We start from the raw sequence: 66,796 nt of genomic DNA, 5'->3' as shown, positions 1-66,796 counted from the left end.
AAATTCAGAGAGAATGAAACAAAGCAAACCATGCAATCTCCTTTTTCATTTGGGGTTAAAGATGGATTAAAGAGGTCATCAGACTTGCCAAGTAAAGGTCACATGAATTCAGATGAAGGATGAAATATATTTTCATAGTCCTTTCATTTCTGACTATCATAATTTCTATCAGTCCTCAAGGCCTTCTACCACCCAGAATGACATATATATATATATATCTGAATATGTATATATTTACATATACACATATATATATTATTGAAGCAAGGGTAATATTGTTTCTGCACAGTGAAGTGGGGATGGTTAGAGACCACCTGAATAGAAATGAGAGCCATTCAGTCTTTCTATACTAAATAGGCAGATAGTGGAAAAGGTGAGAGATGGATTGGTTACTTTTAAGGAACCAGAGTGTAGGAGGAGCTTTATGTGTTCCACAGCAAAAGAATAGCTGGAGGCAAGATGTAAATTCATACTTATCCAGGTGTTTCTGTTCATTGCCTGTCTGTCATTGTGGTTGACTGGACCGAAAGACATCATATGGGATGAGCCATTCACTACTACAGAGCAGGTTACTTTCGGTGCTACATAGTTATCACCTCCCTCTGTGACAGATCAAAACCTGGATAAGCAGTGCAAATTACAGATGGGTGTTTGGAAAATACAAATCATTATATACATATATATATATCCCATATCTTTCAATGCAGAGAATGGAAGAAGTGTTGCATATTCAAAATCCATGAGAGCCTCTACATTTTCTAGAGAAGCCTGGTATGGACAGAGAAATTTAACTTAAAGCATGGCTGCTGTTCTGTATCTTATCATGTTATTGACTTCCCATTCCCATATGAGAAATCAGTTGCTTTCTCTGTGTTTTTTGTTTTCTCATCAACGTGACAAGGACGCAATATCTCTAAAAAGATAAGGGCATAATATTAGAAGGTATTCTGAAATATCATTTAAAAATTTTAGATGTATCTGCCTTTGAACCTAAGGGTACTTGGAACAAAAACAATACTTTAGAGATACCAATAAAATATCAAAAGCCAGCCTCAGAAAAATAGCTTTATGAAATCATAAATTCTTTAAAAGCTCATCAGTTCAGTTAGTTGCTGAAGACACTTGCTCCAGAGAGGCCTCTTGCAAGATTTTGATCCCATGGAAATTAGCATGTCAAAATTCGTTGCAAGTCTGACATTTTTTCCTTGTCTATCCATGCAAGAATGTAATCGAAGAAAAAACTAAATTAAACATTTATGATAGAAGCTGTTTGAAAGCTGAGATAGTAGCTAGCACTAATGTGACAGCTTTCCAGTCTGGTACCTTGCAGACAAGCTTTGTTCCTTACTGTTCTGTCTATGTTCCTCGGCTATTTAAAAAGTATTTTCATTGGGAAAACACCCCTTGTTACTTAGGCAGGAATTGATTCAATCTCTGCCACTTTTAAAAATGAGTTTTGTTTTTAAATGGCAAAATTTGCGCCATCTAAATCCTGAAGCATCTACTCAGGTGCTATGAAGCCAAGGGGTAAACTGGCCAATAACCTCAATGTTATGTACAGGAAAATTAGTTCCTCAAACTTGTCTTCAAAAATGAGAGTACCTAGCAGCTTCTGAAACCAACAGCCACCTTTCAGCTGCTTCTCTGGAGCAATACATGGTGTGTCAGTGGGAAAAGTGGTTTCCAGCACAGTGCTTCCCAGAAATAACTCAGTCCTGACTCCCATTTCAGCCTGGGTTTCATTCGTTCAAATGTCTGAAGCAATCTGGAAAAGATGACCCACATCATGACCCAACCAAAACATTGTCACCCTACAATGGTTCTTCAAATCCTGCTTTGACATCAGGCAGCTTGGTTTTGTCGCAGGTCCCAAGGAGGAAGCAGAGGGGAAAGGATATTTGTGCCAGCGCTCCCATTTGAAAGGGAGCTTCTGGTTCTCTACAGCTTTGATGAGGATGAAAAACAGTCTTGGCTATTTGGTCTGACCGTTAGGAAGTACAGAATCTAGAAAGTCTTTCTGAGCAAGGACTTGACAGACAAACAGTTAAGACTTCTTGTCTCTTCCCATCTTTTAAAGAAGAAGGGGCATCTCTAAGAGGTATGACTTTACAATTTAAAAAAAATAAAAATAAAAAATGGTCAGAGATATAATAGAAGATAAATGAACAAAAGCCCTGAACCCTGAATCATCAGGAAAGACAAACAAACATAATGGTTTTTACTGTGGGTGGTCACTGCTGAACATCCACAGCACAGTGTAGGAAATGGACCAACGTCTAATACATCATGTCCTGTCCTGAGACATGGAATTCTTTGAATAATCCTGTTATTCTTTCTCACTCTGAGTTCTCTGTGGTCTCTATTAAGGCAAACTCGTGTTGTGGAGGATGAGATATTTTTCCATTAGCCACCTCTCTCCTCTAAAGGATCCTCTCAGGGCATCTGTAACTTGTCCTGCAAAGGCTGAATATATAGGCTCTGATGTCAGAGCATACCAACAGCAATGTTTAGCAACATCAAATCATCTGGCTTTATTGGTGATATTTTCCAAATAAACCCATTCAGGATAAAAATAACTTTCTTCTTTTATTTTTTTTATAATGTCAAATTAAAGGACGAGCATTGCATCAGCAGACTTTCACAACACATTAAAAATCCCAGAGAAACAATATATCACACATGAAGAGCTTCCTACCAGATTCATGCAGCTAATGAAATTCTACGCAACTTCTTCCAGGAAAATAGCTTGCGTACTCTGAAGCTATATATACAGGATTTTTACAAACTGTTCTGCATGATTCATTCAGTGCTCGGTAGATTAGATGTTATTGAATTCACATGAGTTCACGTTAAATAAATAAAATGAAACACAACAGCTGGGGCTACTCATCACTCAAGCATATGACATCCATTGCCAAACCCAAGAGAGACTCGGCAGTGTTGTAATTACCAAACTGGGTCAGTGGTGAAATAGAAAGTGGGGATTGTTAGAGCAGCAACTCCTTGGATTATCTGTGCTCAGAATGAACTATGAGAGTCTGTAGTGAATGGTAAGCACCAATGGTCCAGGTCTGTGCATAAGGAATCACTATACCCATAATTATATTTCATCCTGTAAAATTTAATTACACAGAGAAGAGTATGATGGAGCAGCCTCATCCCACCCATTATAGTGAATTGAATGGCCTGTGTTGCAAGCACTGCACATACAGAAATCCAGCAGAGATTAGGGAGAAAAAAAGGGGGTCAAGCTGTGAGCACTGTATCTGCTTCTTATTCCTGACACTGCTTTAAACTTCCAGGGATGTCTTCCTTAATGGCTGTTCAGAGCGCAGTGCCTGACCTGTGCTTTGCCAGGGCCAGGGCAGGAGCAGAAGCAGAGGAAATGAACTAAAAAATAGGAGATATGTGACTATAGAGCAATTCTGTGTCAAGTAAAAGATGGGTCTTGAGATCAATGTGTGCTAAACATAAGTAGAACAGACTTTACTGTACGGAAAGGAGGGAGGCAACTCAAAGCCATTTTATCTGTGTTACCATAGCCTCCATAACAAAGGTCCATCCCAAGCCTATGCACCACGCTAGCTAGAAATATTAATTTGCATCAGGAGGAGTCAGGGGATCTATGTGACTAACAAAGAGCTCGGCTTATTTGACCTTTCCTAGCCTGCAGGACCAGAAACAGCTGGAGAGAAGAGAGTGGCCTTTGGCACAAGCCTTCTGCAAGACTCAAACATGGAGTTTCCACTCCGTAGCAAGGCACCTTCACCACTCGGCACCCCACCCCTGGCGTGTGCATACTCATTCTTTGTTTTGATAAGCAAATCAGTGCGCACTTTAATGTATTATACCTGGGGGAATTTAACTCGGTACGCTGTGCTGAGGTTCCAAGAGGATGTAGTTATTTTTGACGCCAGTAATTTGTGTTTTGTTTCTTTTCCAAATAGGACAAAAAAAAAGTTAGAGGCTGGATTTTTGCCTGGTTTCCCTTCAAATCAACATTTATCCCCTGCTCAGCTGACATCAGTGGAAATATCAAAAAATCTTTCTTTTGCATGCTAACAGAAATAATATGGACGTATAAAAATAAAAATAACTAAAGAAGACACAAAAGTCACTGCTTTGCTCTTTCTCTCATCCTTGTTGCTGCCCACATGAATAGCAGGTAGCTCTGCTTCACAGCCACCAAAGGATGGACATGCCTGGATCCTACCTAAGGATCTAACTCACATACTGCAATTCACAGCTTTGGCTCAGCTCTTATTCACCTGGAAGCCTCTAAAACTTCATGCATGCCTCAATTTTGACCTAGGAAGTCACCTAAAATCTGCCTTTGTACATATGGAAATGAATCTTTCTTTCTAAAGATCAGCAGTGAAAGGTCATAACCAAAATTTAAATGCTTCAGATGTTATTTGTTTCTCACTTAAATGTTTCTTGCTCTGAAATATGAACCCCAACCAGACAGAAGTAGCGGCAACTACATTCTTGTAAGACTTGGGTGTGTGGGATGCTGAGCTTTGTAGTTGGTATGACAGAGGGATCGGAGAAGTTGGGTGACAATGTTGATATAACCAGTCTTTGATGTTTGAGTTGAAGCAGTACAGCATTAGATCATTATGGTTCAAATCAGTAGTTGATAGTTGGCATTAACAGCCATACACAGAGACACCCAGGACAATTTTTCTCCCTCCCAGACTCTTTCTTTTAACTTTCGTTAACTTACGTGCTGCTACAGTAAAGACTTGCAGCAACTCTCAGCTCTGATTTCCAGTTACTCAGCCCCTAAGAACACAGAGCTGAGGACAGGAGACTTTAGCAGGCTCTTCAGTCAAAATTTTAGAAATTTTAATAGCAAGAGAGTTTGGGGGTTCAGATGTCAAATGTTATCTGTTATACCTTTCTTGGAGAGCTATTTATAATGCAGCCAGCCAACCCAGCAGGCACAGTGGGGCAGGGCCACAGGATAGAAACAGTCCACTTTGTGCTGAGGCTGGCACTTTATAAGGCCATTACAGGTCAAGAAAGAGGGAGAGGGAGCCTCCATAAATAGCAAATGTCTCACAGCTTAAAAATCGTGACAAGTCTTTCATTTGAAACAACTGCAAGGAGGGTGCTGAGAAGACCGAAACTCTGAATATCCCTTGTTCAGCAAGCTGCCTGGCTGGGCTGGGAACGTGTTGGAGCTTGCAGTCCTGGAGTCTAACATGCTCCCTCTGTTCCTCTGTTCACTCTTCCATGATTTTATAGCTGCTTTTTATAACAAGAACACAGGCACCTTACACCGCCGGGTGTGTGCAGTAACCAGATTTTAGCTGCCGTTCCAAACTGCAGCTGGTAGTTTTAAAAAAGCTGCAACGTTTTCCTTTCAGTTTTCACTATCCCTTGAGGCTACTTCTGGCATTTTGGGACAAAAAGAAAAACAGAGCACCCAGATAAAGCATTTCTGTGTGTGTTTGCATTTTTATGGGAGAAGTACATTTGAGCCACACCCCGGAAGATTTTCACTAGAGCCAACCACTGTCCTCAGATATGGACACATACAGGCAGCATCCAGCTCTCCTACAAGACCTGCCAAGACTCATGTACCAAGCGCGAGATTCACACAGCCAAATCCTCCTCCAACAGCTACTGCTGCCTCCTGGCATCTCTGTCTGCCTCTCCTGCATTTACAGCAAAACCCCTCTTGTCCACGGCCTCTCTCCTTCTGGATCTGGTTGGCCCATCATGTGGGCTATCTGGTCTTCTCCATCTCAGCGATGGGGTCAGCTGTCCCAGCTATGGTCCTGTTCACTGACTCCTGTACTCCTCCAGTGCAAGTGCGGCGGTGATTTACTCCACCACCCACCAACCCTGGGTGGCCACCCACCCTTCAGCAAGACTTTCCCTGTGATCTGACTACAGATAGCATTACCCTGTGTGTCAAAGCCACGGTCTGTATTTGGTTGCTGGAGGTGACAGCTAGCAGTAGGTTTTTTCCATGTATGCTGCTACTTATCCCACTTCATTTACACCAACTTTTTGCCAATTTTGTCAACTCCATTTCTGCTAGCATGAGACACAAGCATTACAGGTGAAGCTAAGTGTGTGAAGCCCTCCAAGTTCATTTGGCTGAGAATCACATCCCAAACGCTGTGCAGATCTAGGGCCAGAGGGGTGGCTCCAGCCATCAGATCTGACCTCCCGAGTGATGCAGGACATAGACATTCACGTGGGCATCCAGTCTGTGCAGCAAGCAAAAAGGCAACCATGTGGATCAGATGATTTGACCACAGGGAGGTATCAATACTGCAGCAAACAGGGGGATTCACTGTTCCCATCCCACCTGGTTCTGCCCTCTGAGACTGCAGCTAATTAAGTTTAATGACCTTGGATCAAATCAGCTGCCATAGGACACAGCCCCCAAGCCCTCAGAGTTCAAGGGGGAATTTGGGATGGCTTCTGTGTGATCCTGCTTTTGGCAGCCACTTCTGGGGGACTGGAAGGTGGCAGCAGATGAGGAAGCAAGGAGCAGGCTGGACGACTGCCTGGGGGCAAAGAAGTGCATTCCCTCATGTTGTTCCAAGCACAAATGGTAATTGCAGGATAATTTGGGTTGGATTTCAAACTGCACTAAAGCCCCTTTCTGCCACTTTGGCAACATAAGGTGACCTAGCTGAGGGGACAGAAACAGAAGATGGCCACCGCAAGGGCACAAGCAAGGAAGAGTATGTGACCCCCTCGATGCCTGCCTAAAGGGCAGGGTCAGGATAAATATATCCAAACCCTTCTGGCTGCTGCTATCAGCCTGCAGCAAGGCAGGTTTGCTGTGTGGTCTGGGAGGACAGGTTGAGCTGCGGTCACCGGTGAGCAAGAGGTGACAGTGGCAGCGAGGAGAAGGGGCTGGGGCCCCTGCCTAGCACAGGGCAGGATGCAGTGACCCCAGATGGAGCTGATGTCGGGCAGTTTTGCTCCTAGCCCCTGTTGGGCTGGGAAAGCCTGGAGGCAGGCTGGGGGTGGAGGAAGCTGCAGCTGCAGCCTGGAGTGCTCTGGCTAATCTCTTCTCAAAGCTGCTGCGATCTGGACAGCCCCAGGCTGCCTGAGAGTAAGGGGAAGAGGAAAGGTTATAGAAAGGCCTGTGTGTCCTCCTCCTTCTTTCTTGCCCCAGTCATGGAAAGCAGACTTGGGTCTGATGGATTTCTACAACCAGGATTTATTTCCTTAGGAGAAACTGTGGCTCTCAGCTCCATAGCATAATTTGGGAGAGAAACCATCCTTTCTCGCCCCTGCGTGCCACAGCAGAGGGGGCCGTGTATCAGGACACCCCCACACCCAACACATGGTTGGGGGCTGAGGGTAAGAGGAGACCCAAACCAGTGCTTTGGGGATACCCTGCCTAAAAAATCCTGCTACGTGTGTTTGCTCTTTTGTTTCACGACATTTAACACCGAGCACTTGAAATCTAGAGCAATTATCTTTTCCTCCTGCTTTTAAGGAGGACTTTGGCAAAGGAAAACATTAACTTTTGTCTCTTTTATTTATCCCCCTCGCCCCTCCCGCCTGCCTGGCTGTGGGTAGGAAGGAGCAGGGCGGGTGGCCCGGCGGTCCCTCGGCGGGGACATGCTGCCATCCAGCGGCTGCCGGCCACCAGCCCCGAAGATGGCGAGATCCTGGCATCCCGCTTTGCCCTTCCCTCCCCTCGGGGGATGGAGGATGCTTCTGGGTGGGAGAGGAGCAGAAATGGTTCCCCACCCGCCTCCGAGAGGGCTGTGCTGGGGTCCGGTGCCCCCCCGGGTTGTCTGTCCCCTCTGCCCCACTGCTCTTGCAGCCCCTGTCGCTCACGGTACACCACGACCCCCCCTTCTCAGCCGCCCAGCAAAATCGTTCATGGAAAGGAGAGGAGAGCATGCCTTTCCTGCTTTGTATCCCTTTTCTGCTTCTGTTTCCTGCTTCTCCTCTTTTTTTTTTTTATTTTTTTTAACCAGGGATAGACAAAAAAATGGATTTTAAAAGTTTGTTAAGAGTTTTTAAAGATCTCTAAGTGAAGCCACTTGTGGTACCCAGGGTTAACTTGCCTTTTCTGCTGATCCCCCCCCAAATCACCAAGAGTTTAGCAGCTTGGATGTGGAGGTCATATACAAGGCAAGATGGTGCATTTAAGTAAAGTCCCCCGGAAATCACAGCCTAGCACAGGTTGGAATCTCCTGAAACAGAGAGTGGAATCTCTCTCCTTTGGAGATCTTCAAAAGCTGCCTGGACGGGGTGAGGGGCACCCTGCTCTGGGTGTCCCTGCTTGAGCTGGGTGGGACTAGGTGGCCTCCGGAGGGTCCTGCCAGGCTCAGACATTCTGGGATTCTGCAAATGTTCATTTAAAACCACTCTTTCCTCTGTGCATCTCCTACAGAATGGAGGTCACTGCATGGGACAAACTTGCCAGTACTTGACACCATGCTATCACATAGACCCCAGCATTCGGGACGATGCTTCCAGCTCAGGTATCTCTACCTCATCATACTCTCTACCACTCAATCCAGCACTTTGTCCTTCCCCCTCTTCACTTTGTCCCTTAGGTGTGCCTATCTGTTTTATTTTCATAGAGGTTCCTTCCTGAATCCAGGTCACCAAGTAATTGTACTACAAGCAGTGCCAGCATGAAGAGACAAGAGGATGTGTCAAGGCAGGAAACAAACCCTATCCCAAGACACACGGTGTCAGGTCACCTACAGGATGCGTGCACTACATTGGCTTACACAGCAGCTCTCAGGGCAGTACAGAATAGTGCCCTGAAACAGGGCTCTTAAGTACGGGGACTTTCAAAATAGCAGGCATCCAGCAAAACAGCTCAGCACCTACAGCTATATCCAAATTCATGATCCAACTTGCTGTCTAACTGAGTGTGACATAGGAGGAAATGTCATATTGCCCCTCTGGGAATACATGAGGTGTTGTCTTATCTGTGAGGAAGTATGAGGCAAGAGTCAAACAGATCAGGTGTTGCATCCAGCGCAAGAGGCCTGACAGTCCTGCATAACACAAAAGGTGTTGACTTTACCTGTAATTGTATATACACATGAAAACACTCATTTCTGATGGCCAAGACAAAAACAAAAAAAACAAAAAAACAACTCCCACAAAGCGTCAGTAACTGATGTCAGGGATTTTGTATGACTAATGGAAAGGTCTTTATTTCCCCATCTGTGAACTCTAAATGCTTTGCATACTAGCAGGATTGAACGTGGAGAGAGTGACAAGCCATAACTGCAAACTCCAGCTGATACACCAGAGATGCTGGTTGCTCCCATCCTATGCAGCTGGGCACATGTGTGTAGATCGGGGATGAAAACAGAGCATTTCTCACCTAGCCAGAGTGAAAAACCCAAACCCAGGCCCAGACTAACTAATCTACTGAGTAATCAACCCAGTACAACACAAAGAAAAGGAAGAGGATTGAGGGGGGAAAGGGGAGGATGGGGCAAGGGCATTTGGGGCCATCAGTTGCTCTGTGGGTATGATGGTATTTCATGGAGTGGAATTTGCCGGAGGCGAGCTGCACTCATTCCAAATTCCAGATGGGTATCGTATAGCTGTATGCAGGAGGAATGCTCCACAGTGCAGGAAATTGTACCTTATTTTTCAAACCCTTCAGCAGGAAGGAACCTTGACTGCCTCCTCTGAAGGACTCAGTTGTCCAAACACTGGGTTTCCCTGGGTTAAAGGACTCATTGAGCTCTAGTCTGCAACTGTCTTTTTGGTTTGTATTTTCCTTTGCTTTTCAGTGCCTGGTGATGAGAGGTTTTGAGGTCTAGGACTAAGGACTCACAGGCAGTTCGAAAAGCGATGCAGCTTCATATGGAGAAATTTCAGCTAAATGGAATTATGGTTTATCCTTTTTTTGATGAGAGCCCTGCTACTGTCCTGCCCATACTGCCCTGCTCCACAGGATTCTAGAGCTTTCCATACAGCACAACCCATTGACCCTTAGGGCTCCCAAATGAGAGAGGAAGACTGAGGCCACAGGAGGAGTATGTTCACGGTGGCTAAATTACACTCATCATCCCACAGAAGTTGTCATATCTGTCCTGACCTCCCCACTCTGAGCAGAGCAGGGTTTTAAGGGAGAAAGTGAGTAATGCCTTGAAGCAAGCAGAGATTTGGTGGGGTCATTTTTCTTTACCATCAATGCTGATGCGAATGAAAAAACAACAGCTTAAGTGTCTCCTCACCATCTGATCCTTGAGCACATTCACAGTAATAAATGGAGACCTCTAACCCCCTTGAATTCAAAAGGAAGAATGCAGGCTGTAGGATTTCAGCAGCTTACAGGTGGGTGATAATTCTCCTATAACTTCTGCTCATTCTCAAATGCATTTATCAAAAAATTTGCCAGGGCCAGTTCTGTCAGTTTTTTCTCTCTGTGGAACAGCATTGTCACACTGAGGAACAAGAGAACAGGACACCCTACGCCACCTCAGAAGAACAAAGGGAGGGGGCTGCTTCAACACCATTTTTTTCTCCTCCAACTAGTTTTACTGGGCTACTGAAGGGCCTGGTGATCAAAAGAGAAGTTAATTCTCTGGGTTTATGTGAAAAATCACCTCCCTCTGCTACATCCCTCCCTCTGCCTCTCCCCTCCTCTTCTGTGCATCTGAAGCTGTTCGCAAGCCCTTTCCACCCCACTTAATCCCCCCTCCTCTTCTCATGGTAAAATCAACCCTCCACGCTAGGCTTCAGCTGTTTTTTGGAGCTTGTCTGTTCACATCACTGAGCAAGGGATGAAGTAATGAAAATTACAAGCTGTGGAAATTTGATCTCTCTATTCTGTAATTACTGTTCTCTGAAATCTGAGAATATATATTTACTTTAATATTCTTGCAGAGGAGGGGAAGTTTCCCCAAGGCGTAAAGCAAAGAGAGAGCTAGGAAGAAGGAATAGCATGAACCCATTTGTACTTGATTAAATGCTATATACAGTAGTGAGTGGATCTTGCCTTTAAGGCTGACACAAAATCAAAGCATTCAATGCACGTTGGTATTTAGAAGCAGTCAACACTTCCTCTTTGCAACATACATTTGTATACAGTAATTGGAAGGTGAGGAGTCATAATCTTCTCCAGCTACTCCAACACATAATTGCCAGTATCATGAAACTACTATTTCACGATAAGATACAGGCATTTTGCTTAAAAGCATAGAACTTGGCATCTTGTGAACACAGTAAGAATCATAAATGTCATTAAAAATATATAAAGAATAAAGTGAAATAAATTCACTTTGTTGGTCTTGAAGTTATCACAAAAGCTGGAAAATATGAGAAGAATAAGACTTCACAGTTCTAAATCTGAAATAACTAAAAGATCTACTAGAATTTGTTTTAAATTTGTCTAGAACCTTTCAAAATGCCACAGCGTTGGGAAAGCAATTTGGCATTGGCTATGTCAATATTATTGTTGTTACAGTGTTTCCTAAAAAGCTCCAAACACAACTGACGTGGTAGGTTCTTTCAAAAAGTAGTCAGCTTCTGCCCTGAAGTAAAGTGTCATCTATGGGTTAGCTTTACTGTTCAGATAAAACCATGGAATAAAGCTAACCCATAGGACTAAAGGACTAAACAATCTCTGGCCTTCAACAGCTTAAACCTTTAATGTTTTTCTTTGCTGGCCCTCCAAAACCTGTAAAGAAAAAGGCCCAGCAGTTGCCTTTCCAGAAACGTGTGATTTTCCTTTCTCATAACGTTCTTCCACATGTCTCCATAGTGTCTGTTGTCTTCCTGGCTCTATTGTCTCGGATTCCTTCACGGAGAAAAAAATTAGCTTACAAAATTGCATAAACAAACAAACAAAAAGTTAAAAACTGTCTTGTGTGAACTATTTCAGAGCTATCTGAATGCCAATGCCTTTTTTTAAATCATGATCTGATCTAGTCCAAGAGTCATTGCCTTCATCCACTATACATATTATAATAAATATAATTCTTGCTGAAATATCAGTTGAGTAACAACAAAAGTCTGGCAGCTGAGTAGGCTTCAGAAAGTCAGCCAAATCAACCTCCCAAGGTTTTCTCTATTTTTTTTGTTCCTCCAGAAAAAGTATGTCATAGAGTCATATCTCTCAGAATTTCAGAATTAGGCTTTTAAGCCCTATTCTTCCTGGTAATGTGGTATCCCAGAAGCATGAGAATCAAAACAGGAAGCACTTTAGAGCATAAAAGTTTCTGCTGAGTACAAGTTTCTGATCATCAGCTAAGAGTGGCTGATGTATTTCAGGAACAAGACAATTGTTCAAGCTGTTCTATACTCCTGTTAACTTTCTGCTTGGGGTACTAGGAGGAGTAGGGGCCTGAACAGGTTCTGTCTATCCTGTGTAACTCATTATCTTCATAAGTGCTGGGAAGATTAGAATAATGTTATAAGGAGAAAATCTTATTTTTCCCCACAGATTATTAATTATATCAAAGAAGAACCTGCTATCCCACCATGTTTTCTCTCACTGTTATCATGAACAATGATGGACCTAGCCAAGTAATTAATACAAGCAGTTGACTTTATGTCATGTTTTGTTTGTTACCTGAAAAAAATGTACCTGTCAGCAGTGTGCTGTTCCTAGAGGATACAGATTTTGCTAGAGCTTTTGCTTTTATAACCTTCTGCTGCTATTGAGAAGAAAACATTTCTAAGTTTTATTAATAAATGTTTTACAGACCAAAAGTGGTGGCAGTCTAAACAATCTTGGAAGCATTCTGCCTAGCATAAATTTGCCCCCTCAAATTGTTGCTGGAAATGTGTCCAATCTAACTACTAAATGCAACATCTAAACATTTATAAAGTAAACTTTTAAAGATTTTAATTGTCTAGACAACAAAGTTGTAAAAAAGAAAAAAATCTTCTTCCAATATTCTGGCTTGCCTATATTTGAAAGATTTTTTATACACTGTGCTTAAACACAATTATCGTGCTTCACCCTATCCTCTTCCACCCCAGAACAGGAAACAAACCCTTTTAAATTCAGTATGCTTCTGTCAGTCTGTGGGAGCATCCCTCTAGTTTGAGTTACTAAAATCTATCATTCATTTCTTAAAAGCTGGATGTGTAAGCTCCCTGTCTTCCATGTAGACAAAACAAACACATTTAGAAAGAGGTTTTTGTCACCAGTCTTAGCTCAGAAAATCTCTAGAGAGTCTAGATGACTAACAAACTAGATGTCTAACTTGCAGATGGCTTAAATAAGGTGAGATAAGTCACATCATAAGAGTTTCCTAGATGTCTTTATGTCTTATAACTAAATCCAAGCTAGGTTATAACCACCTTTAAACATACGACTTTTTAACAGTTCAAATAATTCTTTCTGTTAAGAGTAATACAAGACACTGTCTTCATGTATCTAGCATTTTTTTTCTTTTTTCTTTTTTATTTTTACAGCCGTGGACTGATGGAACCATTTTTCCTAGAATTTTCATCTTTCTGAAGTTCTGCTGTTGTACACAATAACAGTAAGTCAATGAAATTCAGAGCATCCAAAAGCCTCCAAGGATTTTGCTTTCACTGACTAATCCACAGTTAGAATATCTGAAACAATATAGTGAAGAAGTTGGTTATAAACATCTTACTACATCCTCCTGCCACTCCAGCTGCATCCAATATAAAGTCAGAAGATACATGGGTAAAAGCTTTAGGCCACTTTTCCAACAGTCTTTTTTTCTGACAGAAGCTAGATGACAATACAAGTTAAAGCCAATGCCACTGCAAGTTCTTCCTTGCTTTAGGGAAGCTCTTTCCAGATTAACTAGAATTGCTCTTTACTGTATATTCCAGTACTTAGGCAGATATCCTCTCCTCCACAAAGATCTAGGGTACATTAAAAACACAAGTCATTCCAGTCAATGGGATCAATGACACAGCAACTAAAACTACATTAAGTAGGGCCTTGATACAATAAACTATGACAACTCAGAAAGGAGTTGTTTGATTTTATTGGGACATTGATCTGTGAAATAAAGTTTCTCTAAGTTATCTACTGTAATAGTTTCTAACAGCTACTTTAGAGACATTGCAATGATTTTTGGGTCAGTGATCTAAAAAAAAAAAAATCACTAGATTTTAACCTTGGAAGAATATCCTTTAGTCATAAACCTGTATCAGAAAGGTATATTTAGTGGATTACCTTTAGCTATACTTGTTACTTTCCTTGAACTTACCCGCGTTTTGGTCAAATAGTTCTCTGTCCTTTTTTAACAGAGAATATTCTTCAAATACCAGTCTATAGTTTTGGTCATCCTTCTTCATGAGGTCTAATATCTTAAACCTAGCTGTATAATCAGAGCTAATTGTCAAGACTCCTATTATTTGGAAAAAAAAAAAAAAGTTAGGAATCTATACAGGGTAATTCATTCCACCTGCTTTATCCATGATGGGCTGAATTGCTTTCTGGAATTGGATTTCTTAAAAAAAAATAAAGGGGTGGGGGGAAGGTGAGGGGTGATAAGTACTATCTTAGACTGAATGCCTGCTTTTATATCTTTGCTTGCTTTTATCTCTTTATAGTCCTTCAATCTATTAACTCATAGCCTCAGCTGTAACTTTGGGCTGTGAGTCATTGCCCTATTGCCCTCAACTGCATATTAAGGTGCTTATCTAAACCATCAAGTTGCCTTGTAGCTTGGTACACTGTTTCTCAGTCTACTATGCAATCAATGAAGTCAACACAATGCTTACTACATATTTCAGAAAGCCAGATTCCACGTCTTTTGCTGAATCACATAGTATATTCATTGTATTATTGTGGATTCACTTTCTTAGCTAGCAACTCTGTTTATGACAATGGAGCTGGTCTGCATCATCAGGATGGATTTTGCAAGCTAGGTTACACACCATGGTGACCAGGACTTTGGTACAAATGAATTGCAATGACTTGGATGATAACCCATAGCTGCTTGAAACGCAGACAACTCTGTTTAGGTGATGAAGTCAAAAGAGTAAGAGCAGAGGTCCTATATTTTGTCACAGTTTCACAGGTGAGTAAGGGAAAGGCTGCACAGCGGCATTTGTCTTTCCTCCCTTCTTCCTTTCTCCAATAAACACCAAGCATATCTCTTACTTGTAGCTGGTGGCACATTCCCATAGATGCAGGCACATTCCCAGGGGCTTGCTGAAGCAATAACGTGGTGTGCATTCAGGAATGTACCTGCATTTATTGATCAGTGGGCACCAGAGCAATGAGGAAGAGCTGAGACAGTTAAATGCAAGAGGAAACCTCAGTTAAATGCAAGACGAAAACCTGCCCATTGGTTGTGCTGACATGACACAAGCAATGAGTAATAACACCTTGCTCATAGCAAGAGGTGAACTTTAAAAAAAATAAATAAACTTTGCTCCATACGTTACACCATAATCATTACCACAGAAGTTATTTTTCATTCTGAGTTGTGTAAGGCATTCAGAAAGAAGGTATAAAAGTCCGACTGGAAAGGAAACTTGCATGATAAATGGTTAGAAATAGCACAAGTGTTTCCTACAGACCAGCTAGTTCATGCCTGTGTGACTATGATGATAAATGCTCACTTGTTTACATACTACAGGAAGGATGATAATATCCTCAGATGAATATCCATTATTTCATTGTCTTTGTCAAAAAAGGATTAAACTTTTCCAACCATTTAGTTGTTCTACCACCTCCCTGAGAAAAAGCAAATGCTTTCCGATGAAAGATCCTACAACACAACTAGGATCCAAACACCCAGTATCTGATAGCATCCTACTATATCCTAGGTAATGTGTCCCATTTCTGCACAGAATGATATATAAGCTTCTGAGAAAGAGAGTTTAGCAAAGTAGTTATGTGGAGCAGAACCGGTGGGTCTCTAGACATAAAGAATATGACATAGGATTCATGACTGAACTCTTCTCTCTCTGTGATAACAAAAATAAATCTAGAGAGAATTCCAGCCAATCACTACAAACTATAATAGAGTCGCTTCACTGAACTGAATTATCTTAGAGTTACTTTCATACATACAAGACCACAAAACTAAGATCTTTGTGTAAGCCTTATCCTCATGCCTTCTCCGCTGTTCACTTGTTGGAGGACAATATTACAAATGCAGGGGTATACACTGCAAATAGAAATATACACTCAAAAGAAATATGGAAGCAGAAAGGGTGATAATCTGGTGAGAGAGGGGCATTTAATCATGGTGAATCAAAAAGAGTTGTGCAAGCAGTCTTTTAGAGTGCCTCAAATTCAGGCTAGAAATAGAAATGCAGCAACCAGCAACATCCACAGAAAAAGAGCACCTGGACAACCTGTACCCATATAGCTATACATATATTTAATTCAGAGAGGTTATTATTCTTGTTTTATTGTTGCTATTGTATTACAAGAGTGCCTACATATTTCCTCTGAGATCTGTGCACAACTGTTAGATGCTGCATAAATAGGATAAAGGAGTCCCTGCTGAAGTCAACAGAAAGATGCTTCGAGAGAGTGTAGATCAGGCCACAGATGTCCTAAAATTTGCCAGGCTGTAGCTATTAATAAGCTATTCCTTTCCATCTCTCAATTCAAAATCACATGGGGGGAATTAACAAACAAAAATACCAGTACAAGGCTTAACATGATGCAAAAGATCTCCTGCTAGAAAAGATGGTGCGAAAAGGAGGACAAAGGTGTATCCTACAATGAGTGGTGTTAGGACAGATGCTGCTCTTTAGTTTAATGTATTAAACAGCCTGTGGAGCACCCATTTAGCCAGCAAGGTCACTCCATCTTTGAATGCATGTCAGCTCAGACTTGGGAGAATTGGTTGGTTAAATCTCCGTGTACTCTTGTACTAATAATGTAAACATTCTCCACCCTCAAAACAACCCCCAATGTTTGTCTTTATCATCTTCATATAAATGTCAAACACTATTTGCTTACATTTGCATAGAGCCTCTGTACTTGTCACTATGATTAAAGATCTGGTATCACAGCTGCACAGCACAACCTGAGGGGGAAGAAAGAAGAGTCAGTCTTTTCCTCTCAGGCAGAAAATGTTGTGGAATTGCTAGCACGTTGGATAGGTACACTCATTCTGGGGAAAGAAGAGAAACTGCATTCATCAGAATGAATAGCAGTAACAAAAGTTAAATGATAAACTATATTTGATACCCAAGGCTAGGAATCTGCATGTCCTTTTCTTTTCTCTGCCACTGACTGATTTTGTAATTAGGCAAGTCACTTCATCCTCCTGCCCAGTGTTTCCCCTTCCACAATTTATTTTAATCTGTAAAGATCTTGATGTTTTCCAAGAAAGTTTTGCCTCCTGTTCTATTTTTATACTGCACCTAGCACAAAGTGACAGCAGTCATTGTTTAAGCTTCTATTTACTGCAATAATAAATGATCTAGATGGTTATTTAGAAAAGGAAGTTAAGATGCTTGTGGGAATAGATCGGTAATTAGGAAGGATATGAATACCTTTTGTAAAGAATAGCATAGAAGCTTCAGGATACCTTTGAATTTCTCCATAAGGTCACTGAGTAGCAAAGGGAAGCTTATCCTAAAGCCTGCTAAGTTTCCCTTGCTTCTGGAAACACTCAGAAAGACAGTATCAGACAGCTCCAAAACAGCTGATCTAGGCCTTCCATCACTCAGTGTTTTGACAATCTCCATGTTATTTGACAGTCTGCAAGTTATTGCTAATAACTTGCATTTATATAGAGTTTCTTATCAGTAGACTTCAAGTGCTTCTCATTCTCCACTTAATACTTGAATACCCTGAGGCTCAGACAGCTCGTATGGGGGACTCTGGCAGTGTCCACATTCCCAGCCAGTTAGTAAAGCTAAGGCTTCTTTCTTTAAGTTAGCTCTCTCTGGACACCTACTTGCAGCATCCTCAAAGTGCCTCTGTCTCCTGTTATATCTGTGGGACTTTAAAGGAATGGGATTCAGCCATGATGATCTTTGAAATTTGCTGAGCTACCAAACAGAGTGGTTCCTTTGCTTTTAACTTCCTTGGGAAACTCAAGTGACTTCAGGGTGGAGAGCTGTATGCAAATGTTCTGACCTTCACTGCTTTATGTTTGTGTTAGCATCATCTCTCTTTCCCCTTAAGTACCCAGATTTGCATAATGTTATTCAGGTTTCTCCATTAGCTCTTTATATTCTGCACATCCACCTAGTGGCTGCCCAGCTCTAAATGCCCCGTGGTCATTCCTCAAGATTTGTGCATTGGTAAAGTTTCCTGCACAGTTTTCTTGCACTCAAGTGGCCAAGCACTTCTGTTAGCAAATGTTGTACATGGGGTGTGCCTCTGGGGAACTCCTCTAGAGAAAATAAAAGTGCTCCACATCAGGCTATCAGTTCTTGCCAGAGTTTTAATCTGTGATTGAGCACAAATCTGACAGCACTGTGGCTGCTGTGGAACAGTTATCCCACTATATCCAATCAACCTCCACAATAACTGATAGGATCTTTTCTCATTTGACTGTATCCACCTAAAACTTAGCTCTCTGGTCTCAGCTGATCCATTAGGTTGCTTTGACAGCAAACAAACAGAAAGCTTTCTGTGGGTTAATCTTCCCATCTGTCTTTGACACCAAAATTGGATGTACATGTAATTAAATACTTCAGGATCTCTGTATTCTTGAAGACAAGCAGCACATAAGAGGCCATGTGCCAACTCTAACAAGCTCCAGAACATCATGGCTGAATCTAAAACATACCTAGGTCTGATGTGGAAAATCAAGTCCCAGTGCCTGGGTGAATACCTTGGTTTTCCTTCATGGACTTGTGTTGGTGTAGCCCTGGAGTCCAGAAGGGCCTTGGCTGTCTTGGAGCTGTGCAGCCTGGCCTCTGCTTGAAGACCAAGCCCCACCAGGGAAGAAGTGCTCCTCACCCTAGATTTCATGGCACAGTTATTCTCAGGACAAGAGATCCCTGTAGCCTCCAGGCTAGAAGTTATTTTGGAGCTGATATATTTATTCATGCTTCCTGTTGAAGCTGGCCCACTGCATGGAAGAGAATTCAAGACTCTTGGGTGAGGTAAAGGAAGCAGAAATAAGCCTGGCTCTGCAGCCTGTGAGATCACTTACTTGGCAGAGGAGTCCTGTGTTCCAGTCTTTTCCTTTAGGGATTATTCATGCTTCTTCGTCAGTGAAGTATTCAGTGTAAAATGCATAGACAAACGCATGGAGCAAACTCTGTAGTCCAGGAGTCACCACCTAGGCATATGCACTAGTCACTGTGCCAAGCATTGCAATACCTAAGTCCCCTCTAGGGGCTAGTCTGCATTTTATATTACATAAGAAGCCCTTTCATTAGTGGATAAACAGAGTCAGCCAGTCACAAAAGAAGATGCTTCAACAGAAGGACCCACTCTATAGGCCCCATGATAGCGGAATATTTGGTCCCAGGGGCACCTTCACATGCTCAGTGTCACAGCACCCATCCCTTGTGTGCCTCTTGCTGCCATGAGTTAAGGCTCAGTCCCCCTCCTGTGACGGAGTTTTCTCTGACAAGTCAACAGGAGATGGCCTCAGCACAATCAGCCTGACCGCTGGAACTGTCAGTCCAGCAAAAATCTTTCTCAATGAGATCGTTGTACCATATTAGATGAGAATTTTTGGCTTCTTCTCGAGGTCCGTGAATACTAATCATTTGCTAATTGTCTGTCTCTCTGATGGAATGCCAGACTCTGCCAAGAGGCATTGCTCTAGGCACTGCTTTCTACTTAATATGAAAACTCAAGGCCAAATCTGCTCCTGATAGATTCCCTATGGAAATATATTGGTTTTAATGAGATTGTGTTGCTTGTGAATCAGGAAAGATTTTGGCTTTGAAATCCTGATTCTATTGATTCATAAACTAATAACTATAAAGGATCATTAAGCCATTCTAGGCCATAGCAATTACTCAGCAAAGAAAATAAACTTGCTGGAAGTGCTGATGTTGATCTGGATATACTTTGGAAATATATGCCAGTTAAGGAAAAACAGATTGGCATACAGTGCTCTTTGAACAGAACCCCTGGGCAAACAAACCAGTGTGGTTACCCAGAGCAGCAGAGCTGTGGCAAAGAGGTGCTTAGCATCTCAGGATCGAGGAGATCTTCCTTGTCCTAAGTTAGTAGTGGGGCTCACCCACTCAGGATTACCTACACTGCAGTCACACACTCTCTACCAATGGGCAGCATGCTGAATTACTTTTGCCTCGCTGTGCCATATCAGTGTCTCAGCATCTCCACTCCCTGGTTACTTCAATTTGCCATGTGGTGTTCCTTCCTTAAAAAGCACTTCCTTCCCCAGCTTTTCCTTTGAAACCAGAGGCAGAAGTTGCAAGTGTCTGTACATATGGCTTCACTTTTCTAGTCCCTTACTGAACAGCTGAAGGCTGATAACTTCCCTTCTCACATCTTAATTTAGGTGAGAAGCTTTTTGCTGGAGACAGTGACCTTTACTTCTCTGAAAATACTATTCACAATTATGCTGCTGTCTAAATAATGTCTGTGGTTATATTGAGGTGAACTAGGCACCTCGTAAATAATTCCACTAAATTCCATTACTGCTGAAACAAAGAAGAGTGAAACTTATTTACGGGAGAGATTTTCAATTTGAGACACTGCCTCATATATTCTCCTTTCTTCTCCTGCCCCACAGTATTAGGAGAGATATAGCTTTAAGAGGGAAAATTTAAAAAGAAAGAGAGGGAGGGAGGGATGGAGGGAGGGAAGGAAGGAGGGAGAGAGGAGAGAAGAGAGTGAGTGAGAGGAAGAAAGAAGGAAGGAAGGAAGGAAGGAAGGAAGGAAGGAAGGAAAGAGAAAAAAAGAGAGAAAGAGAGAGAGAGAGCGAGAGAAAGAGAGAGAGAGAGAGAGAAAGAGAAAGAGAAAGAGAAAGAGAAAGAGAAAGAGAAAGAAAGAGAAAGAAAAAAGAAAGAAAGAGAAAGAAAGAAAGAAAGAAAGAAAGAAAGAAAGAAAGAAAGAAAAAGAAAGAAAGAACTTTCTGAAAATATCCTAACGTTCAGGAATATGCATTCAAGAACAGTCCGGATAAAGCCCTGAGCAATTAAATCTGACCTTGTAGGTGACCCTGCTTTAAGCAGGAGATTAGCCTAGATCCAACCTGAATTTTCCTGTGATCAGGTGACCTGGTGATTCCTGGGTAACTTCTGTCTGGGAAGGCTTGTTATGTAGTCCATTTTAACATTACATTCATTGGTCCCTTGATCTTACTTCTCCAAAATTATACTCCCTGCTCCGTAGAATTACTGTTTGTTGATAACTGCAAGAAATCATTATTGAGGGAGTGTCCAGTCCACATAGCTGAATTGTTCTGATTCTGTCCAATACAGAAGAATGTGCTCCATATACACAAGTTAATTTACAGTGTGAGAACAGTAGCGACCAGGTGGTATTGAACTTGAAGTACAGCATTATGCAATCTCTGAACTTGCAAAATGACCGCTATTTGCTTCTGATATATAATGATTATAACAATTGGTACCAGACTTATAGTTTTCTATTTTTCATAAAGAAAAGAACAAAATAAAAAGTGGGCAGGGAGACAAAATTACATCTGGAGATATAGGCAAGCATTATGTTACCTTTCTAGGGGAGTCCCAGTACTTACTTTCTTAGATTGCAGTTGAAACGTCTCACTCGAACAATTTCCTTATAAATGCACATACTCCAAAGGTCAAGCCAGAGCCATTGTGAAATAGGCTTTAAGAGAAGCATAAAACTCCTATCTGACACAGAGTCACTGGCAATTGAAAAAGCAAAGACTGGGAGGGTTAAAGGCTAATTGCTAGAAGAAATCTGGCCTGCTGGCCTAAGGTATTTTGAGTAGGAGCACAGTCAAATGGCAGTTGTGGGATTAATTGGGTGAAAGATATTGTCACCTTGACATTCATGAAAGTACTTGGGAAGAGCGCTGTTTCCTGATATACTGCGGACAGTTCATTTGAACCATGGAGGTAAGATATCTTTTTTCCACAAATATTTTGCCTTTGCTTTTTAATTGGTGTCAAATAAAAAAATTAAAAACTCCAGTGTGAGAAAACCTTGCACTTATTTTATGAAGTTTGTAAATGTCTCTTCCTGATTGGTTCCCGCCATAATAATGAAAAGTAAATGTATATCCCAAGGACAAAATGTTCAAGCCCTTGGCTTAATAAAATGAAGAGAGCAAAACTTGCAAGCTACAAGCCCCTTTGGAGCTCTTTGTGCTAGTGGGAACATAATGAGCAGTTCTTTGTGTTTCTTATAAATAACTCCAACATCCACTGATCAGCAGCATGACCTCAAGCCACGCAATTCAGATCTCTACTTCACTTTGCCCAATAATTGTTGTCCATGCAGTAGGTATCTTATGGTCAAGGATGACAGTGCTCTGGCTGCAGGGGAATCAGGTACAGTCCTACGCATAATGAATGCTGTTTGCTGCAAAATTTCACTGCAGTCATGTCATATCAGTGCACAAAATTGTTCTTCTGTTCTGCTCCATCATTTAGTCACTATAATTCTCCTGCCTCATGACTTAAGATCTGTTCATAAAAGTTTACACTTTCCCTCATTTTCTTTTTTTCAGTCAAGAGGTCAAAACAGTTCTCCAGAAATTTGCATTCAGCCTTCAGGGTACTTTTGAAGCACAATATAGGAGATGCTCGGTCAGTTTTGTGAACTGGAAATGTAAATTAGCTGAAATAGCTGAAACTTCATTATTAGTGCTTCAAAGAAAGTCAAATCTCCTAACAAAGGATAGTAAGTGCAGAGCAGGGTTCTCTCATTGATCAACTTGTCATTTTTTCACCTCAGTATCACACTGGAGTAAGGAATAAACGTTCTTTTGAAATTCCCCAGCTCACAAATCTGCCTCCTGTCCAGTATGTAAATCTTACTCCTGCACTACAGCATGATAAACATGGTAAATGTTGAGCTGAGAGAGCACAGATCCACTCTCTTTCAGCACACTTCAAACAGCTGCCAAAGACTTCACCAGGTTTCTGTGTGAGATGATAACTCAGTAATTCCAGCAGAATCACACCAAACACTTCCACAGGGACAAAAACTTTGTACAACTGCAGTTTAGCCAAGTATTATGGAAGGACTGGTTGACATGGCCTCTCCAAAACCGGCCACAGCAGTTCCCTGGCTCTGAAAAGGAAAAAAAATATATATATATATATATATATATGCTTCAGTCTGCTTTTCAAGCTACTTAAAGACACAGAGATAAAAAGTGCTTTAGAAAAGATAATCATTCTCCAAATCCTTAACTGAGTTATGATTCTAGCAAAAGGGACTGATCATTTTTATGTGGGAGAGAGAATTACCTTGTAGCTTTCACATCTTAAACCTGTGATATGAAATATTCACTCTGCTCAAGCCAATCAGTGTTTCACTGTCAATGGAAGTGGGTCCAGGCTTTCAGGCATAGAAAATCAAGGGCAAGTTATATGACTGGATATGTGAGAGCCAAAGGTCCTTTACTTTCATTTGAGTTCTGAAGGGAATATACATTCAATACTGTATTTTAGTAAAAGTAAGTGTCTGAGTGAGCATTTTGAGCAAGCTGAATTTCAGAAGAAGGGAAGCAGCAAGAATACAACTGAGTAAGAATCTTTCTTTTTGAACTTGTCCTTTCAAAATCTTCAGGAAGTGAAACATGTCCAGTATATGCTGCTCTAAGGGTGTTTTCCCTATTTCTTACTTAGAAAAAAACATCAGGTTTAAAACAAGAACAAATACTCAGATTGTCAATTTAAATTGAATTTTGAGGTTGCTATTCAACTTCAAAGCAACACTATCTTGGGCCAGAAATTCACTCTTATGAAAAGTCCTACTAGGTTTCAAACTACTTTTTTTTTTGTTTGTTTGTTTGTTTGTTTGTTTTCAAACTAAGTTTCTTTGGGCTAAAAGATAATGCTTGTCATAATAACAAACACATGAAAATTTTACCTATATATATATTAGAAAGCAGAATTGGGTTTCTGCTATCAGAAAAGTAAGTTTGTTTAACTGCCTCCTAAGTATAAAAAAAAATGAGAATAAGCTAAAGATGGAGCTTGATCAAGGTGTATATAGGATCAGGGATATCCTTAGGTACACACAAAATACACAGCTGCTAATATGGATACTAGAGTGATTAGAGCAGCCAAATCAAATGGGAATTGAGTCGATTTACCAGATGGCAGTATTTCAGAGCTGACTAAGGAGTTGAACCTATGCAAACCTTTCATCCTTGCTAATAAACAGCCTCATTCTATCTACTTGGTGCATTGCTTCTGTAATTCATCGTGTCTCCACCACCAGGGTGGAGGAAGCTGTGACAATGCTGCCTTAGCCTGAGGGAACAAGTGCTGGACTACACGTTGTATGTATTCCTTTGGTCTTGAACATGGTGTTGAGTGGACATGGTACCAGCTAGCAGTGCTGGAAGGTCATGCTTACAGAAAGAGAAGGCACATGCCATCTGTGCCTTGTGCTCGGGAACAGTGGTATTACAGGGTATCTAGCAAAATGAAATCTGCCTAAATTATTGAAAAAAAATGGACTACCTGTAGTGGTCTGCAGTTTTGGACTTGGTTTTCAGTCCACATTCCTGACTTCATTCCTCATCGGTCAGTTCTGACCCAGCCTCTTGCATTATGAAGACTGATATACATATCCAAACAAGTGTCTCTTGAAGGGGGAGTTCAGGCTGACAAAATGTAACTCATCCTCATCCTTTTTAGAGTTATTTTGCATAAATAAATAAATAAATAAATAAAATAGATTTACAAACAAAACCAAGGAGATAAAGAAAGAAATTTCATGGAACCAGTGGGATTTTTGAGAAACTACTCAACTATCCATGTAGGTTTATGAAGATGGGGTTGGGGGGAGGGAGATTTCCCAGTTGACACATTTCTCCACTTGTGAACATGTTGAAAGATCACTCATATGTTTTCAATGAAGTCACTGACAGTCAGGAATGCTGGAGGCAACAGCTGTTGGGGATTGATTTACCCCAAGGCTATTTAATTTCTCAGCCTCTCCTAAGGATGCTTGCTAGGGGGAAGGTAAAGAAGCACAACTAAAAATTGTATTGCTTTCAGCAGCTGTTGTTATTCCTGAAAGCCAAGAATGGGTCAAAAAAATGTGATGAAAGTCTTGGATTGTTATCAGCTATAGGGGTGGCCAAAGCTTACTGCTTCCTTTGGGAGTAAAGTTTCCTTTGTGGAATGAAATACAGTAAAATTACTAACTCCAAGAGGGCTTAGTTGCCTGGGAGTTACCATGAAGTATATATGTGTCTTGGAATTTCCAGAATTATATTATGTCAGTTGCAGAGATATAGGTCGTGAAAGGCGGCCCTTGTGTCCAGTAACAGGAGCTGGGACAATCGGATAGCAAGAAAAGATAACATAAAACATTCATTAAAATGGTGGAAAAAATGACTGAAAAGCAGAGTGCAGCTGCTGTATATGTCAGTTAGTCCTTCAGAATGGTCTCCCTCTGTGAAACTCTGGTTTCTCATTAAATCACGTTGTCCAGCCATGCATTAGACCCCAGAACTGTAAGGTATCTGCCAATCTAGTTGAAAATAGGATACATGCACCTCCCAGCAGAGTTTCTTTTTGTAACCATGCATTTTCCACAGCTTGCTAACAGGACTTTTCAGAAAGAACTAACACGGACCATATTTTCAATGAGGAAGAAAATAAAATAACATTTTTGTTTCACTTGGGACCTCATGGCTCTGAATATGTGAGATGACTTGTCGCTTCTCAGACTGCATCACCAGGCATAGAACTTGTGTCTTTTCCCTCCAGCAATGCAAGCTGTTTCAGCCAGTGCCCCATCCTGGGCATTAGCTGTCTGCAGCCTGACAGCTCCTTCATCCATTCCAAATCCTTACAGTGGCTCACTTGGGATATGTCTACACCAGGCTTTTAGTATGGATCAAGAGTATACTTTTGAAGCAAATCTCCCTGTATCCCCACTTACTGTGCTTTGTTTCCCATCATGGATCTGTTTTGGAGAGTATGAACCAGATTCGTTCCAGATGAAACTGAAGTGGAAAGTGTGCTCCAGGAGCATACCTCATGTATTGTACCACAAAGCACTCCACAAGACCAGAGCAGAGCTAGTTCAGGGTAGGAACTGAAATGTTCAGGGTAGGTAAACCTGAAATGTGAATAAAGGGACAAATGTGAATAAAGGGATATTAGACACTTAGTACTAGTTGTTTCATTACGCAGATCTACTTCTACTGGTCCACAAACCTTGATAATACAGTTCCACACGTGCCAGTTAATTAAAAGCCTCTTCATTAAAAACAAATAAACAAAATAACAAAACAACAACAAAAAATCATCAGAAACAAAAACCACCAGGTAATAGGAGAATGGATCCGGAAGTCAATTATCCTGAAAATTACTATGTTCAGATAAGGATGAGTATTTTTCATGCCAGTGCTGTCTCCTAACACTAACAGAGTTTTCAGGAGCAACACACAAGCCTGCAATGACAGAAGAGTTCAAAGACAGCAACATTTGGTTAGCATGGACCTAAAATTGCTTTGAATATTCTTCAGATGCTAAAATAAATGATGAAGCCACAGAAATTATCATAATGCTGAAAAATAGGTAGTGTGCTCTTGAAGAGTATCTTCATATGATTTGCTCCTATGACAGCAGTTAATTGTACAGTGTATGTAGCCACACTACATTAGCACAAGACAGTATGAGAATTGCTCATCAAAATGCCTTGGGATTATTATTTAGTCCTGTAGACACCCAAAATTTGATGCATAACTACAGCTTATCCAACCGACTCAAAATCTTTGGCCTGAAAAAGCTGGAAAAGGGCAAGTCTGAGGGAGTGGTTTGGGACTACAAGGAAGGAATCATTAAATTACTGAAAATTTCTGTCCCACAAGTACTTAAAAGAACAGAATAATAATTTTTCTTGTGGCTTTTCAGCACTTCTCTCTCTGGGACAAAGTGGAAATGAGAAAGAGGAAAAATGCAGAGATTAAGACAAATGAATTATGGACTGTGTCCAACAGAGTTCTGTAACAGTTTTTCTGCTGATTACACCAAAGATTGGATCAGGCACTTTTCATGCAGAAGTCTTCAGAATATTTGATAGCTTCATATCCAGCTCCCTTTCTTATTCACCTGCCAAGGTGCCATTGGAGTGATGGAATACACAAATCCCATAGCACAATGCACTTCCCAAACAAGAAGTGTCATTAAAAAAATTATTTGACTGTTAATAGAAGTCTTATACAACAACAAACAAACAAACAAACACACACACACACACACAAGGCAAAAAAAAAAAAAAAAAAAAAGCCCAAAGCTTGCCCTAAGAGACTAAAAGGTAACAATACTGTATGGAAAAATGGAAGAATGAAAATATTTGACTCTTACATGCTTTTTACCCTATGGAACTCTAACACTGTATGCTTGTACTCACCAAGCTGAAGTGTAACCCCTTCTGGCCCATGGATAATCCTTGTCCTCTGAGGACCACCTGCACAGATATCTGTGCTCTTTTTGCAGTAACATCAGGCACACAGGGAGGCTTGCAAAGACCTGACTGAAGCTCTCGCTAATCTCACTAGCTGTAGAGTACAGCCTGTTCTTGGGGCCAGTCCCTAACAACTGAAGAATAAGAGATTGTTCAACTCTAGCTCCAATGTTTATAGAAGTGTTGTCCAACAAAAATCCATCTGTGTAGGTCTTCAGAATGGTTTTCTTTTCCTTGTAAGTTTGATCCCATCTTTCAGCATCTTCTGTTCCAGACACCCGAAGAGGCCCTGGTGCAGCCAGCTCCCTTACCATCTTGTAAAAGCAAGAAAGCGATTATGTTTTTTCAGCCATGAGACAAATTTCTACACTTTACTTAAAAACATTTATTTATTTATTTTAAACCCAAATATGACATTTCAATTTGTTTGGGAAAATGTTCAGATTTTCCTTCAGATTCACCCTAGGCTTACTCTGCAACATTGAGTATTCACAGACAAACCTTGCTTACAGGAAAGCTTTTGTGTCAACAGTTAATGAAGTACCAGCACAGGCACCAAAGGTATGGAAATGATGTCACCTAAGCTTGTTCCTCAGCACAAGCTGAGTTCATATTCACCTCATATAAGTACTGTTTCAAAACAAACCTTTATGCAAGCAGAGGAGGAAAGCTGAAGCTCCCAGGCTCCGTCAGCCTGGAGCCAGCTGTTGCTGCGTTCATGGGTACAACCTGGGCATAGTCGTGGCCATGCTGGCTGAGCCTTTCATTCCCACCTCATTTTGCATTTGTGTAATACTGGGCAGAGAAGTGAACTGGAATCTTTCCTGCAAGGGCTCTGTGTAAAGGGAAGGAAGTCAGTGTAAGAGATGTAGGCAGCAGAGCCACCGTCATCTTGATGCTGTAATGACACATGGAGCTCAGGTCAAGAGCAAAGTCTCAATGACAGTGAGTAGCAATGTGTAGGTTTATCAAGGGACACATTTATATCATGAAATATTTCATTGTGTTTGCTCTGAGTCCATAGAGCTTGTCAAGTTATAGCAACAGCTGATGCTACTATAGAAGTGTGAGCTCAAGATGTTACAAATCAGATAAAGAACATACTTCTCAGCCCTCTTTCTTTCCATAGACCTATTTTCTTAATGCATGGTTCTTTAATATGACTGTCATGAGCAGTCCCTGAGCCTGTGGATAAATATAACTCAATTTCATGCAGAGAGCCTGGATCAAGACACAGTTTCTGAGGTCTCGTGTCATTGTAAAGCCTTCCCATAATGCAGTCTCTTTTGTACTGTTGATAGAACTCTTGAGGGCAAGGAGACAGTTGCTTCTGTCTTGTTCTTAGGCATGAAAATCAGTAGGAGAATGTGAAAGGGTTAGAACATGCCATCCTAGAGAAGAAAGTTTCAGCTTGCAAAGGAGACTCTAGTTAGGCAATGACAAATTCCTTCCTCTCATTAGAGACAAGTTCCTCAGCATCAGGAGCCTTCCCTGGAATGTGGCTTTCAGCTCCAAGGTCATTCTAATGATGCTTTAAAATAAATAAATAAATAGATAGATAGATAAATATGATGGTCTAAAGCAAAAGCCTGCAAAGCAGCTTTCTCAGACCCTACAAGCCACTAGTGAAGGAATGAGCAGCAGCCTGCTTGGAGACATTGAGAAGTTATGAGTTGTGTTCTTGCAGTGCATGGAGAGGTCAGGTCCTGGGGCAAAGCACAGAGAGGCAGATAAGAAACCACCCACATCACCTGCAATTTCAAAATCAGTATCTGTGCAGAGCAGTGTTTCCCACAAAACAGGGTGAAAAGAAAGAAGAAGCATTTGTGGCTCTTTCCACAAATGGTAAGGATGCATTAGGCGATGGCAGAAAGTGAGGAAGCAGATGCAGTTCCCAGGCTCTTCAGCACAGCACAGGGACAGTGAGATAAATATGACAAAGTACTAGAGAATGAGGAAAGATACAGAGAGGGTAAAAATAAACATTTTGATTCACCCAGCCTTGTCAGCCATGAATGAGAATGCATGGAAGCTAAAGAATAACACCAAAAATGGCTTTCATCAATCTGTCTGTCCCTCTGCAACCTGACACAATGAATAATTCAGAGGCACCAGGTACAACTGCAACAAGAAACAGAGGTACAGATACAACAGGGGATTAGTCTTGGTATTGAAGAAGAATATCATTTCTACAGAGGGAATTTAAAAGTAACCATGGATTCATAGGAAACGTTGTTGAAGAGTCTCTTGTAAACTTACCTGGTTCTGACCTCTAGGCCAAGGAATACAGTTCATCTGTGTTCAGGGAAATGGTATTTTCTGGTTTGCATATAAATGCTTAATTAATTACCTATTACAGAAGTTTTACTCTTGCATCTAACACAATGAGGCTTTTCTTTACACTGTCACTGGCTGAACAACAGACTAGACAACCTGAACTTCTGAGGGCAAATCTAAGTTCTGAAATGTTCCCCTCATCTCTTAGGATGTCTTGGTCATTAAGGGAAAATAGGTCCTCATATTATCAGATTTCTTTCTACTGAGTGACGCATTTTGTTGTTGAAAACATAATATTTATAAGCAGACAGTGTAAACTTAAGCAGGTGCACGTTCACATATGAAGTGTTACCATGTTATAGTCAGCACCAGTCCCAAACTGACAGCCCTTTAAAAACAACCAGTCAGATTGCTGCATGAAGTTGGATGGGGAGGCACTCCTCTAAAATACTTCCTCATATAAAATGTCTTGAATGAGAGCTGCATTACAGGAGAGTGCATTCGTGTGTATGTTTGCGTGCACACATGACTTCAGACTGAAGGAAGGGAGGAATGTGCTGTCCCATGGAGGAACTTCCGTGTCCCAGATTACCTCAAATGGGGTGAAAATTTTTAAAAATTGGTATGATGCCTAGTCCTATTTCTTAATTCCTCATGGAGCCTGTAGGCACAAACTGTTCAGCAGCTGGGCTGGGAAAGAAAATTCCCCCTCCATGAAACATTATAGCGCAGTTGAACACATTTACGATTGCACAAAACTTTTCATGGCATCAGCTATTTTCTTTTGGGAAAGGAAAATACTTGAAAGCACAGCCCTGCTCTACTGCTGCAATTTTCTAAAGAAATTTTCTCTTTTACCCAAAAGAATAGCCGGTCATGAATATGCATGCAGATGCAGGCACTGGGCAAGCTGGGAGAACAGAGCGCCTTTCCCAGGCAGCCAGCCTGCAGGATGCCCTGGAGGGACTGTCCACTTCCAGTGCACAGCCCCTTAGCCTCAGAACAAACTAATGGCCTGTCAGAGATGATCCGAATGAATGTACCTAAGCACAGTGCAGCAGTACATTTCCCTAAGGAATCAGTTCTAATGCCATTTTAAACTTCTCCTTTCTCTCTTTCAGGAAAACCACAAAAAGCAGGATAAACAGTGAGAAAAACTGGGAAGCTTTTTGTGTTTTAATATCTGGAGACCAGAAGTGAGGGCTGTGTCTTTTGTTTGCTGTCATTTCTTTATCACCTATGAAGTTATGTTGTCTGTGCAGGATGTGGTGAAGAAATATTTAGTTGTGTTTTACCTTTCCTTATCTTGAGTTCAGAGTCATTTTAGAGTTACTGGATAACAAGAAACCAATCCCCTTCCAGGCTTGTATTGACTCTATAAGCAGGATGACCTTGAATGTTTCAGCTCCTTTCATGTTCTCCAGAGGAGCAAAAGAATAGCCAAGAAGGTATAGGAATATATGTATAGGTAGTGTGAGTCAGGAAAGAACGGGTATTGTGGGGGTCAGAAGAAGAAGAGGCAATTTTCCGTGATGAAAGTAATTCTGAAGGCTCTGTAGTATGCCTCAAGATCTCAGGAAATATGCCTAAAAATGGGTATCCACAGGGTGTTATTTATGGTTTTCCTCTTAATTAGGCTTGGATTGGACCTCCTTAGTTTATAGGGACTTGGCTTTCTACCATATCATCCCAGCTCAAACACATTAATCTGTGAAGCCACAGAACACCACCTGAAGCAGAAAGTAATATATAGGCTTTAATATGGTGAATTGGTGAGAAAAAATATTTTCAATAGATTTTTTTTACATAGCTCCCAATTCTGGTTACAAATCTCAAGAGATTAATTTCCAGAGTACCTGCAGGTACTCAGCATTTCTAGCAAATAGGTTCCAATATGGCCCATCATGTTCTTTAAAATTGCAGAAGCTAGTTTTGAGCATCCATTTTTAGAATAGCTCTTTCAACTGGCTTCCACTTTCTTAACTCGTTCTATCTTATCACCAAAGTCATTTGTGTAGAAATAAACTCCAGAGGCCATGTTCTGAGATTTCAAACCCTGAAATGAGTAAATGTATTGATGTCTGTTGGTCACAGAAAATGTTATCTGCATCTGCACAAGATACCACTTCCCTAGTCTATAGGATTTACAAGATACGAGATGGGACATCCCACAGATCCAGTTCTGCTTTTTTATATTCAGCATATTTTTTTCTCAAAGTGGAATCCATATGATCATAAAAACTGTGGTAATCTTCCTCACAGGAATAAATAAACCTGAGATACTGGGAAAAAAAGAGTTTATCTTATTAACTTCAGAAAGAATGCCTGGAGATGCTAACTGATAGACATCATCCTGTCTGAGACTGTGATGTCCATTACCAGTATCTGCAGGGGTAGAGAGGAGTATGGAAGTCAGAAGGTTAAAAACACAGCAAAACAGAGATCTTAGCCTACCTGACTAGTTGGGCAAGTGATCAATTGTAGAACTTTGTCTACCCTTGAGAACTTTGTCTACCTTCCTTTTGAACACAAAGATCTGAAAGAGGGTAGGGAAGAGAACAAAAAAGTCAGAGTCAAATCAAAGACCTAGCAATTCAAACTCTTTATTCAAGAGGCTTCTGTTTCCTTATTTGTTTGTTTTAATTTTTATTTTTTAATTTTAATTCAGTTACTAAGAACGCTACTGCTACAATTACTGCTCAGATCTCAGAGATTACCAGACCCATTTTCAAGAGTCTACCTTGACTGAATTCAGGTGAGACCCTGCCCTATGACAGTCTGGCTTTGATTTGAATGCTGTCCAAGCACCTGAACTTAGACAACATTTTTAAAACATCTAACTGACAGCCACAATAACCTTAGGAATGATCTTTCTCAGCAATGTTTTTGACACTATTATTGAATCTGCATTGTAAAACCTACGTATAAGAAATACTGAAAACATTTTCAACTATTGATGGTTGGACATTTCTTCCAAACAAGAAGATTCAGAGATGCTAAAAGCAGCTTCATCAAACTGCAGTGTTTACAGTGCAGCCATATCCATCTGTGTTCATTGCCTAAGCAGTTTTTAGTTGGTGGCAAGTTAGTGTAATTTAGGGTGCGCTTTCATACTAAAACACACTCTCACATCTGGTTCAATGAATCACATCCTAAATGCAATTGACTTTATTGACCAGATCTCCACTGACTTTCAGGGGAACTTAGACACCTTACCCACACACGTTATCCATTCTGGACACCTAAAATAAAGTGACATAAATACCAACTTAAGATCTCACTTTTGTTAAAACAAAAGGAAGGATACTTTCCAGAGATTTCTCTTTGCTATAATCAAGGCTAAAGTTTGTAATTTAAAATCTTTTTGTTAAAAGCTGAACAGCAGATTTCCATCCCTTGTGCTTGGATCCACTTGATTTAGTCCCACCACGATCTTATCCCATACTTTTCTCTCTCCTCCTCTAAACCTTTTTAGCTGCAGCTTTAAGAGGAAGGTTGGTGTTACCCCAAAAGCTATTTTTTAGTACTACAAATCCAGCTGGGATTAACCTCAGTTCTTCAGAGTTTCTCAGAGATGCTCATGCAGCTGCTGGTTCTCTTTTTTCCTTTCAATTTTTAAAGAAGTTGGTTCAGTCTTATATGACATACCCACAAGAAGGGAAGCAAGGGAAATAGCTCCCAACAACTGTGATGAGTCCCCCTCTAAAGAATACTAATGTCAACATTGCACTTTGATCTTCAGTCAGTCAGAAATATTTGAAAAATATCTCTTTATTCAAATATTTAACAACTTACATAGACCATAGACCACACCAGGTGACATAATTTAGAGGTTGTACAACTCAGTTCCATAATAAAACATACTGCTTTCCTCATGCTAAGCTGCAACAGATTTTGCTCTCAGTGTAGAGTCAAAAGACCTTTTACCCTGGTATAGATCTGGGATAACCCTGCCAAACTCAACAGAATTAAAAGGCTGTGAAATAGAGTAAATCACAGCCACAGCAACTCATTTAATTTTAACAGAGTTACTTCAGGTTTCCTGCAGTCTAACTAATTGTTTGGCCTTGCTCCACTTTCCCTAAAGATGAATACTTTTTTTTTTTTTTCTATGAAATTTTAACAGGAACCTATGCATTGCTTGTCAGAAGATGCCTAACAAACCCATCCTCCAGCAGCACTCTCTGCAGCCTAACCCCACCTGCTGCTCTGGGCTTTGCTTCTCTCCTAACTCTAACTTAACTTTAGCCCTAATATGAGGCTTTGTCTGAGTGTTAGCTCAAGATCCTCAGACATGGCCCAGATGAAAACACTTTCAGGGGAGACTTCTTTGTGCAGCTTACCCCTTCTTTTGGTAACCTCTTGGCAGCCCCACTCCAGCTGAAAATGGATTATATTTAGAAAGATACTAAAAAGTGTAAGGGGAGCAAAACAATAGAAATGGAAAGCACAGCCGAGACTAAAGTAGCCAAAGGAAAACACAGAAATATCTGAAAATGTGAGTACTGACTGAGAAGGATAACAGCAGTAAGCTATTGTCCTAACAGCTGTACTCCATCCACTCCCATATTTTTCAGCCCATTTATCTTTTAATCGGTGACATTCCTTGTCATACCCTTCAAACCTCACAAGTTTATTGCTGTTTGCACAGTGTAGCTTCCATCCCCAAAGGCTACACGACTGACAGGGGGAGAAATGTATGCAAATATGACTTTCCCTGTGCTCGCTTTGGCAGGCAGACGGCTGCTTGTCTTCCATTCTGAAATCTGACAGTTATAAAAACTTGTCAACTACACTGGTGGGATTTGGGGCCAAAACGGTAGCAATCTAGTGAGGGACACCGAGGCAGAACAAGTACGACTGCAAAATCATCTGGGTTTTGGCTGGAGACTTCAGGGCTCAGGCTCTAAGCAGGCTGGGTACAAACCTCAGATTCCTAGGCAGGAAGGCAGATTTTAAAGTGATTTGGTGCCCTCTAATGGCAAGGATCCTTCTTACCAAAATGTTCTTATGAACATTAACCCCCAAAACGGTCACCACCGGTGCAAACAAGCTCAGTTCAAGTAGCATAGTCTTATTTTCAAGCATTACTTTAGTTGGCTGACTTGACTGATAGGATGTCTCTCACTGGCTAATTTATATTTCCATTTATCATCTGGGCTTTGTAAAGGATGAAGTATCTTGTGAAGGCAAGTCATTGACATCATACTACGTTTTATGTGCGTGGCAAGGACATGGCCACACCATCAGCTCTGTCATGCCAGAAACAATGGCTATTTGCCCCATCTAGGCTACATCCTATGCTACCAGAAAATTCTGCTGGTGCCATGGTGGAAACAGAGTCCTATCTGTGGTGAGACCAAGGGGCAGAACTTGTGCATGCTTCTTGTGTGGATGAATTCAATGAAATACAGAGTATATTTCTTAAAGATTCAGAATTGAGTGGAGTACAGTGAGCAGTTCAAAGATCCCTGTGATCACTCAACTGTTCAATTCCTGGAGTCAAATCAGGGGTGTCAGCCTCAAAGAGGCACTTCAGCTGCCCACTCATCAGGTCACATTGCTTTGGGGAAAAGGGGAATTAGAGAGAAATAAAATTCTCTGCATAAATTTAGGCTTTTTCTTCTCCCTGTAATCCTAAACTGGTGCTATTGTCTCTAGCAGTTGTCTAAATATCAGGGCTTTATCTATCTATCTATCTATATATATATATAGAGAGAGAGAGCGCTTTTAAAAGATAGAAGCACATGGAGCAATACAGGTAGGTGCAAGTTTCCATGCAGCTTCTGTGCTCTGGATGAACAGAAACTAACTGCAAAAGGATGCATTTTGTTCACTTGCCTTGTGTTTCAGTTAATGAGCCCTGGAAGAACAGCAGAAGAATCACAGGATTTTGAGTGTCTGGATGGTAACATAACAGATGAAATTCAGCTTTGATAAATCCAAATCAATAAACACAAATAAAAACAAACATAACTGTATCTAAATACAGCAATGGCCTCTAAATCAAATTTCAACACTCAGTGAAATGATCTCGCCATAACTGGGTAGTGTTTGTTCATGCAGTGACTCTGGAAAAGGCAAATTGAATCACTGAAGAAAGAGTAGATTAAACAAAACATCATTATGACATTATGTTCAAATCCTATAATGTGTCTAGAGCTGTCTGTGTCTCTGGCAGTCACAGCTTAAAAACAGACTGTAGAACTAGAAAGCACCCAAAGAAGCATGACAGGGATGAGCAACAGCATAGAATAGTTTTCATACAAGAAACAAGTAAATAGACAAAGGTGAACAGAATCATGGAAGGGAGAGTTCAGAGAGACTATCCGCTGTTTTCCATAGCACAAGACCAAGGGGCACCAAATGTTTTTAAGCTGTGGGTTCGAAAACGAAGTGCTCCCTTTTCTCACCAACCTCTCCCCTTCCGCTGCACACAGTTAAATGTTGAAGTATTGTTACAGGATTTTGTGGGCTAAGAAAGAGCTGGACCCATGTCTGAAGGCTGGATTCATCCTGGGAAGCAGGATGGACCTCAAGTTCAGGGATTCTCTATTATTCTCTTAGGGCCATGGTTTAGTGGGTGACATTGGTAGTGGGGTGATGGTTGGACCAGATGATCTTGGAGGTCTTTTCCAACCCTAATGATTTTATGATTCTTGGCTAGAAGCTGGGTGGAGGAAGATAGGAATTGTTCATGGAAGCAGTGGAAAGGACTCGTAGACAGAAGTTTGATTGAGAAAGATCTACAGCTCTGCAAATCTTCAAGATCTCCAATCATTCTCTGCCTTAGCACTGCTGAACATGGGAGAATGTGACCTGTGGCTGAAGTGATATTGAACGAAGGTCTTTCTGGTGGCTTGAACAGATCTTTCACTCTTTTCCTGAAAATCTCAAGAAACGTATAAAGCAGATACAGGTGGTTCTTATTTTAGCAGTTACCAATACAATAGAAGTTTGGTGTTGCTCAAAATGCTCTGTGTCAAAGATTCAAGCATTAACATAAGTATTAATTAAAAGCTATGAGATGTCAATTCTCCTCATCTGTCATCCAAATACTGTTATTTTCTTCTCAGTTGTCTTTAAATTTTGCTTAGTGACTCCTCTTCATCTTCTGTCTGCCCCTCAGAAAGACCACCAGTTTGGATGTGAGGGTATCAAGAGTTGGCAGATACACTGTTCTTGTCAGTTCATTTCAGTGGAAATTATCCTTCATTATTTAAAGTACTTACCTAATTATCATCTGAATTCATCCTGTTTTTTCATTTAACCATGAATTCTTGATATGCCATCTACTAAAGAGACTTTGAAACCTGCTGCTTTTCTCCCCTCAGAGGTGATCACACACTCCGATCACATTTCTTGCAGCAATAGTATGCAGTACACGTGATGAGCCACGGACAGAAAGCTGTATGAAGGGCAGCATCACTGCCTTCCTCTTGCCTCCACATCAGTTAATGTGTTACCCTGACTGACCCATTTAGAAGGATGCACTGCCAGGGCTCACAATATCCTTTTGGATAAAGCAAATAAAGTTCTCCAAGCCTGTCAATAAAAGTAACGCTCTTCAGCCTTTGAATAGATAACGTGTATAGTTCTTTACTATCTCTTCTCACTTAACATCCTTTTTAAAACCTGGGGAATTGAATTGTATATACGACTCCTGTAGCATCACAAAAGGTGCCAGAGGCAAAAATCTCTCTACTCCAACACTAGTATTTTTACACTAGACTGTCACACCTGGACATTATACCTGATTTCTTGCCCAGTACTCCCTTCTTCCTTCTCAGTTTTTTTCCAGAGTGCCTGTGATTGAGGATACAGTCCCTGCTCAGTAAGTCTGACCCAAATATCTTTCTCCTAAATGGTACAACTACTGTGAAAGCCAATTACTGCACAGTGGGTTCTTCAGATCTATATCTTCCCAAAATTCAGTATAGGTGCTGGAAAGTATATCAGAAAATAGATTAATAATGGACAGTATGAGTCTTGATGTACTTCCCTGGGATTTACACTTAACCTCTGACTCAACTAAAGGCAGTAGAGGGACCATACACAAAAGAAGTACTTTAAATCCTTTCCCATGCAATTTACATCCCAAATGGATATCCAGTATCTGCAGGCACCACAAATTACAATTCAGAGAGTCAGAGACAGAAGCCTAAGTGAAGTTCCTGGTGTCTGGGCATAGCACCCTCCTAAGGGGGTCACTCAGAGGAAAATATGACTGAGGTGACTGGAAGTAGGAGTAAGGGAGAGATGTTGCCCTTGAGAAAGCCTTCTATCCACATCCCAGCACTTTTATTAAAGAGCACCACTGCTGCAGAGAGAAAGGGAGCTTAAGATGTTAGAGCAGAGAAAAGCTTCCTTATGGCTCCACACCCTCAGGCAAGTGAAAACCAATCCGCCCAGCACCTTCCAGAGTTAGGCCCATAAAGATGGGATGAAAATACATGTGAAGCAGTGAGCTATTAGAAGACCAGATAAATAGTTCAAACAGAGTTATTTATTGGTGTGGTTGGATATATTCCTGGAGCATGGCTACATATCTCCTCCTTGCTATTATGTACCTGTGCAAGTGGTTAGTATTTTGGAAGTAAAAATCTCTGCATGGCTCTGCAATAGAAGGTCAGGATGCTTTTCCTTCAGGATCTCTGCTTAAAGGCTCTTTTACACTGCAGAGTCTGAAACAGAGGAGGAGCTGCCTTACTTTGCTTTGAAGATGCATCTGGATCCATCACATAGAAGTGCCTTACTAATATATTTTACGAAGACTTGCTTTTGGGAGTTCATTAAAACCCCCAGTAAAAAAGAGTTTGGGATTGTGAAAACAAGGAAAAAAAAGGAAAAAAAAAAAAAAAGAAAGAAAAGAAATAAGGCAAGGAGCCCACAGCCTTATCTTTGCATAGACAATTAATGCATAACCTGAACAGCTCCTCATCCCCCTGCAGTTACTAACCACAAAAAAAAAAAAAAAAGCAACAGAAGAGTGTGTTGCAGAAAATGTCTAAAAAGACTGTTTCTTGGTCCCCCCTGGAAAGTACTACAGACCTGAGTAGGGATGATAACAGTATTTGTCAAAATCAGAATAAGGAATGTGATCCCTCCCACTAAGCAAAAAGAAACAGCGCTCAGCCTTCTGCACAGTGACACCAATGCTATTACAGAAAAGAATATTTCAAGGTGCTGCTTCCCACCCAACCCTAATAAAAGTGGAAACCTCCCTGACCTTTCCCAGATATCTCTCTGGGAACCAAAATGAATTAGAAACTCTACAGGAAAACCATAACAAAACAATATCATCATGCAGTACTTCCCTCTAAAGCAGATATTAAGAAAGGATTTTCAAAGAATGCTATTTGTGCCTTGAAAAAGAATACCCCAAGCTATTCCCAGCAATGCAGACAATCTCCTGTCCCAGCCATACCAGAACCTATGACAAGGACGTCCTGAGAGGCTAAAATGCTGAAGGACTACATCACCTGATGGTGCATGAGTGCCTTCTTCTGTGCCTGGCTTTACTTCAGGCCTGGGGACGAGAGGTTGGAAAAGCATGGACTTTCTGTCTCATTGTTCACAGACATGTCCATTAAATGCTCACATTATAGCAGTGTTGGAAACTGCTAGCAACCCACTAAATAATAGCGGCCAAGTGCTTTAGGATCTTCTGTTACCACAATAACTACATATCTCCCAAGTTTTGAAACATCGACCCAAGTTGCTCCCAGCTATTCCCTAATAGTTTATTTTTCCTGGCAACGACCACATGGTGGTGGTGTATCACCGTGAGTTCAGTGTTCAGGCCTGACTCCCAGGAACTGAATAGTTGGTTAAAGGAGCTGGATATTTACAGCACAACACATTTACAAGGAGGCTTGTAGAGTGAAACCTATAAACCCACTTTACCTTTGAATTTATACTTATTGCTTAACTGCTTTGCTTGCAGGGCTGTGTGAGTTTCCAGTCAGGAATCTCCCAGAGTTTTTTCAACAGCATAGGTGTCACTCAACACGTAAGTCCAAATGCAGAAGTATTTGAAGTCACATACCACGTATGTGTCAATCTGATTCATCCCAACCTGTATTTTTTTTTTTAATAATCCTTTGATATTCTATCCACTTCCCAGAAGAAAGTGCTCCTGAGATCTCTATCAGAGTCAAGCAAGGTTGAATGGTCATTGTTCTGAATTTGTTCCTAAAACTCTTCTTCCACAAATCTTTTCAGCCACCCTTCACCAAAGACAGGTACTAAAAAGAATGTGTACTGCATTGTCATTGTGCTTTTCAGCCCATTCACAATATAGGTCTTAAATTAGTTGCTGTATGTCCTTGACTGAATATAGACAGTGACAGCCTGATCTCATACTCAGTGAAGTCAATGGGAGCCTTTCAGTTTTCCCTCATTTGGCCCTGAATCAAGTTCAAAGTTGTCTGGCTCAGGAACCAGATCTTCTGTGTTTGTACAGAGATGATCATTCTCCAGTATGGATGTAGGTTACAAAAAATCCATTCGGACTTTGTGCACAAAAGAAGCTATACGTAACAAAGACAGCATGTCTCAAACCAACAGAGAGATTAGCTCCTGTTTAATTGGTTTGAAACAAGGGCACATCATCAACAGGGACAGGAGAACTGGTTTGGACTTAATGAGAAATGCATCATTTCCCACTCACAAACTTTTACTGAAAACTCACCCTGAACTTTTTGAGTCAGAACTGTTTTAATGACCTTTTTCTTTGCATTGTCACGGCCTTTCTATCTTAATGTTTTGTCAAGGATCGGAGAAATTTATACCACCACTGTAACAGGGCTCTTTTTGCCAAGGGAGTCACTATATACAGGAAATATCAGATATGTCATGAAATGTTGTATTTCTGTATATTTTCTAGACCAAATGTACACAGACTCTGACAGTTCAGATTGGCCACTCAACATCCTGACCAAAAAAATTCTTCTGTGCTTTGCAAGTGTAGCGTAGTGTGTTTGGCATCACAACCCTCTTTTGGTAAAAATGTCTTCTTAAAATCTTTGGAACTTGAGAAAATATTAATCCACATCCACCTATTTCAAGCACTTATTAGATAATTTAAGTCCTTGTGAAGATGCTACTTAACCAGGAAAAACTGAAATCCCCCAGATTTTTTCTTTTCCTGCTGCTGAATATTTATGGATCCACCCAAGTCCTTATAATACAAAGGATTTGGGTGTCTACTTCCTTTGTCCTGACTTTGGGGCCAGCTCCACTAGTGTTTTTCAGAAAATACTTATTGGATCAGGCCTCTCTGGAAAAGTTCATACCCAGAACCTTCTTCCCTGCAGCTGGAACTTAATGAGCTAGAGTTCTTATGGATATCTGGCATCTTCAAATTTATTTACCTGCTTTGAAGCAGGTCTTCAATCAGTCTTCCAATGCTCAGAGCAGATGCTGAACCTGGCCAATAGAGCAGTTTGAGGAGGTCTTCCCTGTTGAAATTTTCTTATACAAATTCTCTAAATAGTCAGGAAAAATAATGTTGGAAATATCTCTAGATATTTCTGTGGCTATTGTTCTTAGTTTTCCCCAAAATCCAAAGAGAATAAATCAAGTGGGTTATTTGGTATGGTTAGAAAGGACATATCACTTTGAAAATAAATAGTTGTCTGATTCAGATGTATTGAGGCCCCTAGAAGCTGATTTTGCAAAACAGGTTAATTTATCCTCAGTCTAACTTAGCCATAAAAAGTAATTTACAAAGCAGAATATGGCAGAAATTAGACCAGTCATTTCTGCACCTAACTTCTCTCCCTATCTCTTTTTTTTTTTTTCAGACATTGTCAGTCTGTGCTTGAGTTTAACATTAAGTTCAACCATAAGCACTAGCTGTACTTAGAAGGTATGAAACATTGAATCCTCTTTCTGAAGATTTCTCTCTGTTCCCTCAGTGTTACACTCTTGGCTCTTCTCTGGGCATAATGTGACCATGGCAATGTTCAAAAATAACATGAAATTCTTCCAATGTTTGTACTACACTAATCCGATAAAATAAATTAGGGGTACTACTTGCAATGAATCCTCTCCTGAAAGTCCTTTAGTGTCTCTCTAACAATGACAACTTCAGAGGTGCAGGCTTGGCTCTTGGCTTTTCTGGGAACGACAGAAAAACAACATCTTGCCTGGAATTACAAAACAGGACAAGTTAAGGCAGGATGAGACACCCACTCCTCTGCTTACTAGCCTTCATAAACACAGGTTGAGATAATGTTGACCAAGAAGAGATTTCAGAGTTCCTTACCTGCATAGCACCAACAGGCACATCCTTTCTTTCTCCTCCTTCCCCTGACACCACAGACACACTTTCTATCCTTCAGTAGCCTCTCCAGGCAGAAAACATGAATTACACTGCTCTGCTTCTTTGGCGTGAGTAGACTGAAGTTCCCTCTTCTCTACCAATTTACCTGCTGGTATCTGCCCAAAGGAAATAACTCTGTTTGTTTTATTTTTTATTTTTTCCCCTGCTTTCACTTATCACTGCCTATTGTGCTTATCAGGGACTGGATACCAAAGGTTCAGTGATCCTTTAACAGTGTGGGTGGAGGAAAGAAGTGGAACCAGGCAAAACCTGTGCTTTGATCCTGAATGAGACAAGGACAATTCACTCAAATCACTTGATCCTTTGTGCCAGAGGCAACTCAGCTGGGAAATTGAGTGAAAACAACAATTTCACTGCAGATCAAACCCAACCTCTGAGCTGAGCTCTCCTGGGCCAGTGAGTTCCAGTGCCTGAAAAAGCTCATTTGAGCACAGGATCTGATTAAAATCTGAATAAGGTGGCGGAATTAACATAGTTAGTTCTTTATAAAAATGCTCAGGAGAACTTAGGCTCAGAAACACTGCTTTGTCTGGTCAAAGCTAATCACAGAATTGCAGACTGGTTGAGGCTGGCAGGGCCCTCTGGAGACTATCTGGTCCAACCCTGCTCAAGCAGGGACACACAGAGCAGGGTGCCCAGGATCACGTGCAGGCAGATTTGAAGATCTCCAAGGGCTCAGACTCCACAGCCTCTGCGGGCAACTTGTGCCAGTTCTCAGTCAAATCTTTTCTGTCTAATCTCCATCTACTCTTTCCTTTTCAATGCTGTTTTGTTGTTGTTGTTGTTGTTGTTGTTTTTGGTGGGCACCTCTAGAGATCTCATTTAGAAGTATAAATTACTGCTTATTGGTCAAACCTGGAATAACATCATGGCAGCTCCCTCTTTCCTTCAGCCATAGGAAGTATTCGACCTAGGACTGCAGATCACAGAATGGTTAGGGTTGGAAGAGACTTTAAGATCACCTAGTTCCAATGCCCTGCCCTAGGCAGGGACACATCCCACCAGATCAGGTTGCTCAAAGCCCCATCCAGCCTGGCCTTGAGCACCTCCAGGGATGGGGCATCCACAGCTTCTCTGGGAAACCTGGTCCAGTGCCTCATCACTCTCACAGTAAAGAATTTCTTCCTTATATCTAATCTAAACCTAACCTCTTTTAGTTTAAAACACTTTATTCCTTGTATTGTCACTACATACCCTTCTAAAAAGTCCTACCTCAACTTTCCTATAGGCCCCCTTTAAGTACTGGAAGGCCACTATAAGGTCTCCCTGGAGCCTTCTCTTCTCCATGCTGAACAACCCCAACAGACGTGCACGTATGGATGAATATCTATGGGGTTTTTCATACTGCCAACAGGAGTCTTCCTCTCACCTCTTGACCCAACGTGAGCAGAAAAAATATATATCATTAAAAATGGTTAATTGAACTCCTGTATGCTTTATGCCGTCACATAGCCCTGAGGATTTTCCTCAAAACTTCAGCTTCTCTGTTAAGAAGTGGTAAGCCACTGTTTCTGGTCAGGATACATTTTGATGTGCATCTACATCATCCTACTCTGATTGCAACCTGTAGAGGTTATCTTGGGCTAAGCAGTTAACCCAGCACCCTTTCTGTCTCTGCTTCAGCATATTCCTGTGTTCATGACAACAGCTGTTAACACCACTTATTTTCCCTCAATGAGACACACAGAGCATGATTCCTTTGACCAAACAGAGGTGCTTCTAATATATTGACCTCACTTTAAATTAAAGTCAAAGATAGGCAAGGACAAGCAAAATAAAGGTTTACAGACTTTAGCATAGGCTTGTAAACCCAAATCCCACATGTTGTATAGGATTCGCCTGGCCTAACGTTTGGTGTCTCTGATACAAGTGTCTGTATCTCAGGTAGTAAGTGGTCCCTGGGTGGTCAATGGAGATCTAGTCAGTACAGCCAACAGGTACTTTGATGTGGTTCATCCAACCAAATGTAGGCATATATGAAGGTGAACTGCACCCTAAACAGCATTGAGTCTGTGAAGGGAGGAGACCAGGGTGACTTGTTCACCTGTAGATATCCCCATCCAGGCACTGTCAGGTAAGTGAGTGGCAGAAACTCATGAGACCCCAAACTGAACCAAGCTCTGGATTGCCATATGCATTCCTTTATAGAGCTGTCAGTCAGGAGTGATACTGGCATGCTTCAGACTGCTCAGGCATATTTATTTAATGGAGTCTCAGCAGTTTTGAACAAACCTGTCCTGTGTGACTGCTATAACATCATTCAGAAGGAAGCCTTTACAGGATCTAAGGTGTAATATTTTTAATGAAATGTAGAAATGGACAGCAACTACACATACCGTCTGTGGACTTGCTCTCTCTTTTCTCTGTTAACCTCTTTCTGACACTCTATCATACCTTAAATATATTATCTGGAGACTAGAGATTGACTTCAGAGCCCTAACTCACCCCCAGCTGAGTATCGTGTGTTCCTCTGTGGAGTCCCTGATGGCCCCCTGGATACAGGGCCTGAGCTGAGCAGTTGTTGCTTTCCCTTTAACATCCTGCTGGAAGAACTCCTGCACTCCAAGCCATTAGACTGTCTAATAGGAGTAATAAAGCTGATATCAGGTACATTTATTTTAACTATACAATAAGACACAATGTTAAAACTGCAAGGTGCCGGCTCGGTTTTCAGCAGTACATAATATGTCTTGCATTTTTTACAGTAACCAGCAAGGCATAAACATGTCAGAGAAACTACCCGGGATGCAGAAATATTCCTTGCAGAGCCACTTAAGGAAAAGCAGACACCATTCTTTAAAACCAAGCATGCACAATTAACAAGAAAAATATTGCCAATAAAAAGGGGAAAGATGGCCAGTAAGTAAAATTAGATGGGATAGTTCAGGGTGTGGGTTTGGCAGGAAAATGACAGCTAGAAGTAACAAAAGCACTTTCAAGGGAACCAGTGCATGTAGCTGCAGCTTCACAGAACATTGTTATGTGCAAATGGAGCTTTACAGAGGCCTCTTGGCTGAAGCACATGGTGACTGTATGTCAGATAAGAGTGGAGTGGGATCCCAGAAAGCCGATAGATTTGTTTTTGTATGGGAAATGATCTTTGTTGATATTTATCTCTGGTGAATGGTCAGACCAGAACGTGTTTAGGTGTCCAGGTTTCAAAACTGTGATCTAAAATCTAATTTGTCAGAGTTCCCATCAATTCATTGTCTGAATATTTTTTTGAGGACCTAGACCCAACTGATTTGGAAAAGGTCATAGGCAAGTAGTATAGAGAGTCTGGGGATACAGCCACGCCTCAACATATATTGTGGTGCCTTTTTTTTTTTTTTTTTTCTCATTAGTCCTCTTTACTCATGCATTGATTGACCGGCACAGTTACCCACAGTCTTCATCTGATCCCTCTTTTGCTAGAGCCAGACCTCTGGTTCTGGCTCACCAATTGTCATGAAACTCCCCTGAGGCAGGGAAACATGAACTGTCCCATTGGGAATTAAGACATGGATCCATACGGACTTACGGATATGTTGTGGCAAAACAAGCACTGGACTGTACTCCACTCTTATGTCTAAAACCCTTTGCAACAGGATTGTTCATCACCTCATTGTATTTAGGAATATAGATAATCTCTAGTCTCTAGATTGCCTCAATAATAAACAGCTCAAACTCAGAGGGTTCAGCTCAAAAAGCCATCCATATGGGAACATTCAATGAAATCCAAGGACTTTGTTGCAAACAGCTGGCGAATATACAGAACTGCAGGCAAGACTGGAAGCAATACAACAGTGAGCACCACAAACCCAGCATGGATTTGTGTCTTTTATAATGTAAATGTCCTCAGTGCTTCACAGCAAAAAGTAATAAATGTTTTACAACATTTTAATTGAAAGCCCATAAAACTGAGATGATTGGAAAGAAAGAATCCACGACTATATATTCAGTGTTGAGCAGACACAGAAGCAGTTTTTCATCAAACTCCATTGTAAAACGTACATTGAAGGAGTTGATCTGGAAAATCCTTGAATTGCACAAAATAGGCTTGGAAGAGACCTCAAAGACTCTTGTAGCCTACTGCTTATCTCAGAGCAGGGTTGAAGAAGCTCACAAGATTTTCTTACCCATTCTTTAAAGCCTCCAGTTAGAGTGTCCTGGGATCTCATTAGGCAGAAGAAATATCTTCTTCCATTGAGCAGCCCAAAAATTCAACGTCAATCTACTCTACACTGAGAGGAAATATACACATCAGGTACCTTCATTCATACATCTTCCATTCCCGTGTCTGATGTTTGCTGTCTCTAGGTTGGGTTCAGAGTAGCCTTACTGAACACTCATCAGCTGATGATCTATTTTTGTTGGTAGACACAATTGGCCACAAGAGTTGAAGATGTTTTTAGCTGAGGAATCCGTACCAAAAGAAGAGCTTTCTATCCAAAGAGCAATGTGCCCTGTCTGTAAAAGCTCAAAAAAACCACTGTAAACACAAAAGGGCTTTGCTGTGTTAGCTATCTGATACCTATCATGACCTATCCTTAAAAAATAATAAGTAAATAAATAAATAAAAATGCATGTAGTAGTTACAAAGAGAAGATTTCAAAAGAACTTGTGTAGAATGGTCTGTGTTTTCTTGTGCTGGGGGCCCCAGACCTGGACGCAGCACTCCAGGTGGGGCCTCACAAAGGCAGAGCAGAGGGGAACAATCACCTCCCTCCCCTGCTGGCCACCCCTCTGTTGGTGCAGCCCAGGATGCAGTTGGACTTCTGGGCTGCAAGTGCACACTGCTGGCTGATGTCAAGCTTTTCATACACCAGAACTCACCAGTCCTCTGCAGGTGCTGCTCTCAATGAGTTCTTCTCCCAGTCTGTGCTCATGTCTGGGATTGCCCCGACCCAGATACAGCACCTTGCACTTGGACTTGTTGAACCTCATTAGGTTCACATGGGCCCACTTCTCAAGCTTGTCCAGGTCACTTTGGATGGCATCCCTTCCTTCTGTAATGTTTTTTTAGTCAGCTCTTGAATCCACATAAGACACCCACAGCAAACTGTGGTGCGGCGCCCCACAGCTCAGCTACACAACCTATAAAGAGCCATCTCTTCTTGGACACTTTGAACACATCATTTGTTAGCTTCATTTAACGCCCACTAATCCTTTTCTTGGGACAGACAGGCAATAATAATTACTTATGTACCTACTTTTGGCCACTCATAATTTTATAGACCTCTATCATATATCCCCTAATAGTCCCTGAGGTCTCCTAATCTACTTAATTGTTCCTTGCAGAGTAGGTGTTTTATACCTTTATCATCCTTGTTGCCTGTCTCTGAGCCTTTTCCAGTTTTCTTATATCCTTTTTGAGACACAGGGAGCAGAACTGTACACCAACGTGTGGTATTTATATAGAGACATACTCATGTATTCTGTTTTGTCCATTATCCCTTTCCTAAAGCTCCTAATATTAGATTCATGTTTTCCAAGTGTTTTGAGCACTGAACCATTTTTCACAAAGATACTATCTCTTATACCCCGAGATCATGTTCTTGGTTGATAAAGTTCTATCAGCTCATAATTTCATACAGAAACAACTTTTTACCCATCACTATTATTATCCACACTAAATTTTGTCTGTCTTGCAATTCTTTAGAGTTAGATTTTGTTTCCTTTACCTTAACTTTGTTTGCCCTTCTTTCCAAGATTTTTGATAAATACGTTGAGCAGAAGGGACCGTAGCACATCTCCTTGTAGACCTGTGCTGGTCATGTCCTTCTACTATGATAAATGATCATTTATTCCTAGCCTCTGTTTCCCATCTTTTACCAAATTCTTTTTCAGAGAGTTGAAATTCTTAGAATTAGCATTGGCTATTAATGGTTACTATTGGAATGTCAGATATTAAAACACATAGCATGTGAGCAATGCTCCAAGATAAAAATCATCCTCTTTTCAGCACCATCCTCCCCTTCACCTCCTTACTACCTTTGAGAAGAATCATAGTATCAAAGTATTACTCAGGCTGGAAGGGACCTCAAGAGTCCACACACCCTGCTCAAAGCATGGCTGTCTTTGAGGTTAGGTCAGGTTACTGGGGGATTTGTCCAGCCAAGTTTTACATAGCTCCAAGGATGGAGAGAACACATATATTGAACCACATTATTCATAAAATGTTGTCAGAATTAACTGGAGCATATTTTGGGGGTTTCTCTAACCTAAGACAAAGCAATATTTCTTTTTGGTCCTTGGTGGTAACGTACCTCTCCCAGCTCACATTTGTTATTGTACTGGTGTTTTCAATGATGCATACTAGGACAATGTTGGTGGTGTTTGGTTGCATAAATATAGATATTTGCCATTTGAGATGCCCTAGAGTATTTCTTTCAGCTTCCAACTAAGGTTTCCAAAAAACATCAGTGTCTTGTATATCCTGTACAATCTTGGTCAGCACCAGGAGAATGTCTTAGACATCAAAGCACATCACAAATAGCACAGAGGCTTATGTTCAGTCAACTAAGCCATCTTAAATGAGCATGACACTTCCCCCTCTCCCTTTTCCTTTTGTTAAATGTACACTGGTCAAAATCCATTTGGTTTTGGCTCTTCACCTGATGTGGAGGGATGGCAATTCAGTCACACCTCTCTACTCACCACATCACTTTGATTAATAGATGCGGTCCAAAGATAAACTTCTTATTTTTTCTCTCGTGAAAGGGTATTGATTTTCCACTGTAAAGTTTACCCATGTGTTGTACCCTCTTATGCACATAAGCAATGCAGCAATACTGGAAGCAGAGAGCTGAGATCCTAACTGTTCTTTCCCTGTGCAGAGGAATCTTTCTCAACATTTATCTCAAGCCTGTCTTAGACGCAAATAATGGTATAGTAAAAGGAATTGTGGGGAGCTCCTCCTCTTGCTCATGAGCTTCTTCTCAAAAAAGCTAGAAATGCAAAGGCAAATGGGAAATTCAAGGACTGCAAAGGAACCTGTTAATATACAATGAACTGGTAGGTCCAAAATATTTCTTTCAGGTTTCTCCAGGAGTTAAAATTTTCATTGATGTTTTGTGCACACATTTTAAGCACCAGCAGGAGAGTTGGCCTTTTTTTTTTTAATTGTGACAATCTACCTCAAACTCTGTTCTACTTTACAAAATCAAACCTTGCTGCAAATGATATGTTAAATGAAGCCTACATACTGTGAAAAGGGTTATATTGGCCTCTGAGCAACAGGGAAACAATTTTGCATCAAATGGATTTAATTAAATGGAAGTTTGCATTTACTAATGTGTGTTGAACTGTGAAATAGTGAAAGAAGGGAGTAAGAGTCTTTGTTTTGTTCCATTTGAGTTATGCTAACAGAAACTAACTTAGAAATTTAGCTCCTTTACCTAACTCAGATGGTTAGACAGAGTATTCCTTCCCATTTATTGAAAATCAGGAAATGTCTTTCAGAGAGCAGTTGCCTCTTAAAACCTTTTTTTTCTGTCTTTCCCCATGCAAAGTTATACAGAGCAGAGAATATTTCTATTTTCCAACATGGATTTATTCATGACCAGCCTTTGCCTTTTGTTTTTGTGACCGTGTATTCCTGAAGGAAAACTACCTTCTCCCCGATGCTTGCCTTTATGCTGCGTGTATGGATAGCCACTCTTATCCCCTCAGCCTTCCCTGTGCCTGCTGAGCACACTGAGCTCTGTATTTCTGCAGTCCTTTTCTATCCCTTTCCAGTCTGCATTCATCCTTTTGGACCACAGGTGACTGTTATTTTCTATCACATAGTGTCCAAATCCCTTGGAATGAAGATTGGTCTTAAAAGATAAGCAAATGCTTAAATCAATTGGAAAAAAAAAAAAAGGGGGGGGGGGGGATATAAAAAAAGCCAAGGATTCTCAGACATTATGATTACAACATTGTAAAATGTTCCCACCTTGGCAGCTGACAGCTGATCTCTGGCAGTGTGCATTCCCTTGCAGTGCCAAGTTGGACCACCTCTGTGGTTGCAGAAGTTAAGCTTTATCCAGACCTTTATTTCCTATTGTAATGGACTGGGAACATGGACAAGGTGGTTTTCTGCAACTCAGCTGGCACAGCAATAATTATCAGTTCAGGGTCAGACTGTAGTTTCCCTGTGTGCTCTTTGGTGAAGGAATACTCTCACAGATTTCCAGGACACTGCTTTACATGAACAGCAATCCACTTGTATAAGGATGGAAAGTCAAGATCTATCTGCAATGTCTCATCCTGTTCTTAAACTCAGAAGGAGCCTGTGGGCTGGGGAAAGAGGAACTGGTACAAAGCTATGAAATTACTGACAAAGCAGTGGTGTTAATGTGGAAAAACCTGACACTTAGATTTGTTAGCCTCTGGAGTCATTTCCCAAGGTTAATGATAAAAACCCTATCCATCACTTAGGTCTTCTAAAACTAGTAAAAGCACTAAAAAAAATACACTTTAGGAAAACAATGCTCTGTTATCAGGGCGATGGGATGGATGACCTGATAAATCCTTTCCATCTTTGATCTTTTGTTCTTCTCAGAGCTGTGAGAGGTGTTTTTTTTAGTAGATCTGCAAAGCCTCCGCTCTCTGGGAAAAGGCATTTCATTCTGGACAATTCTAAAGTGGTGTTTTCATAACTTGTCTGTCATAAAGATTTTTTCTGCATCTTTTCTGAGATATTTGTATTATCTTCTGTAAATATTTGGAATTGTCTTGAAAATGCCAACATGTTCTGTTAGCCCCTCACTAGAAAACCAATAATACTGCTGGTAAATGATAAGATTTACTTCTATACAACAAGCTCTTTTTACCTATCTGCTTATTTATGATTTTATGAAATCAGTATGGAGAAGACTTCATGGCTTTCCAGTCAGCTCCTGTGTTAAACTGGTGTATCAAAGCCATTTAGTACAGCAGATTTACTTCTCATTTGTACTTATACGAAAGGGGAATCAGAACCTTGCCATAGGAGTCATTCCATCAGCATGCTCTGAAAACTGTCCAAAGTGTTATTTGAACAGACACAGCGAAGCATAAGATTCCTAGCAAAAGTTTTTAGGTGATTAACTAATAAAAGCAGCAGGCGGAAAAAAAAAAATGATGTCAGAAGGGGAAAAAATCAAATACCAGGTACTTCTCTTGTCAGGAACTTTTGCCTTAAATACAATTCTGAGAACAGTTTGAATAATTTCCTCTAAGACGCCATTAGAGTAACATGTGATGAAATTTAACAGCCTAATCCGTAATATCTAGCAGCAAATTATCTCCTTGCTGCAGAATTGTAGGGGTCGTGCGAAAGTCCTAAAGAAAGGATAATGTTTTCCATTTAGTACTTTAGACCTTTTTGAGTATTTTTGATAGAACTCCATTATATTGTTCCGTTATTTCCAAAGTGAATTACTCTAGGAATCTGAGTGGTTATTTTCAAAGCAATAGCAGTCCTTAACATAAAAGGCATCAAGAACCAGACAGGGCTGAGGTACAGCTGTGTATATTGCAACTTTTTCATCTGGAAGGAAAGATTTCCCCACGTGTATGGCTGTGTTTGCTGATTTGCTTGTATAAAAAAAAATGCAAAGCAAACTAACAGTGAGACATCATCTTTGCCTGGATTGGCAGAGCTAAATCCCGATTTACACAGCTGGCAGGCATCCTTTAACACAGCAAACGACCAACACTAATGCTCCCCAGCCTGCCTGTCAGATGCTCCTTCTGTGAACATCTTTCCTCTTCCCTCAAGTATTTACCTGATAATAAGGGCCACAAATCCAAATGTTCCTCCTCAGTCACATCACAGAAAGAGGAATTTGCTTTACCACCATTTTGTTGTCTGCCAATAACTTGCCTTATTTGAGTCTTCAATAGTTTTCTTACTGGCTTTTTAAGTACCTTTGTGCAGCCTGCTACAGGCCTGTTTAGGGAGAAACTATGACATTTTGGGTGTGCAGATAAGAAAAGTCTCTGACCACATCCTTGGATGACAGAAAGATCCCAGACACTATTCCTTACTTCCAGAATGCTCAGTACGGTGACTATGCAGCAACACATCTGCCCACTTGAACATATCAAACAGTCCACAGTCAGTAGAGCTCAAGGTTAGCAACTAAATGCACATAGCCAGAAAGTTAGCGTCATCAGATACCTCCCTCAGCTCCCACCGCAGGCAGTGGGAGATGTCTGTGAATGCCACCTCTGTTTTCTCTGCTGGAAATACCTCCCCAGTGCATTGTTGCTTGGTCTGCAAATAACTGCACACCAGGCTGGCAAATAGACTGGGCAATCTGAGATTGCAATTTGATGATAAAAGGGAGGCAGCAGCAACGCAGGGTAAGTTCTCTCTCAGGCCAACTTCAGGAAAAAAAATGGTAATTTCTTACACCAGTCAGTTCAATAAGCCAATTACAGCACAGCTCCATAGTCAGACATGGTCTTTTCTAATGCTGGCATTTATCAGCCTCTCCAGCGTGACGCATGACCTGAGACATTTCTGTTGCCTGTTGTTACTGAGGTCTTTATTTCTTCAACATGAGCTCTCCGGCAAAGAAATCCACTAGTACTCTGCTTGTGTCCGCAACACAGTTAACACAGTGTGAGTCATCAGGCAGCGTTTCCATGCATCTGATCTGGTAACAGGAGGGACTGAGACACAGCATGCAGGAATTTACCCTTATGTAGCCCACAGCCCCAGCGCTGTTCCGGGTTCTAGCCGGGTTCTAACACTGCAATCACATCCATTACATCAAAGAAGGAGTGAGCAGCAACTAATGTAGAATCTAAACAGCAATAAATCACAAGGACCAGATGGTTTACTTATCTGTGAATCAGGAAGGAACTAAAGCCTGGAGTACCAAAGCTACAACACCCCAGTACAGGATGGAGCATTAACAGCAGCTACTACGCATAGAGACTGCAGTGTCCAGCACAGTGCCAGGCTCATTGTTACTACTGTGACAGCACCAGGAGAAATAGCTGTTAACATCTCTGAAGACAGAGCTGTAAAACACTGAGATGTGTTTAATGTGACAGGGACATGCTAGCAGAGCTCTTGTACTGGTAAACATGCCTGTTAGGATGTTTTGAGAAGGTCAAGAAGGGAGGGCTACTCAGTGCTTGGTGAGGCCACAGCTGTCGTTCTGTGTCAAGTTCTGGGCTCCCCAGTGCAAGGGAGACACGGGCATACTGCAGGGAGTCCAACACAGAGATGATCAGGGGACTGGAGCACCTCTCCTGTGAAGAGAGGCTGAGAGAGTTGGGACTGTTCAGCCTGGAGAAGAGGAGGGTCGGGGGATCCCATCAATATGTACAAATACCTGAAGGGAGGGTGCAATGATGACAGAGCCAGGCTCTTTCCAGTGGTGCCCACTGCCAGGACAGGGGGCACTGGGCACACACTGGCACACAGGACACTCCCTCTGAACACCAGGCATCACTTCTGTGCTGTGTGGGTGACAGAGTGCTGGCACAGGTTGCCCAGAGAGGTTGTGGGGTCTCCTCCTTGGAGACCTTCAAAAGCCACCTGGACGTGGCCCTGGGCACAATGCTCTCGGTGTCCCTGCTTGGGCGGGAGTTGGACAAGATGGCCGCCAGAGGGCCCTGCCAGCTTCAGCAATTCTGTCATTCTGTGACAAGGAGCAGGGGCTTGTCACCATCAGTCCGTGTGTGGATGCTTTAAACGGCTGTCATGAAGACAGTCCTGGATGCCTTACAGCTCCCTGGTGAAGGATGACCCTCAGGCCTGGCCCAAAGGCTGCTCACAAGGCTTGGGCGATGGCACAGTAGTAGGCCAGTATTCACCAGTGTTGAACCAACGCTGACCTAATGGAGTTTAAGAGGAAAGGTGACACAACCTCTCATTGCTTGTTCATGGGCTGGGTTCCCTCTTCAGAGGGAATTTTGTTCAGGATAACATTGTGACAGCACACCTGTATCAGAAAAACCCTGCCAGGAATGAGGCCAGAGCTGCTGCTATTCTGCAGCAGAGGCATCTGTGCTTCATACAGATGGTCCTGGCCTCCCTTTCGATCGGGCGAGATTTGCAAATGGGCCCTGTGGCAAATTTTTCAACAATGGGGTCAGCTCCAGCTGCTTTCCTCTAGCAGAGACCTGACAACAGCAGTAAAGCCAAGTATCTCTACACACCCACACAAATCTTTGCCCTTCTTAGCAAAATCCATGAAAGCAATAGTATAATTCCTTCTTTCAGCTAAAGATCTGTCCCCAAAACAGCAGAAATACGTATTTACCTATGCCTTCTTTTGTTGCTGCAGTTTGCTTCTTAGCTTCTAAACCTACCATTTCTCTTCCATTTCTATATATTGTGCTACCCAGCTGACATATTGCTAACCCCATGCCAAAGCACAAGCTGTAATAACGCTAGCAGACCAGCATTTCAGAGAGCTTTTTCTCACTAACCTGTGTCTGACCTTTAATTGATAAACAGCAAAGTGGATCTGATAGTGGGGTGATGCAGAGGCCTTATATCTCTCTATAACTTCAATTGATTGCCCTTAAAATTGAGATAAAGTGATACAAGACTGCAGTATCTGATATAAGAAAACACATTACTTAGCACATGAGCAGAATGCCAAGGCAGAACAAGGAAAGGCTAGACAATTGGAAGAAATGGAAGGGAATGTGCAACAAAAATCTCTTTGCTGAGAATCTCAGCTGGACTATCAGAATTAGTTATGCAGTTGTCTACCGATTAAAAACATCTTGTTTGATTAGTCTTAAAGCTTACTAGGGAATTTAGCTACACAAATCATTAATTTCAATGAGCATGTTAGCAGCTAACTACCTTTGCTGACTTTGAAAAATGCAGAGTCTTGACATTAATTTTTTTCCCATGAGTTTCTCATAGACTGAGAGCAGTGACAATGAAGAAAGGTGCTACTACACGTATGATTTTATCCAAAGAAACGTGTAATGCAGTAATTTTTTTCAGCTACTACTGCTGTTATTAAGAAGGAGATGAATTTAGAAATACTGCTATAAATAGAAGGCCGTGTTCATGACCATGTGCTGTGAGTCATTGCTGTTAATTATTCAGATGCCTTCTCAAGATACCTGGGGATTCACAAGAATGAATGGTTGTAGAATTCAAAATAGTTATTTAGCATTGTTACTAATATATATGTGTATATTATCTGTTTGGTTTTATCCTGTTTATAGCTGCATTGTTTAATTTAAGGGAAGGAATTGTATCACATGTTAGAAGTGGCTAGTCACACGATACAGTGAATAATGAACTCTGTGTGCAAAACAGCTGACAAATCCCCCATGCTAAGCTATATTGTATGCAAACTATTTGTCAGGTGCTTGTGACTAACAGATTGATTTTTCTAGAAATCATGACCAGTTAGTGGACAGCTGACTAAACCAAAAAGAGGCAATATTTCTAATGTGAGTTCTTAGAAACAAATTGCTTTCACGGGTTTATTAACTACCATGATCTGAAAGTGGGGGTGTTTTGCTTCTCTGCCTGTAAGTTGTCGAGTCTGTTTGTTTTTTGTTTGTTTGTTTTTGAGAATTAGGAACAAAATACAGATAGTATTGATAGAGCTAGGCTGAACTGGAGCAAGTGTCCACTTTCAAGCAGAAAGCAGAAACAAATAATAGCTTCAGGAATAATAGTAGTAATTACTTTTTTCAAAAAACATATAGTGGGAATTTGCCCACCCTGGAATGGAATTATCTATACCACTGAATGAGTATAATGGCCTGTCCTGATTCTGGTACAACTAATACCTTCCCAAACCATTCCCAGGTACTGTTCAGTAGTTAGCACCAGCTAGGGTATATTCCTGGCAGGCTTTGTGCATGGAGCCACACGATTTCAGAGACTTAGGGACCTAGCCATCAGCAGCATGGATGAAGGATATCCCACACCAGCTGCTCACACTGCCCAGCAATATGACATTTGATCAACTAAGCCTGACCTAACTGCTGTCCCCAGGAACGCTTCTCACCATGCAAAAACTCCTCTGCTTCCCAGATGGGTGGAACACCACTTTCTTGTTATCATTTGTCAGGGACCCTGAGACAATCACGGTTTCATGGACACTTATATCTGTCCTTGTGTTCTTGCTCCCTGTGGGAGGATTCTGTCTCGCTCTCTTGCTAAGCCAACATTCAATTGCTTCTTGCTGAGCCCTACAGTTCAATGACTGCAGATGTGCAAGAAATGCTCTTGTGCAGGAGTCCACCTTGCTCTCTTTAAAAGGCTGAGTCACCCTTTCCAAAACTTTCCCATTAATGTCTCCTTGTTTGTTAAGTCTAACATCCGCTATGGTTTAACATATCAGTCTGGAACCTGCCATCACTTTGCCTCAGTCCAAAAGTGTCCCCACTGAAGGCAGTATATTCCCATTTCATCTTCACTCAGCCTGTCTCCAGCAGGCACAGGCCACCTCTCTTTTGGTCATTATTTCCCTTTGCTACGATTCCCACAGGTAAAAGCCAGCTTACCTCCTCCAGAGGACAGCCTAGCTGAGGTCTCAGGTGTGCTAATATCAATAAAAAATTACAAAAATCACAAATAAATGAAAGCAAAGCAGTATTGCCTCCTTGATATCAGCTATTATTCTGGTCTCAGATCAGTTGTGTGGATCATGTGCACTACTAATGGCACAGTTTGGCAGCAAAACTTTTTTGACTCAGAAGAAGACAGGAGGAGAGAGGATCAGGCACATAAAGAAGAAGGAAAATCAATTCACCTCACTGCTTGGACATCTTGCAATGCCCTGCCATGCTCTGAGAACACAATTAAGGAAGACCCAAGGTATTACAGCTGTAACAAAGCCTTTTCTCCCATATCCTGAGCAGGACTGATTTGAATCCCTGACCCTGCTGGGTGCAAGGGAGACCTCTGCATGGCTGGGTACTTGCTTGCCCTGATAAAACCTCAGACAGACTGGAAGCATGCCTGCCTCCTCCTCCTGGAGAGCACTGCAGAATGACTGTGTCATGGCTGCTGGGACTGACAAGAACAGAGCCTCTACAAAGAGCCATTGTTACCCAGCCAACACAGATGCGATGTTTTGCTTCTTTACAGTTCACGTTAGTCAACAAAATCCATCAACCGACTAATTTATGTCTTGCAATGGGTGAGGGAACAACAAAAGCAACGTGTCTCGTTTAATCTTTGTCTATGAGGCAGATGCCAGTGAGTTTAGTGCAATTTTAGTGCAATAATCTCCCGTGTATAGAAATACCAGGTGCCAGGTGCCCCACTAGTAGCAGGCTGGGGAGTGCTCTGCTGTGACTCCCTTTCTGGTGGTTGTGCAGAGCCTCCACAGTCACTGGCATAACCAACAGGAGCTGCTTGTCTTTGGCAGGGCAGCTCCTTGAATGTTCAGTACAAAGAAGAACCAATGAAAAGCTGAATGCAGGAATTTGTGCCCCTCTTTGCCTTTTCTTGTGAGCACAGCAACTGACCTAAGAATTGGTACTCATTTTCCTGCATCTTTGAAATCCATGCCATTGAGCAAGGTTTACCTCTGGGGCTAAATTCTCATCTTGCTACCTTGCAAGAAATTTGAAAGGCCACTGTGAAAACTAAAGGGTCATACTTTCATACTTGATTTGCACCCTTATTAAGGAGAACAGTCTCTATTTTTTTTCTCCTTTTTCTATTCTATTTGGTTTCTTTTTTTTTTCTTTTTTTTTTTTTTGAGTGGGGGGAAGGGTGGTGGGGGTGGTGACTCTAGGCATTTGGAATCTTCTAGTATTTTTTTCATCAGCACAATTTAAGGGAACCAAATCAGTCTGTAAGTTGCTACAGATTGTTGCTATGAATTATCCCAAAGCCTTTGTGCCAGCATATTGATTGCTTTAAAGTCAAGTGAAAATAGATGCACAGCTTAGAGGAGCCATAAAAAACCCTCTACAAGAGCAAAGGGATTATTCATCCATACCATTTAGAAATGTAGCTTGTAGGTACATGGGTATGATTAGTGAATAAGAATAAGTGCAGCTCTGACAGTTTCAAAATTGTGACACATACACACAGCCAACTGTCTGCCAATTCCTTAAATAAACTGATTATCTACAAAGAAGCTTTTTTTTCTGATTAGTAACAGAAGATTCAGGTAAGGAGTTTTATTTTCTGGGAAGGTATAATGACTTGAGTTGTAGTCTGATTTTATAACGCTACCCAAATCAAGGCATTATTTCAAATATTTATTAGAATTGTTACTGTGGCTATACCCTTCGTCTGCAGTGAGCTGTTTTATAAAGTATGACTTATAATTGTATAGGTTCTCAATGTGCTGTGGCCAGACTTTGTTCCTCTCTCTGCCTGTCGACTCAATTGGTTGCTATCTCTTTTATGCTAGATTAGCACTTATTAGTTCTGATAGATGTTACCCTTTCAAGTTGCTGGTTTGACTTTGTATCTGGGTTAGAATGCACAGGATGAACAGTCCCAGCTCTCTCAGCCTTTTCTCATAGGAGAAACGCCCCAGTCCCTTCAACCATCATCATGGCCCTTCACTGGACACTGCAGTAGCTCGATGCCCCCTTTGCAATGTCCTCCACATTCTGAGAATGCAATCAAGAAAAGCCCAAGGTATTACAGCTGTAACAAAGCCTTTTCTCTCACATCCTGAGCAGGACTGATTTGAATCCCTGACTCCACTGGGTGTAAGGGAGATCACTGCACTGCTGGGTACTTGCTTGCCCCGATAAAACCTCAGACGGACTGGAAGCCTGCATCCCTCCTCCTGTTTCATGGCTGCTGGAGAAGCTGATAGGAACGGCTGCCTATCTTGGTAAAGTGGGGTGACTTGTGAAGACACTCAGGATGCCAGCTGAGACTGGACACCACTTACTACAGGGATAAAATGAGATGAGAGCAATCCTACTCCCGGAACCCACTTAACTAAGTATCCTAGCAAAAGTTGCTGCAAGCACCATAGGTTTCAGAGGGATGGTGCAAGAGATTTGCCCACAAGGAAGGTTGCTACCTGTCAGTACATGGAAAAAGAATTTTTTTGCATTTTTTTGCATTTTTGTTCAGATTGTATCTGAGCCCTTCTAGAGGATGTGCTTACTGTTAGTACTGGATATTTTTGCCTTCAGTACAAACAATCCATTTCTGAATTTCATGACACTCTTTAAAGTTAATATCTTATGATAATGAGTTCCTCAGGCTAATTGTGCATTGTCTGAAAAAAAAAAAATCGCCTTCCATCAATTTCTCTGAATATATTTGTTATACCAATTAAAGGACTTCACTTTCCACAGCAGTTTAATATTGCTGTTAGTTTGAATTCTTCACACAGCTGCTGGATATATAGAGGTGCAGGCTAATCACAGGGCTGCAAATCAGGAATTTATGAGTTCCTTAAAACTCTTCTAATATCAGTTGCTCAGGAAAGGCTCTTTATTAAGCACCCCTTATCCTCTCTGTATTGTTCAGTCTGAACTAATATGTGCAAATGAATGTACTTTGGTATCAGTACTGAACAAGGACAGGACTGCTGGGCACCGACACCTCCAAAGTGCTTGGAGACCCTGTCAGGACAGGCCCAGTTTCGTGTCAAGGGAATGCAGGGAGAACCAGTTCAGGTGATTCCCTGTGATGGGTTAAACTAACAGAGACCGGTATTTGTTTTCCTTCACATCAACATGTTTAGTGAGGCTCAAAATCAATCATGAAAGAGATGTTCAGAGCTAAAATACACAATCTATTTTTTTTTTAATTTATTTATTTGGTTGTGTTGGGATTTTTGTGTTAGAAAAAGCCTTTTGGCTTGGACACCTGGCTGCCTCAGCTTTATGGGTATATCAGGAAGGAATTTGTAAGAAAAAAAATAATGGGACATTTGGCAGGGAAAATTTCTAAAGTAAGACATAATAATTAATCTTTATTAGGTCTATTAGTCTTGCAAGTATGGTAAATGTTTATTCCATACATTCTTTAGAGGAGTTTACTTGCTGCCTGTTCGGGTCTGGTTCTGTTTCGCTTCTCCCAGCTTTCTAAGCTCCCACTGATGTGACACCAGCCAATTACCCACCCATGCTGCCTTAACCTTTCTTTATGCTGAGCCACTCGAGAGAGACAGTGACTCCATGACAGATTATTGCATTTCCAGAAAGGCTGTTGTAAACCAAATGATGCTGCATTGTGTGTTCCCTTCAGTGTCTTCTGGCATCACTGATAATGGGCTATCACTTTTTCTGGGCTGCTGCTGTCTTTGCTGTATTTAACATTGAGGGAGATAATTCTGGGGGCAGGGCTGTACACCTAGAGCTGCCAACAGCACTGAGAGGGTGGTGTCGCTCCATGCTGAGCAATGGAAACTGAATGGCAAAAAAATCTCTGAATTTAGATTTAGAGCCCACAAGCGCTGAATAAGCTCGAGGTAAGCTGTGGTGCTGCTCAGCTCCCCAAAGAGCTGCAACTTACAAACCAGCCCCTAGGGCTGGAAAGCAGGTTTCCAGTTCCCTTTTTGTCAGTATGAACCTGGGTTGAAGAGAGCTGCTTCTCAAGCAGACATCTGAGGTGTGGAGGTGTCCAGGAGGGATGCAGCACTGCCATTGGCACCACCACCTGATGCTCCAGCCCCATAAACCCCACTGCAGTGGGGCAAGAAATGACAAATATGATTGAATTCTTCAAGATGGTTCGGAAAGCACAGAGAAAACAAAGAATCTGATTATTATTATGGTTTTAGATTGTCATAAGCCCTTGAAAACACAAGTTCTCATTTATCTGCCACTTTGACTTTGGAAATCTCAAAGCACATCAACTATAGGAAATAGCAGACTGACTCCATTTGGGCTATGTTACAGACAGCACCTGCAAACGTTTGCAAGGTGAAGGCGGAGGATAGGTTTTTTGTCAGGAGCCAAGTCTCCTCCCAGAACTCAGCCTTTCTGGGCTTAGACTGATTAAAAGAAATCTCTTAACAAGACCTTTGGCATTCCTGAAAGATAAAAACTGGGAAGGAGCCAACAACTGATTTTGTTCTGGGGCCTCCAGCTAAAGTTTCCTCACTGTTTGATCCATTAAGGGAATGCAGGATATACAAAATGACTAGTTTGCCTATCAGTAGTGACCAGATGAGGGTTTTTGGAAGAGCCTTGGGCTGATTTTCTCCCCCCACATTCCTGTCCCTGTTATGGTTTCAGCAGCTCAGACAAATGGTCGGATACACCCGAGTGCACAGCCCTGCAGCGCAAAGGGGTTGCTGCCCTCATAGTGACTCCTGTGTTTAGGTATTTCCAGCAGGAGGAGAAGACAGGAGGGAGAAAAGACAGAAGAATGTGTGAACAGCTTTTTTTCTTTATTTTTTTTCTTTTCCTAGCTCAGTCTTTGTTAGAAGAGCTGTCAGCCATACACCAGGCAAACCTACAGCCCCATGTCATGCCAAACAGCTTTGCGAATCCCCTTGCATGGATAGCAAGGTCTTGCCCAAAACACTGAGCAGATCCAACTGGAGCATTACAATTGACGTTCCTGAGATACTGATTATGATTTTCTCACAACTCTCATGCAGGGACCACCGCAGCAGACCAAATTTTTGTCTTTGGTCACGTGTATGAAACCTCATTAGGGTTGCACAAATGTAGATTAAGGCAGGGTTTGGCTATAAAGGCAATCTGCAAAGCGAACCACTGCTAGCTTCATGTGAGTGATGGAGGTCAGCCCTTGGGGTTCATACCAAGACTTGTGCACTGCAGACCTTGTATGTGTGCACTTTGAGCCTGTGAGAAATTTGTGAGGGATGCACTCCAAGAGCCTGCAAAAATGCAGAGACTGTGCAATGAAATTGCAGCACGCCTTTGTACCCAGCAGTGACTGGAAATTCTGAGGGGGGTGTGTGCCACTCCCCTCCATTTTAGTTTTCTTGGCACAGTGAGGTAACAAGTCAGGTATCAAAAGCAAACAAGGATTATTGCTTCCTCCTGTTTTTTCCCCCAGCAGCTGAGACTGAGCTGACACAAGAGCGAGAGGACAGGCTCAGCTTGCCAGAGAACCAGTCAAAATCTGAAGTTATGCAGTTGAAACCAGTATCAGGACTGGGATCAAAATCTGGCTTCATGCCCAGCTGTGGAGTCCTGTATGAACAGACTAAGAAAAAAGAAAAAAGAAAAAAGGAAAGAAAGAAAGAAAGAAAGAAAGAAAGAAAGAAAGAAAGAAAGAAAGAAAGAAAAAAGGAAAGAAAGAAAGAAAGAAAGAAAGAAAGAAAGAAAGAAAGAAAGAAAAGAAAGAAAGAAAGAAAGAAAGAAAGAAAGAAAGAAAGAAAGAAAGAAAGAAAGAAAGAAAGAAAGAAAGAAAGAAAGAAAGAAAGAAAGAAAGAAAGAAAGAAAGAAAGAAAGAAAGAAGGATCGAAAAAAAAACACTGTGGATTGCAGACAATGTCTGCAGCAGAAAGTAGAATTTGCAACAGAAGCAAGTTCTCAGCACTTTTACTCAGCTTTTGGGCAACTTGCTCTGAGATATTTGAAGCGCCTTTAAATAAACACCTAAACTGTAATGAGCTTATGCGTTAAATGAATGAGTGTGGAAATTAGGACATGAGATATTTGCATAGTAGCCAGGAGATAAATGTTGGGGGCAGTCCAAGCTGAAGAATAGTATCTATTGTTTCCAGCAAGCTAGTTTTCATAAAATAACATGGACTTCCTGTACGTAAAACACTCATATCAGCACTGCCTACAATGGTATGTGGTAAAACTATTAAGAAATCAAGTAAATGGAGGGGGAAAATTCAACCCTAGACAAACTTTAAAGGTTTAAACCTAATCTGCAGTAAATCTGTATGCTTAAAAGGTCTCTGTACTTTACAACTTTCTATCCAGCATTAAGTAAGTGCAAATATATGCTGGTGAAAGACAGTGGGTTTTCATTTCAGAATGACTGGATTTTATGCATATTTATACACATGCAGAAATACAGACATTAATTAATGACCTCCTTAGGTCAGGAGACCTGCAATAGCTAGGGACCCTAGTTATTCGTGGCTATGAATAGTTCAAGGTTTAGTCTAACAGGGTTAGCTTGTGATATGCACTAGGTAATATAATTAGTCACCGGCAGAGGAATTCATCCTTACTCTGGCACAATGCGGGTCAGTTTTCTCCACGGGAAATGCAGCCACCCAGATACAGATCTCCGAGACCGGTGAAAAAATTATTAATGCTGCTTAAGAAAAAAGTTACAAAACCAATGCTGGCAAAGTAGCAAATGCCACAGGGAGTTTTAGGACCATAAGCTGGGAGGAAAAATCTGCCAGGTTTGCCTAGTTTGTAAGCCCAACCTCTTGATAGTCACAAATATATATATATACATTTTTGAGGGGGTTGGACATTTCCTGAAGAGGTAAGCAAACAGGAGTAATTAAACCCAAATCAGTATGTAAGTGATGTGGGAGTTGTGTGGGTGTCCTGGGGAAGAAAAGCTCTTATTTTCTTTGTCTTACCTTGCTCCCTATCATCTGTTTGGGGCCATGGTTGGACACGGGCCTGTGGACTTCGTGCACCTGAGGCTGACCTGCTCTGCCGGTCCTTATGCTCCTGTGACTCCTTACAAACAAGAAACTGCTGAAAAAAAAATAAAAAATGGTGCTGCTTGACTTCAGAAAAAAGGCATCTGGAAGGCCAGGCCTCAGTTTCACACAGTTACTGCAGATTTACTATGAAATCAACATTGCTGGAAATCAAGGCTCTGTGTCTTTAATAGGCCTAGGGACCCCAAGGACCACACTCCTCCTGACTTTCCTAAAACTCTTCATGAATTCGGCAGGATCTCAGTGCCAGTGAGAACGGGGCAAGGTGCTGAATGTTTGCCTGAATGCTCTTTGTGTCCTCCCCGTCAGTCTGTGTCACACCAGCAGATGCTGGGAGCAAAAGGCCAGGCCCCAGATGGTCTAAGCTGCAGTAGTTCCGCGGCAGCAAGCAGAGCAATGCCAGGCGATATCACTTCACAGACTGTATTATCAAGACTGGAAAGGATTATATGTGTAGGGTTTTTTTTTTTCCTGCTGGCCAGAAAATCTCTTTTTTATTTTTTATTTTTTTGGTCTTTTCCTTTATACTACATTCCTCTTTCTTTTTACTCTTCCAAGGTCATCTTTTGATAGGAAACAAGTGGTCAGATAATGATAGGATGTGTGTGTCAGAAGAAGGCAAGATCAGAGATGCTGTAATATGGCTGGCTGTATGGCAGAATATCATTTTCCATGGAAATTTGTGTTTGTTACTTAATCCCCTCCTCCACACTGCCCACTCTCACTGAACACTGCTTCCTATTTATAGAGATCCTCTTGCAGTCTTTTAATGTCTCACAGTTTTATATCCACTGGGTCTTGTAGGGGCTATGGGAAAAATATTATCACCCCCTAGAATCCACCGAGAAGTGGACAGAGGCCCGGAGCCTTAGAGATACACAGCCAACTACCTCTACCTTTGAAGAGCCTTTGAAGACCCACACCAGACACTACTATGAAGAATGACAAAAAAGATTTTGGGACAGCTCTGGGAGATAATACCAAGTCCTCTGATACCTGAACGAGTGCACAAGTCATCCCACTCATCAGTTTTTCATAGAGGTGGCCCCTTTCCTGGGACTACCCAAGGGTCAGCCCCTCAGGCTGTAAATGCAGCAGGATGATAACTCATCAAAGCAGGGCAGCTGCACCTGCAAGAGAAGAAAAAGGGGAGCAGGAGGAGGTTTTCCTTCCTGTCTGCTTGCTCCTTGAGAAGGTTTGCAGGTTAAATCAGTTTAGGTCAGGTTGAACCTTTTAGAGCCTGACAGATATTATGTTATGACTATCTTTCATTTCAGATATGACAGTAGGAGAGTCAAGCACGCATATCCACCCAACACAAAGTTTCAGTGCTCTGAGCAGGCAGGTTTCGGTGACTATTACTATGGGAAAGGTGTGTGGGTGTGTGTTTCTTTGTGCAAGAGCATATAGGGGAGCACAGCATGAGAATATAATATGAAAAACCTAGAATAGTCTGGCTTGGGCACAGAGGGTCCCAAAATATACAGTTGGACTTTGGGTGCTGAACTGGGACTGGGAACTGGCTGATTGCTCCTGTGCTCAGGGAAAACAGGCATAGTATGTTCCTGTAAATACACTGTAAATAGATTAAACGTCCCCACCCCCAATTCCTCCTCCTAATTAAAAGTGCCTATAATAGCCCAGACATTGTCAGCCTATTCAGATCAGAATGGATCAGACTATCCTTCCCATTTCTATTTCAAACTGAATGTAACTAAACATGTCACAACTGGTCAAGTTGGTGATTTACTACCTTAGCCTCCCGGTTCATATCTAGATGCTAATTTCTGCTCTTCAGTTATTCCATCTAGCAGGAGCACTGATAAGGTTTTCAAAGAAGCTGTCTTGGGAGAGCCTTGCCCTTAGACCATCAATATCTCATCTTGTGCCCCATACAAGTGCTGTGCTCAGAAGGAAAGATAGGAAATATAATCTATTCTTTTTCATACCTCTGTGCCATAGGGAATCAAACAGTGCAAACTGGCTTGCCAGGCCCTTTCATGGAAAAGCACCTCTAGACTTATCAAACTGGGCTCTTTCTCCAGTGCCTTTGGCACTTAATGCAATTTCTTTACATTCCTAAGGATCCCCCCCAGCAGTCTGACACAGGCACACATAAACACAGGTACTCAAAGGTGTTTACTCTCCTATCACTTAATGCATACGGATGGACAGATGAGCAAAGAAAAAATGTTAAGAGATCACAGTAATAATGACAGAATCATGGAGATGCTGCTGACAGGGAATTATACCTGCTGCAGCTGAACACAGCTAATATATCCTGCTGCATTGCATTGGAGACATGGAAAAGAAACATATACATGAAATAACGTCCTGTCACATGTAAGTTTATTTCATCCCTTTGTGGTGTAGCAAAAACAGTGAAGCAGGCAACCCCTCCAAAAGGCTTGTAGACTGCTTTGTTGATAAAGAAAACAGAATGGAAGTGCCTTGTAAATTATTGATATCACATATTGCATGTGAACTTTTGACATGGCTGTCTCCCTGCTGTCGTTCACTGCATGCCATAATCCTTTCCTCTCCTGCCAGATTTCAATCTGTTCCACATAACCCTTGCTATTCCTCCAGCAAGGGAATTCAGCAGCAGCGTAGATTTTGTACAAGAATTGCATTTTATAAATCATTCCTGCATTTAGCCTCCTGGCAAGCAATCACTTAACATGTTTTAGCCTCTCTCACATCAATTCTCAGGAGTTTACAGGTCTAAGCTTCAGCAACAGGATCCCGTCTTTGGATAAAGAATAAGAAGCTACTGAAAAGTATAGAAGTCAGACCTCCAAGAGTCCTCAGGTGTGAACAAATTTTTCAGAAGAGCTCAACTGTCTTTAAGCCCCTGTGTAGGGGTCAGATCTTCGAAAGTGCCCAATACTGTAATAGCTCCCACTGTAATCCTTTTAGCTAGATTTTAAAAGCCCATGTGTTGATTTATTTGAAGCCTCTAGACTCAGTACTGAGTAGAGCTCTGAAAAATTCAGCAGTATTTTATCAACAAAGCCTACAAAAGAATAAATGTTGCAGTCTGAAACTAAAAAGAAAAAAAAAAAAAGAAATGAAAAAAAAAACTTAACATAGAAACTTTTCTCATTACTTTTTCTGTTTCATTTTACTGGGAGCTGCACCGAAATGCTACCACTAAGAAAAAAAACATTTTTCTATGAACTTTTGAGTAAGTGCAAAAAT

At 41.4% G+C, this 66,796-nt stretch overlaps 1 long non-coding RNA gene across 1 annotated transcript; it reads right to left on the bottom strand.

The window, feature by feature from the left end:
- Positions 1-20,878: 20,878 nt before the first annotated feature.
- LOC308190531 lies at positions 20,879-42,162 on the bottom strand. Its single transcript, XR_013947300.1, has 4 exons — positions 42,015-42,162; positions 27,413-27,780; positions 25,937-26,116; positions 20,879-23,101 (listed from the first exon to the last, which is right to left on the bottom strand). It is a non-coding gene; the product is annotated as an uncharacterized lncRNA (long non-coding RNA).
- Between the last annotated feature and the right edge of the window lie 24,634 nt (positions 42,163-66,796).

Source organism: Anser brachyrhynchus (assembly GCF_964034855.1).
Source record: "Anser brachyrhynchus genome assembly, chromosome: 2".
Taxonomy (NCBI): domain Eukaryota; kingdom Metazoa; phylum Chordata; class Aves; order Anseriformes; family Anatidae; genus Anser; species Anser brachyrhynchus.
This window is presented reverse-complemented; position numbering and strand designations above follow the sequence as displayed.